We start from the raw sequence: 72,089 nt of genomic DNA, 5'->3' as shown, positions 1-72,089 counted from the left end.
CAGGAATATTTAGACTTATGGATGCCACAAATTAGATAAAATACGTAACGGTTCGGTATTTCACTGAAAGAATAAACGTTTTGTTTTCAAAATTATAGTTTCCGGATTTGACCATATTAATGACCAAAGACTCGTATTTCTGTGTGTTATTATGTTATAATTAAGTCTATGATTTGATATTTGATAGAGCAGTCTGACTGAGCAGTGGTAGGCAGCAGCAGGCTCGTAAGCATTAATTCAAACAGCACTTTCGTGCGTTTGCCAGCAGCTCTTCGCAATGCTTCAAGCATTGAGCTGTTTATGACTTCAAGCCTATCAACTCCTGAGATTAGGCTGGTGTAACCGATGTGAAATGGCTAGCTAGTTAGCGGGGTGTGCGCTAATGGCGTTTGACTCGGTGATGTCACTCACTCTGAGACTTGGAGTAGTTGTTCCCCTTGCTCTGCAAGGGCCGCGGCTTTTGTGAAGCGATGGGTAACGATGCTTCGAGGGTGGCTGTTGTCGATGTGTTCCTGGTTCGAGCCCAGGTAGGGGCGAGGAGAGGGACAGAAGCTATACTGTTACACTGGCAATACTAAAGTGCCAATAAGAACATCCAATAGTCAAAGGTATATGAAATACAAATGGTATAGAGAGAAATAATAACTACAACCTAAAACTCATGTTAAAAGGAACCACCAGCTTTCATATGGTGTCATTTTCTGAGCAAGGAACTTAAATGTTAGGTTCTTTACATGGCACATATTGCACTTTTACTTTCTTCTCCAACACTTGCATTATTTAAACCAAATTGAACATTATTCAACATTTCATTTTTTATTTGAGGCTAAATGTATTTTATTGATGTATTATATTAAGTTAAAATAAGTGTTCATTCAGTATTGTTGTAATTGTCATTATTACAAATAAATAAAACAAATCGGCCGATTAATCGCTATCGGCTTTTTTTGGTCCTCCAATAATCGGTATCGGCGTTGAAAAATCATAATTGGTCGACCTCTAGTATAGTGCTATGGCAAAAACAGCACTGGCCCCAGCACCGAGTTTGTGAAACCCTGTACCATACCCCATTCAAAGGCACTTAAATCTTTTGTCTTGCCCATTCACCCCCTGAATGGCACACATACACACTCCATGTCTCCGTGTCTCAAGGTTTAAAAATCCTTCCTTAACCTGTCTTCCTTATCCTTAACTCCTTCATCTACACTGATTGAAGTGGATGACATCACAGTGACATCACTAAGGGATCATAGCTTTCACCTGGTCAGTCTATGTCATGGAAAGAGCAGGTGCTCCTAATGTTTTGTACACTCAGAGTAGTTTGTTGCTGTTGTGTTCCTCACTAGGCTCCTCAAGCTCGGGAATCCTCCTCCTCATGTTGAAATACTTTGTACGACTTAAATTTAAAAACGAAACTTTGTGTGCAAAGACCTTTAAACAGCCTGTCAAAAGAGACTAGGACAAGAGGAAACAAAGGTGATTGAACTGGTTCTGTCCTAAAGCCATTCTTGAGGAAAATTGGATAGCTTGTATAATTGAGATGAAACAAACACACCCTAACCCAAATAAAGAGTTCAGCAGCACCGATATGGTGTGGTAATGTTTCGGGAAGGTGTCGTGATGTCAAGGAGATCTTGGATACACATAATTGTATATGTGTTACGATAACTAGGAGTGGTGGGTGGAATCAGGCGCAGAGAGCAGGGTTCAGTCATTGGTCAAATTTATTCACCAGCGCAACAAAACCGGTCACGCCAACACACAGGGCGTATATAAGTTGCCAGTCCAAACAACAGGACAGAAATAGTCCGGCGAATAACGACAAGAACAAAATAACACCATCCAACACAGAGTAACAAGAGACAAGCCCGCACAAATACCCAGCGGGCCTAGTGCCCTTAAATAACCTACAAACAAACCCTAATACAAAACAGGTGTACCCAATTAACCAATAACCAAAAACAAACGGAAAGGGTATCGATGGCAGCTAATAGGCCCGGCGACGACGACCTCCGAGCCCCGCCCAAACAGGAAGAGGCACCTTCCTCGGCGAGGTTCGTGACAATATGTCTCTAATTTGATACACATAATCAAATACACCACATGCATATGATATCTATAGAAGTATGGATCCATAGAGCTTTGTTGGAATTTGAACATGAGTTGGGAGAGATGGGCTGAACTGAATGTGGCATTTCACCCACAAAAACTTGGGGAAAATTTCCAGAATTTTGTTTACCAGTAACCCCATTTCATCCATCCCAGTCATCCCAGTCACCCCCTCCCCCAACATCCACACACACCCTCAGACTCTATTCACACACTAACGTTATTAACATGCCACATGAACAACACCTGTTGCCATGTTGAGTCCATTGCTGGCTGCATGCATAATGCCCAGGCCCGGCAAGTCATTGGCCAGACAGGGAGAGGAAGTCAGGGTACATCAATGGACAATAGAACAGAGCAGCAGCTGGTGCAGAGTAGAGACTGAATAAACAGCAATGGAATTCTTACAGAAGACAGCTTAAACAGCCTTCTTTTATCTAGGGTCTTCCTTGGGTTTTATGCAGGGTGGTTTGACTGGTTTCTAAACTTCCTGTCTCTCATAGGTGTCTTCTTCAACAAGATCCATGGACAACAAACAGTTGGGAGAAGTGACAGTCCACAGCTCCCTTCCTGCTTCCACTGAATATCACTTTCCCAAAGGAAATCTTCTTATCAAAAGATAGGGTTGTAAGACAACCCATTTAGACACAAGCTAACCACTTCTGACCAGATTGACTGTTATCCTTTTAGCTGTCAAAAGCAGAGCTCCATGAGTGGGAGTGTTTGTAACACATACTAATGGATTGTATGCCTCCTCCATGATTCTCCAACCAACTCCTGCCAAACATTTAGCATAGGGACTTGTTAGAGTATCTGACTGTCAGATTTAGCTCAGAGTAGAATGAATCATACACCATAACCCAGTTTGTTTTTCTCCTATTGTAAGCTCCATTGTAAGCTACAGTACACTGTACTGATTACTGAATATTGAGAATATACAGCATCGTAGACTGTTTGGTCAGCACAGTGAAACCTTCATGATGGGCTGCTTTCATATGCACTGTCGTGGTCTGTACTGTTCAGCCATGCTGGTTTACATTATTCATACAAGAGTCACATTGGCCTTCAGTTGCCCTCCCCTGCAGAAGCTGTTGCTGTGACCACTGTGTGTGATGGTAGTCACACTACTCAAGGATGCCGTTGGTGTTACTGTATCCTCGCCTCTCTATCTCTGCTGTGACCACTGACTGTACTGACTATACCTCAGTCCAAATACTGCAGGTAAGTCACCTCAGTAACAACAATGTAATTGTAATAGAAATATTCTGATGTAGGTGTATGGCTTAAGCTATGGTCCTGAAGTGTATCCGTTTTTATCTCCTGTCAAATCATTTATGGGAAACAATTTTTCTATTCAAATGATCAAAAAGAAACAAAAATATATTTTTAGCAAGTGGCAAATTTCTCAAGCAAGAATTTTGCTAAGACTGTCTGGGAGTCGTCTGAGTGGGGAGGGAAAACTGAAAATGTGCTGTATTGGCAGAGAGGTTTAAAACTCTCTTTCTTATTGGTCTATTAACCACTTTACCTCCTGCTGATGTCACCAGGCCGGTCAAAACTCCATTCCAAGAAAACAGGCTGAAATTTCAGGCAGTCTTTTCAAACAGCTGTAACACTAAAAGAGCATTATCATAATTTTCACAATTTCACAGTATTATTCCAACCTCATAGTATGGAAATATATATCAAACAGAAGGACATCATGTTGACTGTACTGGGCCTTTAATAATACACATAATAACCTGGGTGTCCTGTCATTGGCACATTGGACTAATCTTTTTATTGGCCAGTTTGGGACATTTGCGTGCACGTTCATTTGTTGATACTTCTCTATTGTTAAGTCTCGGCCAGCCTGGGTTGTTTCTCAGTATCAGAATACAGAATTGTTACCTATTACAATACAGAGGGTGGTTGGGATGTCTCTTTGACGCAGTCTTAAGAATGTCACTTTGTTATGAATGTGTGAATGCAAGTTATAGCACAGTTACAGCAAGTATAAGGGAATTGACACGATGCAAACAGAGCGATACCAAACAGCTCTATACCAAACATCCTCCTATGTACCTCACTATACCAACACACTACTCTCCTACAACTGTACTCCTTACCCATTCCCTAGGGCTTCCAGGAGTGGGAAGGCCTTAGCTGTGTATTGGCTGTGGCATGAGAGGAGAAGGAGGATGGGTTCCTATTCATAGGAGAAGCTTTATGGTTTAAGCTACAGGCCAGACATGCATAGACTATTAATGGAACTTGATTGTCAGACAAGGGGAAAAGAAACTAACAGTCTGACTGCTGGGACATCCGGCTAGAGAAGAGAAACACAGTACATCTTTCCAAAACGCAGATCAGAGGACCCTTCTCCCTTCTCCTTTCGCCTCTGTTGAGATGAGGCAGCGTGAAATTCATGCGGGAAGGGGCTATTGTACTCCAGGAAGCAGACCCTACACTAGGGCTGGATAGGGACTCCTGTTTCAACCTGGGGTGATGCAGGGGGTACCGACAGTATTGTAGTGCAGTGGAGTAGCTCTTGCCCAGTTCTGATTGGAATCAATGAACCATCCTCCCAAAGGGACAAAAGATGGTGTCTGTCTCTGGACCATTGTGTCTCATGGTCTTACCTCTGATAAGACGGGTAGTGAAACACCTGACACAGCCCTGAACACTAGCGCTGGTGTAATTCTTTGTGAAAGAGTGAATTTAAATAGAGGCACCCAGCTTTGGGCAGTGCTCTCCTTTCCTCCTCCCCAGCTCTACCCAAAGCTGAAATCTTTCGGGCACAGGGATTGAGAGTGCAAAACAACACACACTCACCCACCCACCCCCACTCCATCCATGGCCCCTCTGACAAAGCTCCTGTCTTTGTTGCTTGGAAATATATATAAAAAAAAAAGAAACAGAAAAGGAGTAATCAGATGGAGAGAGACTATAGTAGAAAAACTCTCACCTTCTGTCCTCAGTAGTTCCACTAACAAGCTTCATTTACTCCCTGTGGACTATTTATGTTACTTCCCATGAACGTCCTGCTTCTATACTGACAGGTTCCTCATACTTATCACTCTGTCTGCTTTTGAAGCTGCTAGGGCTCCAGCCTCAGGCGGAGTAGAATGGAAATATCCTGCACTATTTACTTTCCCACACCACGTAAGTTCTTCCCTGCTCTGCTCTGCACACTAGCTGTTCTGAATGAGGCTCCCCTTTCCCCCCTCTCTCTCACTTCTATGGTTCAGTCCCCCCCATCTGTTCCTCCCCTCTCTCTTTTTCAAAATGTTTTGCCCTGTCTTTCTCTCCATCTTCCCTCTCTTTCTCTCCCCTCTTGTTTAGTCCCTCCCTCAAAACATTTTGGTCACTATCTAGTCAGGGCAAGAGAATCTGTGATTGGCTAAATGTCTTGAGCTCTGACCTATTATGTCAATGGCTCTATTTCTGCTCCTAAGTACAATTACTGTACAGCCAGGCAGTCAGCGCTGGTAGACATCAGGATGAGATTTGATCAGAGGTCAAGCCCCCCATTAAAAAGCCTGCAGTTCAAAAGTCAAACTCTAAATAGTTCTAAAATCACTCCCATCTACAGAGACAAAATATATATACACTACCAGTCAAAAGTTTTAGAACGCCTACTCATTCAAGGGTTTTTCTTTATTTTTACTATTTTCTACATTGTAGAATAATAGTGAAGACATCAAAACTATGAAATAACACATGAAATAACACATAAATCATGTAATAAACAAAAAAGTGTTAAACAAATCAAAATATATTTTATATTTGATATTCTTCAAATAGCCACCCTTTGCCTTGACAACAGCTTTGCACACTCGTGGCATTCTCTCAACCAGCTACACTTTGAATGCTTTTCCAAAAATGTTGAAGGAGTTCCCACATATACTGTGCACTTGTTGGCTACTTTTCCTTCACTCTGCATTCCAACTCATCCCAAACCATCTCAATTTGGTTGAGATCGGGGGATTGTGGAGGCCAGGTCATCTAATGCAACACTTCATCACCCTCCTTCTTGGTAAAATATCCATTACACAGCCTGGAGGTGTGTTGGGTCATTGTCCTGTTGAAAAACAAATTATAGTCCCACTAAGCCCAAACCAGATGGGATGGAGTATCACTGCAGAATGCTGTGTTAGCCATGCTGGTTAATTGTGCCTTGAATTCTAAATAAATCACAGACAGTGTCACCAGAAAAGCACCCACACACAATAACACCTCCTCCTCCATACTTTACACTGAAAAATTTACATGCGAAGATCGTCCGTTCACTCACACCGTGTCTCACAAAGACACTACAGTTGGAACCCAAAATCACCAATTTGGACCAGACCAAAGGTCAAATTTCCACCGTTCTAATGTCCATTGCTCGTGTTTCTTGGACCAAGCAAGTCTCTTATTATTATTGGTGTCCTTTAGTAGTGGTTTCTTTGCAGCAATTCAACCATGAAGGCCTGATTCACACAGTCTCCTCTGAACAGTTAATGTTGAGTTGTGTCTGTTACTTGAACTCTGTGAAGCATTTATTTGGCCTGCAATTTCTGAAGCTGGTAACTCTCATTAAGTTATCCACTGCAGCAGAGGTAACTCTGGGTCTTCCATTCCTGTGGTGGTCCTCATTAGAGCCAGTCTCATCATAGTGCTTGATGGTTTTCGCAACCGCACACAAAGTACTTGAAATTTTCCGTATTGACTGACCTTCATGTCTTAAAGTAATGATGAACTGTAGTTTGCCTTTGCTTATTTGAGCTGTTCTTGCCATAATATAGACTTGGTATTTTACTAAATAGGGTCACAACACAACTCAAACACCTTAGGAAGGAAAGAAATTCCACAAAACTTTTAAGAAGGCACACCTGTTAATTGAAATGCATTCCAGGTGACTACCTCATGAAGCTGGTTGACAGAATGCCAAGAGTGTAAAAATGTCATGGGTGGCTATTTGAAGAATCTCAAATATAAAATATATTTTGATTTGTTTAACACTTTTTTTGGTTACTACATGATTCCATGTTATTTCATAGTTTTGATGCCTTCACTATTATTCTACAATGTAGAAAATAGTAGAAAGAAATAAAAACCCTTGAATGAGTAGGTGTTCTAAAACGTTTGACCATTAGTCTATATATATGGCAAGGTAAGCAAGCCCGGATAAGATTAACAAATTTGCAACGAGGGAAAGACAGGAGGACTATCTATACAAAACTTGAAATTGTATTTCCAGGCACTAGCATTTCATCCCATCCTAAATTGGTTTCACTTGATTATTCTGCCCCCTGGCCAAGTACAGAGAGAAATATGGTGTCTCCTATTTTCCTGGAAGAGATTGTCTTCAATGATATATTCCTTAAACAATATAAACTATGCTTTTGTCCTGTTATTGCTCACACAATTTCTATTTGGCACAGAATATAAGAACAATGTAACTGGGAATTAGAATGGCATGCCCATACTACAATATTTCACAATAATGCCTTTACCAGGTAACTCCTTTTTTCTATTAGGTCAGCTATGCTGGCCTATGGAGTCCCTTGGGAAACCCATCTACCGAACCATCCAATGATGGAATTTATAAATAAATTATTTTGGCTCTCAAAAGGACTGATCTCTATAATATAAAAACAACCTTTGGAAAGCTTCTATTCTAAACTAGCCATTGAAAATGTATGTTCCACAGATCTAAGTAAATCTGAACAACCCTTTTACTGGAACAGAATTAGGAAAAATGTGACCTTGGCATCCCGTAATCCGAACCATCAATTTATGCATTTTAAGTTTGTTCACAGACTGTATTTAACAAGGGAAAGTTTTAAAATGAAATTGTCCCCAACTCTCAACTGTTCACTGTGTCCCCTAAATCAGGTAGGCACATTCCTTCATATGATGTGGGAGTGCCCTGTAGCTGAATGCTTCTGGGACAAAGTTATAAAATTCATTTCGAAAGTGCTTGAAGGTACATATTCCATGCGTTTGCATCTACTATGTTACTGTCATGGAATTGATCGCTTCTCCCAGCTATAAGCACTGGACTCTTGGATGAAATCAGGTCTCTGCTCTGAAAAAGTGTTGGATTTTATTTAACATTTCAATCTGTTTTGGGAGTGACCACAGTTCCTAAAAAAGGGACAGCCTGCACCTGAACAGGAGAGGAGCTTGGATGCTGAGTGCTAACATTGAAAGACTACTACTAAAGTGATGAGGTATCAGTCCTTGCCCGGAGCAGGTAACCCTTGTGGAGTCTTCTATTAATCCACGTCCTCATTCGAGCCATAGACCAAATGGCACAGTTCTAAGAAATCTTCTATCTTATACCATTTCAGGCCAACCGCATGGCTATTTCATATAAGGGTTATCTACTGATCATTAGCATGTTTGTGTTAGATACTCTGTCTGATATGTCATCCCGCAGTTGTGGATTTGGGCTGATTCATGTAAATGTCAGAAGTTTGATTTAGAAAATGGTTCGTATAGTAATTCTGTCTTCTCAAACACGAACAATTAGATCATTACTGAGACTTGGTTTAAAAAAATGTCTGTGCCAGACTCTGATGTGTCTCTGAATGGATATAATATGGATATAATGTTTATAGATTTGACAGAGCTGGCAGGGGTGGGGGTGTTTCCATATTCATAAAGAACAACTTGAATGTTGCTGTGTGTATTACCATCTTTGTCCCAAAGCAATTTGAATGCCTGGTCTTAAATGTGGGCCTTTGTAATAATGCCAAACTAATGTTATTGGGAGATTATCACCTTTCCTCTGCCTCCTTATGTGCTCTCAGCAAATTGTCTGACCTGCTGTCTAACTCTGCTAAATCCAAATGATTCATAATGGGTGATCTTAATCTGCATTTGTTGATGCCAGTGTCTGATGGGCTAAAATATATTTAAATTGAACTCTGTTGCACATAAACATGCATTGTCAAAAGGCTAAGGATAATCAAATCCTTGATTGACGCATTAATTGACTGAGAAATTACAGGAAAGAAATGTAGCTTGTGCTAAGGCTAGACTGAATGGTTGTATGTCTGATTGTCCTTCAGACACTTGAGAAACAGATTAGTTAGAAAAGCAACATCAACATATTTCTTGAATTGTGTATCAGAGTGGTGGTATCCAGCTAACTTCTGGAAAGTGGTCAAATCTTTGAAACAAAACTCCACCCCCTCGTTGCCCCAACAGGCTTTGTTTGACAGCCTCTGGTCCCATTTTAGACAAAATGAAAATGTGTACTGCTTTTAATAACCATTTTGCTTCAGCTGGCCACCTGTTTGAAAGAATAGTCTGAAACAGGGAGTCTTTTAGTCACCTCAGAACAGATTGTGGAGAATGATGCTCTAACAGACTCACATACTTTATTTTAATTTCAACCATTTGATGTCTACGATGTATTAAAACAAATTAAATGTTATTGGCCACATACACATAGTTAGCAGATGCTATTGCGGGTGTAGTGAAATGTGTTATGTCCCTAGCTCCAACACTGTAGTAATATCTAACAATACAAAACAATACATGCAAATCTAAAAAGTTAAAGAATGGAATTAAGAAATATATAAATATTAGGATGTGCAATGTCAGAGTCTGGAATATTCTGTAAATATACAGTATGTACAGTATGTATATGATGGTATGTATAGACCTTATGGACAGTATATGGATAGAATATGTAGTATATTAAGTGCCTTGCTAAAGATCGATGTAAAAAAAATCCACAGGGGCTGAGTCACTTGACCCATTCTTACTACAGCTCTTTGCCCCAGTCATTGTTTAACCTTTAACCTGTATATTTTACTTGACAATTGCTATTGCTTTTATCCCTAAGATTTGGAAAGCAGCAAATGTACTCCCCTTACATAAAGGCGGAGATCCTTCTGACTTAGATAATTACCGCCCTATCTCCAAGTTATCTTGCCTAGCCAAGGTACAAGAATCCCTGACCAACTCCCAGCTCAGAACTTGTTTAACTTCTCACTCCATTCTCAGTCTGGTTTTAGATCTGGACATAGCACTGTTTCAGCCACTCTGCTTGTGTTTGATGATGTGTCAAATTACAAAAACAAAAAATAACATTGTGCTGCCCTATTTATAGACCTTTCCAAGTCATTCCACACCGTTGACCATTCTCTAACCATTAAAACCTTGAGTTACTACAGACCTGGGTTTGATCCCAGGCTGTGTTGTAGCGGGCTGCGACCCAGGAGACCCATGAGACAGTGCACAATTGGCCCAGCGTCGTCCGGGTTAGGGGAGAGTTTGGCCAGCTGGGATGTCCTTGTCCCATCGAGTTCTAGTGACTCCTTGAGACAGGCCGGGCGCATGGATGCTGACTTTGGTCGCCAGCTGTACTGTGTTTCCTCCAACACATTGGTGTGGCTGGCTTCCGGGTTAAGCGATCAAGAAGCAGTGCGGCTTGGCAGGGTTGTGTTTCGGAGGATGCATGGCTCTCGACCTTCGCCTCTCCCGAGTCCGTAAGGGAGTTGCAGCTATAAGACAAGACTGTAACTACCAATTGGATATCACAAAATTGGGGAGAAAAATGGGTAAAAAAAAGTACAAAAGAAAACTAACAACTAAAAAGTTCTAAAATGGGCCTGGACAATAAGTATTACAAATGGTTTAAGAGCTACAGTATCTGACAGACAGGACACAATGTGTGCTTTCTGATGGTGTCAAGTCTAGTTTTCTCAATATTATGAAAGTTGTACCGCAGAGGTCGGTATTGGGACCTGTTCTCTTTACTATTTACAGTATGTAAATAAGATTGGTTTATTTATTCAATCCTGTAATATTCATCTGTATGCAGATAATATGGTTATGTATGTCATTGCACAGACTGTTGACCAAGCTATGTTAGAGCTGCGATCTGATTTAGTTGCATTACAGAAAGCCCTTGTTGATTTAAAACTTGTTCTAAATATATGTTGTTCTCTAATTGTTAGAGGAATTAAATTCCTATATGTTTATTAACCAATTCAATTAATACACTCAGCCCATTTCTAAAGATTTGTAAGATACTTATTTGCATAAATTGGGCAGAGACCAGTCTCAAAATCAAGTAATAGCGTTTATACACACATTATATTCAGTACTAGGATTAAAATAAAATTCATACATCTATACAGTAACATAATAGTATTCTGATTAGTCAATCCTGATTGAAATGTATACATAATTTAGTCATTATTGATAAAAATCCCATAACACTAATTCACTGAAAAATGTCTCAGATGGGCTATATATTCACTCATTGGGTGGCTCTCTCAACGAGCGGGATCCCGCTTATAAATACCTGGGCGTTTGGATTGATAAAGATCTAACGTTTAAAAAACATACTGATGAGCTAGATAAAAAGCTACAATTCAATATGGACATCTTCATTAGAAATAGATCTTGCCTCTCCATGAACAGCAGGAAGCAGATTGTGCAGTCAACTTTCCTGCCGGGAAGTTGGACGGAGACATGTTTGGCTGGGGAGAATGTGGGCTCCCGAGTGACACAGCAGTCTAAGGAGAGTGCATCTCATTGCAAGAGGCATCACTACAGTACCTGGTTTGAATACAGGCTGCATCACCTCCAGCCATGATTGGGAGTCCCATAGGGTGGCGCACAATTGGCCTAGCATCGTCCTGGTTTGGCCAGGGTAGGCCATCATTGTAAATAAGAATTTGTATTCTTAACTGATTTGCCTAGTTAAATAAAATAAATAAATAGGGGAGATAGGCCCACCACTTTTCGTTTCTATTTTCTTTACATACCTATTGCATTATTATTATGATCATTTCTCTGTATGTAATTATTTTTTCTCCGTTTTTGTTTGTTTTGTTGTGGCAGCCTAGGGTATAAACTTTGTAAATGTACATGAATATTGTACCTGTAAGCAAAAAGATAATACAAGCAAAAAAACAACAGCTTTTCTCCAGTTCCTTCATTCTCTTTATTGATGTTTCAGAGAAACTTGACTTCCGTGACTTAGTCCTTTCAGCTACTCAGTGGTGCATCTCCAGCTAACTCTGTTCTGGAACGTTTTTATAATTCCAGGTGGTTCCTGCCTTCTTCATCTCCTTCTCATGTGTCCTGTTCCATGACTTTTTTTGGGCGGCCAACCTTCCACTCAGAGCAACATGAAGTCTACTTAACAATTAAGCTTCACAGTTCACACATACATACATACTCAAGCTGAGAATTAGCTTATTTTCTCAGATGTGCATTTATCAAAGCAACATTGGGGTGTGTCTATTGATGTTGAGAGGATTTATTAAAATACATTGAACAAATACACAAAGTACAAAGTAAAAGATTACAATTAACTTTTTTTCATTGATTTGCAATTTAGCACAAACATCTGTACCATTATAATAACACTGCTTGAATTCAATAGCTCTCTCAAAGCTAGCTACGCAGAGCAACCATCTCTTTCTTTACCAAAGTGAACCTTCATACAAAACATGTCATATGCTGTGCATTCTCTGCAACAAAGGTGCCTTTACCACGGTCTTTTGGTAGCTTTTTGAAGCCTTGTTTATAAGCATGTACATGTACCGTAAATATATTTATAATATTAGACTGAAGCCTTCTTACATACACATTACATTCATACTGACTTCAGTTTGATTGCATTTAATTTAAACAATTTAATTTCAGTCACTTCCGCACTCCGTAAGGAAACAGACGTGGATTTGATTGAACACATTCTGTGTGCACATTGCAGTTCTATGGCAACTACCCTGCAACATTCATTTTCTCTCACGCATACTATGAACACTGAACAAAAATATAAATGCAACATGTAAAATGTTGGTCCCATGTTTCATGAGCAGAAATAAAAGATCCCAGAAATGTTCCATACCATAAGCTTATTTCTCTCAAATTTTGTGCACAATTTTTTTTACATCCCTATTAGGAAGTATGTCTCCTTTGCCAATATAATCCATCCACCTGACAGGGGTGGCATATCAAGAAGCTGATTAAACAGCACGCCCATTACACAGGTGCACCTTGCCCTGGGGACAATAAAAGGCCACTTTAAAATGTGCAGTTTTGTCACACAACACAATGCCACAGATGTCTCAAGTTTTGAGGAAGCGTGCAATTGACATGCTGACTGCAGGAATGTCCACCAGAGCTGTTGCCAGAGAATTGAATGTTCATTTCTCTACCATTAGCTGCCTCCTACGTCGTTTTAGAGAATTTGGCAGTACGTCCAACCGGCCTCACAACCGTAAACCACGTCCAGCACAGAGGGGGGGGGGGGAGAGAGAGAGAAACACTTTTGTGGGGAAAAACTAATTCTGATTGGCTGGGCCTGGCTCTCCAATGGGTGGGCCTGGTCATGTGATTGGCTGAGCTTGGCTGCCACCCAGGCCCATCCATAGCTACAACCCTGCCCAGTCATGTGAAATCCATAGACTAGGGCCTAATTAATTCATTTCAATTGACTGATTTCCTTATATGAATTGTAACTCAGTAAAATCTTTTAAATTGTTGCATGTTGAGTTTATATTTTTTTCAGTATAGTTAGGTACATGATTGATAAGAGTATGAGAGAGACAAAACACTGGAAATCTTAGTATTTCCATAGCATTGCTATTTGCTTCTGTCCAGTGACACAATTCCAATTTATGACAAAGTGTGGGTCTTGTCCAAACCATCCAAAGCAACACTTTAGTTCACACAGGGACCCTCACATGACTTACAAATGGAGTAACAGGCTGAACAGAAACACTGGGACTGCACTCTCTATGGACAGAACATCACTGATAAACACGCACTCAATTGGGTGCAAAATAATAGCTTACGAACTGATATGTGCCCTATTTGTTGAAATTCCTATCTAAACTTCAGGTGAAGTGCTTTGTCTGAGAAGACAGTGGCCCAATCCCAAATGGAGCCTTAAGAACTACAGTACGCCCTATTCCATGGGAGATCTTAGAGGATTTGACGGGTGTAAGCAATATGGTTATAGCTCCACCTTGCCCTATGATACACTATGTGGAAGTCTTGCCATGTTGCTTATACCGTTAAAATCCTCTCAGGCCTCCACAGGTGCATAGGGGTCCATTTGGGATCAACGACTGAAACAATATGTAGTTACACATTCCAGCCAACAGAGGGCATGACAGAGCACCTCAGGAGATTCATATAAAAAGCCGACAGAGCAGAGCTACAATCAGATCCTGTATACAGGAATCTCTTCAGTTCAGGATGGTCCATTCACAACTTCTTTCTCAAAACCTCCACATACTATAAGTGCTATAGCCCTGTCATTAAAAACAATACAAATAGGTAATGCCTCTACTCTTTGAGAGAAAAATAAGAGCAAACATTGCAATGAGAAAATTGAATACACACATTCTTGAAAAATCTGAACAAATGAAGTCTCATTAAACATATAAAACAGTAGTTTCACTTTGGACAATCACATTAGCAGACAGATGGAATAAACAGTATTGTCAAGTGAATCCATGCTGTCGCTCTGATACAGTTTAGTCCTCACAACACACAATGCAATAAACAGTTCTCTTCCAAGGAACCCATATATAAAAAGAAACAGAAAAATATGTTTTGATACTTTTTCTGCAATGCTCTCCAACCATGTTCCTTGATGGCTAATATCTATGAAGATTCTAATCTATAGATGATGAATTAGCTGTCTAATTCCACCACTGCACCTCACTTCTTAATGAATACATTTTCCTCAAAGTCTACGATTATCAGCATACAATCTGGGACGTTAGCCATCCAGGACACGGAGTGAGCTGCCGTCTTTTAGTGGCACTAAAGCAGTAAATACTGAAATAACACTTTACCTTAACATGAAGAACACACAATAAAGCACTTTTCATGGAAAACATGAAACCCAGGCCAAAAGGTGACGGACGCAGTGTCATAAGCACTTTTTTGATTTATCATTTCTCAAAATGGAACAGGGAGGGAGGAGCTGTATGTGTAGCAGGCAACAGCCAATAATCACATTCAAATGTTAAAGAAATACATGTACTATACCATTGGCAGAAATAGGCTAGTCTTGAGTCTCTTCTGAAATGTACAAATGGTTACAAACTGTACCACAGTTAGATATGTTCTGTAACTTCTATGTGATCGTCACTTTTTGCACTAATCCAGCCTGTTACATTGTTATGCATATATGCATTAAATTCACAATGATTATGCAAGGCAAAATAAACAGCACTCTCTTGAACTATGTACATTACAAGGGGGAACCCTTAGTATATTAGTAGCTAGCTCTGTAACTAGGATCCCTTTCTCCAGAGGCGGGAGATGGCAGTCTTTATGGGTTGAGGCATAGTGCAGCTATCCTTCCTTAAAGTCACTCTTATTCTTACAAGTTCCAACTCAAGGCTCTGCCCCGCAACTATAAAAACAAACACATGTACTAAAATTGACCAGAGAATTGGCTGCTGTATGAGCACCCACTTATCATCTCTATAATTCTAGGAGGGGAGACTTATGCCTTTGTGGTTTTCCTTCTATTTGTATGTAGCTAAAGCACAAAGCTCCAGCAGAGGTCAGTCCCGATGCTCAATGAAGAGGCCAATGATGAATGCAGGAGGAAAAGACCCAGAACGAAGGAGCAGAGCCAGGCCTAAATGGAATAAATAGACACAGTCTCATTACAGCAGCCTTGGCAACTCCACCGGCTCATCTTCATGTGAACTTTGACCTTCCCAGCTCTCCCTGTAGCCAAGACAGGGCAGTTCCAGTCATCCTACAAGATCACCACGGTCGTGTTCCTCTGCCCAGCCGTTGCTGACACATGGCAGATCTTACAACCCCTGGATAGGTATTTTATGTATAGCCATGTGGTGCCCGATGGCACAGTCGATGGCGTAGCACCCAACCATTTGTTGATGCATGCAACATCTGAGCAGGGGAACATGCTTCCACATGTCAGGTAGCAGAGGTCGGTGCGTATGAGGTCGTTTGACTCTCACATCCTAATAGACAGTTCCTCTGCTTGACTCACCAACCTAAGTCATAAAAGCAAATAGCTACTGCAAAGTATGTTGAAGAATCCTTGAAAGATAGAAGTGCAATTGATACGATAGACAGATACATCAGTGTAATGTTTAGTGTTATCCTATCATCCATAGACATAGAGGTTAGTTAGGAGTTCTCTGGCGGGTTGATTCTGTAATCATTGATACAGTAGTTGACATCCCTTGGCTTGGCTGACTCCAGATCAGTTTTGGAGTAGATTACCTAATCTTCAATACAGATAACATCACTGGGCTTGCCTGACTTAAGGTCAGGGGTGGTGACATCCCTCAGGTGGTCGCAGGACTTCTTGTCCAAGTGGCTGGATGGAGGAGGGGGGCCGTTGGACACTAGAAAGGGGGGAATGATTGGGGAGGGGGGGATACCAAACAGGGATATCAAACAAAGAGTGCTCAGCAAAAGAGATGACCCAAATCAAATATTTGAAGCTATGTATTCCCTAACATATTATTAGAAAGAGAAGCAGAGCAGTAGTTAATCTTACAGTGAGTGCTCCCTCTTTTTCAGTTATCATACATTCTGTCCTCGACTGTTCAGCTGAAACATCTTGTATTACAGTTAAAGTCGTGCAGAGACAGGTCACTTACCACTGACATAGGGTCCCAGGGGCATCTGGCTATAGTTGACCATGGCCTCACCTGCAGGCCCCCGGAAACTGCCCCCAAAGCCAGTGCTGTACATCTGGGAACAGGCAAATGAGCCCTGGCCGAACGGCTGGAGGTAGAGTAAACATTTTACACATCCTGTCAATGATGGAATCAACCAAAACTACCTATCACCACAACATAGCCAATGACAGTACAGTACCTGTTGGGGCGGAGGTTCGTTGCCGCGGCTGGTGAGGCGGCTGAGGATGCTCCTCTCAGACATCTGCAGACGCGAAGACACTGGGGGGATCCGGGACAACATGTTGGGAAGCCGCGTCACATCCGCCTTCATGTCACTTAACAGCTCCTCCAGCTGGTTCAGTACTGGAACGCACACACACATACACACAGAACAAACACATACACATACACACACACACACACACAGAACAAACACATACACACACACCGTCAATAACGAGAATGCACTAACGTATTCAATCTTATCTACAGTTCATGCAATGCTTAATTATTATTCACCCAGATCTTGAGTTTGTAGACAGTGTTTTAGTCCTGCTGCTGTGTACACACTGGGAGATGACAGACCTTTGTGCAGCACAGCGTTGGCTGGCTTGTTCCCGGCTAGAGACTCCTTGGACAGGTGCTGGTGAGACTCAGCCAGACACTCCACCTCAGCAAAGCGAGTGTTTAGGGCCATGGCCGGGTGGCTGGGGTCCTGGGTCATGTTCAGGTACGCTGCCCTCCTCAACTGCTCCTCTATCACCAGAGCCTGCTCCAACAGCTAAAAGAGGGGCAGAGAGGGGGGGGGGTGGTGAGAGAGATGTGGAGATTGAATGTTGCCTTCAGTTGTCTTGTCCACTTTTCAGATTCAAGGTGTTCACACGTGTTCGTATGACAGCAATAAGCATTTCACCTTAAAGCGACGAGCCAGGAACTTGTTCTTCATCTCCAGGTAATTTCCTTTGTGCATCTCAGTCTTGAAGGGCTCATTGTGGATGGCATAGCGTGGGTCGTTCTGAATGTCCTGCCAGCGGGCATAGCCATGTCTGAGGTTCCCCCGTAAAGGAAAACAAACATGATAAAAGGGCTTCACATCACAAACAGAGAGACCTGCACACTGTGAATTCCGAACAGCTGTGTTAGATGCAGAGGAAGGATACGTTACGATGCCAGCCAGTAGCCAGTAGTCGTGGCGACGGTGCCAGATGTCATACATCTTCCCAGATGACACGGCAGCCCGCTCCTCGTTCTGCCACAGGGTGTGCAGCTCTGAGATATAGTAACACATCAGATCATACATCTACACTATATATACAGAAGTATGTGGACACCCCTTCAAATTTGTGGATTCGGCTATTTCAGCCACACCCATTGCTGACAGGTGTATTAAATCGAGCACACTGCCATGCAATCTCCATAGACAAACATTGGCAGTAGAATGGCCTTACTGAAGAGCTCAGTCACTTTCAACGTGGCACCATCATAGGACGCCACCTTTCCAACAAGTCAGTTCGTAAAACTTCTACCCTGCTAGAGCTGAATGAATGATGAATCATGCTTTACCATCTGGCAGTCCGAATGATGAATCTGGGTTTGGCGAATTCCTACCTGCTCTAACGCATAGTGCCAACTGCAAAGTTTGGTGGAGGTGGAATAATGGTATGGGGCTGTTTTTCATGGTTTGGACTAGGCCCCTTAGTTCCAGTGAAGGGAAATCTTAATGCTACAGCATACAATGACATTTTAGATGATTCTGTGCATGTAACTTGTGGTAACAGTTTGGGGAAGGACATTTCCTGTTTCAGCATAACAATGCCCCCATGCACAAAGCGATGCCATACAGAAATAGTTTGTCGAGATCGGTGTGGAAGATCTTGACTGGCCTGCAGAGAGCCCTGAACTCAACCTCATCGAACATCTTTGGGATGAATTTCAAAGCCTACTGCGAGCCAGGCCTAATCGCCCAACATCAGTGCCCGACTTCACTAATGCTCTTGTGGCTGAATTGAAGCAAGTCTGGAGTGCTGTATTTCCCATTGACATGCTCAAACTCCTGGACCTGGATACAGACACAACAGTGAGTTAAAACCAGATGCATCTAAAACCAGATGCAAGAGGCAGGGAACCAGCTTTACTCAATCTAAACATAGGCTACAAGACATTTCTCAACCCTGTTAGGATTTAATGTTCCATTATCTAGTGGAAAGCCTTCCGAGAAGAGTGGAGGCTGTTATAGCAGCAAAGGGTGGACCAACTCCATTTTAATGGCCACAATTTTGGAATGAGATGTTTGACAAGTAGGTGTCCAAATACTTTTGGTCATGTAGTGTGTGTAATGTTCCTACACCTTAGCTGTTTCTCCCGCCCATCCCTCACCTGTGAAGCCTCCGTCGGCAATGTTGAACATGAACCTCATCTTGAAACCATTCTTCTCCAGTAATTCCCTCCTGATCTCCTCCATCTCCTCCTGTGCCTCTTTTTCTCCATTCAGCCGTCCCTCGGGCACGAGCAAGTCCTCGCTCTTGGCCTCGTCTGAAACAACTAAGGAAATGGAACAACTAGCTTACATTTTTGAGATCCTCTTTCTGCAAAAAGTGTCACTCAATGAGTGACAAGGTTTTAATGTTTTTCGCTGTTCCGCAAATACCTGGATTCAGTTCCTTCTCCTCAGGTTTGGCTGGAGCAGGATCACTCTCTCCTTTTTCTAAGGACTTCTCTGTCTCTCGACAGGGCTCCGCTAGAGGGTCATTGACAAACAGATGACCACATCAGAACAGAGACATGTTACAACTGATTTTTATGAAGTGGGACAAACCAAAGCCATTACACCAACCATTTACACTTCATTTGATTATAACCATGTAATGCACCACTCACCTTTTGGTGAGCTTTGATTGGACAACAGCTCTGTCTGTATGGATGGAGGCTCTTTAGGATTGATGGATGGCTCTATCAGTGCGGAGGGTATGTCTGTCATTTCACTACTCTCCTCTGAGGAGACTGGTTTGTCCTCTGTGCTGCCTTTCTCTGTCTCATCACTGTCAGGAGCGATGTCCGTCTTCTCTACCTGGGATGATGACTCTGTACTAACATGAGTCTGGAGAGACAACCATCACAAATGGAGAGGGAGACAGAGTAAAACAAAAAGGAGACAGTTTACTTTAAAAGGTGACAGTTAGAAAGTGGCATGTGTTTTGTATTATAATAATAATCAAATGAGATTTATGGGGAGATGTATGAAGACAGTAAAGGATAGAGGGATGAGAAGGATAAGAGCGGGGAATAAAGGGACATTTCTGAAGAAGCGTGAACTCTGACCTCCAGTTCTGGTAGCTTCTTGCATTCCTGTTCTGTGGGCTCCTTGTCTTCAGCAGGCCCTGAGATCGAGTCCATCTTCTCTGTAGAAACAGCAAAACAATCACCAAACAGTGTCTCACATTTCCTGTCTATTGAATCTAATGAACTAAGCTGAGTTCTGAAACACACACACATACCACACACACTGGACAGGGTGAGGATGTGACCTGGTGGGACAGGACTTCCAGGAGGCTGGGGTGTGGCAGCAGGGCTAGCAGGGACGGGGGTGTTGGGGTCAGAGGACAGACTCTCAGTCAGTTTCTTCAGCTCCAGTCCAATAGGGATCAGGTCTGGTGTGCTGTATTTCCCATTGACATGCTCAAACTCCTGGACCTGGATACAAACACAACAGTGAGTTAACAATCTAACAACAGAAGAAACTGGATTTCTCCACCATTCTAGACTTGTTGCATTTTATTGCAATCTAAAACCAGATGCTAGAGGCAGCGAACCAGCCTTACTCAATCTAAACATAGGCTACAAAACATTTCTCAACCCTGTTAGGAGGCTAACTTACTGCTTTCTGCTGGGTTTTATTCATGTAACTATGGAGTCAATGGATGACTGGTTGATGTGTACCTTTTTCCTGACCAGAGACATAACCCCAATCCTGGTGAGGACATGCTGACGGGACAGCCCTTCTCGTGGAACCCCATCTGCAAAGGTCTCCGCCCCATCTGCCCCGGGCTCACAAAGATGTCTCATGAACAGGGACACGTAGGCCCTAAGAGAGACAGGGTCACATTCATACGGCTAATCAATTTCCGATCATAGTAACAAAGATACTTGAATTGGGGCCCCCCGAGTGGCGCAGTGGTCTAAGACACTGCATCGCAGTGCTAGCTGTGTCACTAGAGATTCTGGGTTTGAGTCCAGGCTCTGTCGCAGCTGGCCGTGCCCGGGAGACCAATGGGCTGGCGCACAATTGGGACAGCGTCGTCCGGGCTAGGGGAGGGTTTGGCCAGCAGGGATGTCCTTGTCCCATTGCAGACTAGCGACTCATGTGGTGGGCATAGTGCACGCTGACACGGTCCCAAGATGTACGGTGTTTCCTCAAACACATTGGTGCGGCTGGCTTCCAGGTTAAGTGGGCATTGTGTCTAGAAGCAGTGCGGCTTGGCTGGGTTGTGTTTCAGAGGAGCGTGGCTCTCGGCCTTCGCCTCTCCCGAGCCCGTATGGGAGTTGCAGCAATGAGACAAGACTGTAACTACCAATTGGATACCACGAAATTGGGGTGAAAAAAGGAAGAAAAAAAGTAACTAACTAGAAAAAGATTCAACAATAAATATAATTTTTTTTAATACTTGAACTAACATTGTCTTGCATTTCGTATGGGAGTGAACAGTAGACTGCAAGCTGAACCCCAGTTAAAATACAGTACAGGAGGAGCTTTAAATACCTGAACTCTTTCTCACTCTTCCCTCTCAGGTCTCTGACCAGCCAGTGAGAGTTGAAGGCGTCCTGAGGAGGCATGCCCCAGCGCATGATAGCGTTGAGGAAGGCCTTCCGCTGACGGGCGTTGAACCCCAGCACCTGGCACAGGGCATTATACCCATTGGTCAAATCAATGTGCATACACATGTTGTCTACTACATTAAAACCAGAGTGCTTTCTTCCTTACCTCGATGTTGCCCCCTACGCGTGCCAGCAGGGGTGGCAGAGGTTTGTCCCTGTCACTCTTCAGCTGCCTGCGAGAATGCCTGCGCCCACCTACAGAGAAACACCCCCCCCCACCACCATCAGCCAGGTGCCTCAGCAACATCTTATCAATGATAGGTTCCAGGCCCATCTACACAGGACAGAGCAGGCACTGAGAGAGTTAGTTATCTATAACGTAGTGATTACGCAGGTCTCATTGACACCCACCTTCCGGCCTCTCTTCGAAATCTTCGTCCTCGTCCTCGGACCCCACGGAGTACTCGGAATGATTGTCTGAAAGATCATCCTGCCACTCTGAGCCACAGATCAGATCAGAGAGAAACAGCACAGTGCATTCACTTGTGTAGGGGCCTACTGGGGGAGGAGGGGAGGGGAGGGGGGCTAGCACCGCAGACCGCTACAGTGGGCATGCACACTGACACTACTCCACTACACGACTGGGGGGCAGGCATTCTTTCAAAAACTACTACTGACTAGCAGCAGAGCTTCTGTCTGTTCTGTCCTCCCAGCCACTACACTGGTGGACTGTGCACTTCATCAACACTTCATGTCTCTGAGTGTGCATTTGCTTTAGATGGGTTTAAATGTTTCCCTTTCAGTCTCAAATGCCTGTTGTTGAACTATGGGGGGGGTAGTGTTATAAAAGGAACTCTACACAACTTGCATACTGTAACGCTATAAGCAATATAAAGCAATCAAGCTTCAAATGTGCTACTATTTTCAAGCAAGCTGCTTTAGTTATGGACACACAGCCAAAGAAAGGTATAGTGTGCCACTCGTGTTACCAGAGGTATAACTAGAGCAGTGGGATTCAAAGTTGGGGTCGCGGGGAAACTGCAGTGGGGTCGACAAATTAATACATGAAAAAGTACATATTACATATTATTGTACGGGGCCCTTATGCAAAACTTTTTGAGAAAGATCATTTGAAAAATACAATTTTATTGAGTAAATGTATTTATTGGTTTCTTTTCAAGATGAAAATGTGATGAATTGAAGGTTATTTGTTGATGTAAGAATATAAATTTACCGATTGTAAGGTTGTGTCATTAGATTTGGGGTGGGGTCACGCAAAATTCTTGGGAAAAAAAATGGGGTCCCCAGAAATTCTGGCCAAAACAAATGGGGTCCCCACTGAAAAAGTTTGAATACCACTGATGCTAAGAGTGATGCTAAGTTCACTCAAATGTTTTCTAAAAGGAGGGGGACCAATAAGCATAGCATTACTGTTACAGTAAAGGGATACTTCAGGATTTTGGCAATGCAGCCGTATATCTACTTCCCCAGAGTCAGATGAACTCATGGATCCATTTTTTATACTCTGCATCCAGTATGAAGTAAGTTAGAGGTAGTTTCATGAGCTAATGCTAACTAGCATTAACACAATAACTAAAAGTCTATGGTATCTACTAACATGATAGCAGTTAATATGTCCAGTCATTGAGTTAGCAATTGCACTAACGCTAGAAACATGACAATGGTATCCACGAGTTCATCTGACTCTGGGGAAGTAGATAAAGGACTTCATTGCCAAAATCCTGAAGTATCCCTTTAAAGAAGAAGAGAATAGCAGGCCAGAGTGTACAGTACAGTATGAGGCAAACCTTGGTCCTCCTGAGACGTGTCGTTGTAGTTGACCTGCTTGCGGATGCGTTTGCCTTTGCCCAGGTTACGGGCCAGGTCCTCCTGCTGCTGCTCATAGTGGTGCCTCAGCAGCTTCTCCCAGTAGTCTGGATCCACATTCTCCTCCTGCTTAATGATCTCCCGCTGGGGCTCCTCCTGAACACACATGCATGCACACAACGTCAGAATACTGAACAAGGATACTCCAGGGTAAACAAAATGGTTAGCTACTACTGAATAAACACTGGTAATCAATGAGAATACAATGAAGAGACTGCTAAAATACTCACACATAAACACTTGAGAATACATAACAGAGCCACTCCTAGACATAGCAACGCCCATGCTGACTGAGTGTGTTAGTGTGTGTCCTCACCTCTACATCCTCATCTTTGACAACATACTGGGCCACCTTGAAGGAGCTGAGGTATTCGTTCATGTTCTGGATCTCAGTGTCCTCCGTGGCATTCTGGCTACGGTCCAGCAGCTTGGAGATGGCATTGTCATCATAGTGAATGACACTGCCCTCATCTCCATCCTTTATGTCCCCTGGAGTAAACACAAGTATCACAATATATCAGAGGGATACAGGCTGGTTTACTTTACATCCATGTCAAATCTAGAGACAATATTAGAAGAATGCAAATTGGTTTAATGTTCAGTTCAAAACAACTATATGTTCCTAGCAAAACAGGTCTGACTTTTCAAACAGAAATGCTAAACCCATGGGGTGAATTGTATATTGATCCCATACAGTAATCCCTACTCAGTTATTTATTTGTCCACCCCATTGCAGTTCCTCCGCGACCCCAACTTTGAAGCCCACTGCTCTAGTTATACCTCTGGTAACACGAGTGGCACACTATACCTTTCTTTGGCTGTGTGTCCATAACTATAGCAGCTTGCTTGAAAATAGAGGCACGTTTAGAAGCTTGATTGCTTTATATTGTGACACAGTGTAGTCAGTGTGCGTACCATTATTCTTACAGAGTTTTTGATGCGAACCCATGGCCCGTGCAGCTGCCTCCATCTCATCCTTGAAGAGCTCCTCGGTGCCGAACTTGAGGATGTCATCCAGCTCCTGTTTGGACATGGAGCCGGTCTTGGAGCCCAGGCCGGGCCTCACCACCAGGTGGGTCAGCATCATCTTCCTCTTGGCCACCTGGGTGATGCGCTCCTCCACGCTGGCCCGTGTCACAAAGCGATAGATCATCACCTTCTTGTTCTGACCTATACGGTGGGCCCTGCTGAATGCCTGCAGCAGAGAGATGGAGGGAGGGAAAGCGAGAGCGGCAGAGTTCCAAATAAAGAAACATAACAGGGAGTCAAGGAGGAAGACAAATAGAACGAGATAACACTGTGAGGGTTATAATGCATTCAGAAGACAGTATACTGTATGTACAGTATGCCTGTGTTAGTCGCTACCATGTCCCACAGTACCTGGATATCATTGTGAGGGTTCCAGTCTGAGTCGTAGATGATGACGGTGTCTGCCGTGGCCAGGTTGATGCCCAAGCCTCCAGCTCGGGTGGAGAGCAGGAAGCAGAACTGCTGAGCACCCGGTGCTGCAGTAAGAATCAAGGCACACAGTCAATGAGTGAGTGAGTACGCGAGTGTGAGTGCTGTTTGTGCTGCTCCCTGCTGGAGAAAGACAGAACAGCAGCGTAACTCACCGTTGAACCGGTCGATAGCCTCCTGTCGTAGTCCCCCTGTGATGCCTCCATCAATGCGTTCATATTTGTAGCCCTCGTATTCCAGAAAGTCTTCAAGCAGATCCAGCATCTTAGTCATCTGGGAGAAGATGAGAACTCTGTGTCCTTCATCTTTGAGTTTCTTCAGCATCTTCTGGAGCAGGGTGAGTTTGCCTGAGGACTTGACCAGCTGGTTCCCATCATAAGAGCCATTGGGTAACACTGGTGCCTCCTGCGTATACACAATGAGCAAATAACCCGACAAGAGGCCACAGCCACTCATACACAGACAGTCAACTCTCACTGATAAACAAACATACCTGCATGTTGGCAACCTATCAACTTCTACAATACACACCAGTGGAGGCTGCTGAGGGGAGGACGGTTCATAATAATGGATGGAATGGAGTCAATAGAATGGTATCAACCACATGGAAACCAATGTGTTTGATACCATTCCATTCACTCCATTCCAGACATTATTATGAACCGTCCTCCCCTCAGCAGCCTCCAATGATACACACATTTAGAAACACAATTCCTCCTAAACATCAGTCCCTCCCTGCAGGCCTTAGCATGGTCTACCCCCTCTGCCCTGTCTCCTCCCCTCCCTCCTCCCTCCCTCCCTCTACCCGGAGGGATCCCATCTCTCCTCCCTCCCTCACCACAGCTGCCACGGGGAACAGATAGGGGTGGTTGCAGCACTTCTTCAGGTCCATCATGATGTTGAGCAGGGACACCTGATTGCCCCCACCCTTGGAGTTGAGCGCCTCAAAGTTCCGCGTCAGGATAAACTTGTAGTACTTCCTGTGGGTCAGAGGTCAAACATGAAAGGCGGGATTAGGCCTGGGGGAACCACTCTGAAGGGGTTTTACACAACAATGGGAGGTTCAACAGAAAAGTACTAGAAGAGGACTAACTAACTTCTGCATGGGGCTGAGCTCCACTCGTACAATGAGCTCTGTCTTGGAAGGCATGTTCTTGAAGACGTCAGCCTTCAGTCTCCTGAGCATGTGTGGGCCCAGCAGATCATGCAGCTTCTTGATCTGGTCCTCCTTGGAGATGTCTGCAAACTCCTCCAGGAACCCCTCCAGGTTACTGCACACAGAGCGAGCACAGACACAGCAAAACCGTTTATAGACACCATTTAAAGACGGCACAATCCCCATTTGTTCCAGTCGATGTTAAGAGGAGCAACTGACGCTTAAGTGTCCGCCATGGCTTTAGGCTGTACTGTAAGCCTTAGTATGCAGGGATTTGAAAGGAGAACACTGTGGTAACAATTGAATCTCCCTCAGCATTAGGTCTTTACTCTCTGCTACTGCAGCAGGTAAGAGGCCCAAGAGGCAGGCTGACAGGCTAATGGATGGCCACAGGAGGAAGTACAGCACAGCTCTTACTTGAATCTCTCTGGGGTGAGGAAGTTGAGCAGGTGAAACAGCTCCTCCAGGTTGTTCTGCAGAGGAGTGCCAGTCAGTAGCAGCTTATAGTAGATCTTATACCCATTGAGAATTCTGAAAAACTGTGGAACAGTGACAGCGACATTAGACACTCAACCAAGCCACAAATAAGAGTTGAGTCATAATGCTATACAAGGTTGATGATGTTGGAAGAGAAGAGATAGATAAGATACTGATCATAGATCGTAAAGAAATCAGAATTTGGACCTTAAGAAACACTATGAGCCAATTGACCGTTCACCAGTGACAAAAAAACAAACAATTACATCCATTTGTAGAACGCATTGGTTTAATTTGAGGTGGGTTACCTTTGACTGGTTGTTCTTCAGTCTGTGGGCCTCGTCCACCACTAGACAGGCCCAGTTAATGGAGCCCAGAATGGTCTGATCGATGGTGATTAGCTCATATGACGTCAGCAACACATGGAACTTGATGGCCGTGTCTTTCTGTCAAGACCAAAACAGAGAGTCTGTATATGACCACCACTCTCCTTTGGCCTGTAAATGACACATGCTTGTCGATGTTTACTGAGATTCAATACATTTTTATTTTATGGGGATACCTTCATACGGAAGACCTTGCGGCCTGTCTTGACCGCACTGTCCTCGAAGGTGAATTCGTTCTCCCGGATGACCGCCCGGCTTTCTTTGTCCCCAGTGTAGGTCACCACGTAGAAGTCTGGGGCCCACATCTCAAACTCCCTCTCCCAGTTGATGATGGTGGACAGGGGGGCACTGACCAGGTAAGGCCCTTTGGAGTGACCCTGAGAGGGGAGGACATGTTTCAGCCGTGTTTCAGTCATGACTAAGGACACTGTTTGATGATATACACAACAGATATTGCATTACTTTCATCACTACTGATTCTATTGTGTATTGTATTTACTTAATAATGTCATGGAACATTAATAAACAAATAGACCCCTTTCCTGTATGAGCCTGTCCTCCTCACCCACCTCCTTGTAGAGTGAGTAGAGGAAGACGATGGTCTGGACAGTCTTGCCCAGGCCCATCTCGTCTGCCAGGATAGTGTCTGTGCCCTGTGCCCAGGAGAACCGTAACCAGTTTAGACCCTCCAGCTGGTACGGGTGTAGGGTTCCCCCAGTGGCATTGATGTACCACGGTTGATGTTCAAACTTGATGGTAGGCTAGTGACGGAGAAAGAACAGCCAGAGGTGTATCAGCTTATTGTTAAGCCAATAGTACAGTATGTTTTAGTCCCTCGTAATGATTCCCACTCACATCTATGATTGGAGCATTAGGAGGGATTTCTCTCTCCCTCCTCTTCTCCTCCTCTTTGCCCTTCTTTCCCTTTCTCACCACTAAAGGGCGCTGGTCGTCACCAATCATCTGCTCCCTGTCAAATCACAGGAGACGTCAACAAACAGTCTACTCAGGTTGTGAAATCATGTGAAATATGTTTGTATGCGCATGCGTAAGAGAGAGGGACAGAGAGATACAGTGAAAGAGAGAGAGCCAGAGAGAGAGAGAGAGACTTCTGTGAGTGTAATGTTTACTGTTCATTTTTGTTGTTTATTTCACTTTTGTATATTATCTACTTCACTTGCTTTGGAAATGTAAACATATGTTTCCCATGCCAATAAAGCCCCTTGAATTGAATTGAGAGAGAGAGAGGGAAAAGTGTGAGTTCTGAGCTGACCTGTGGTCCCAGTAGGAGTGTTTGGTGTTGTGATACTCAGGGACATCAAAGTCATCCACCTCCCAGGTGCACTGGTCATAGGGCAAGTCTCTCCACTTGATCAGGTAGTGCACATCCCCATCCTTATCATAACTGTAGAGAATGCAAGGAACAATGACAATCACAACTCTGGGAGCTTCAGAATACAAAGGAAAGGTTGCAATTACATATTTCAAACCTGGGACAAAAATCTATGGTTGAGATTCCTAGTTTATTCCACTGTATATCAAGTGCTGAGCGTGAGTCTGGGGGAGAGAATGTCCCGACAGGGAGAGGAAGGTGTGTGTGTCTGGGGTGGGCACCTGTGGTTGAGGATCCTGTGGATGACCATCCACTCTGGCTTGATGCCGTAGCGGTAGAATCTCTCCTCCATGGCAGCGTACTCTGGGTCTTTACTCTTCCTCTTCTCATTGTTCAGCTCCTCCTCCCCAGAGCCGTAGTCGTACGGAGGGGGCTCGTCCATGTCGTTCTTCCTCTGGTAGTTACGGTACATCACCGCGTGGTACAGCTCCAACTGCACACACCACAGACAAGACCATGGGTTAACCAACGATGCTGCAGAAAATTCTTGTCGTATTTGTGACAATGTGCTGTAGCAAATGTAGAGTCTTGTAACTTCTGCAAGCTAGATTTTTAAAGTGAGAGTAAGCCAGTATATTTGACCATGGCTGACTTTCAAACACTGGAAAACCCCTCAGCAGCAGTCAAACAGACAAATGTGTGTCTCACCTGCAGTTCGCTGACCCAGGAGCAGTGCCAGTAGGAGAGACCAGCCCACTTGACAAACAGCTCCCTCTCCGGGTGGCCCTTCAGGGGGGGCTTTACCAGCGGGTCCACAGTCTCTCCATCGGGGCCAGGGGGCACTTCAGTTGGTAAGGGGGGGTCCCCCCAAATCCAGTGGAGAATTCTCTGTACCTTCCCCTTCGGAGGTGGGCACTAGAGGGGAAACGAGAGTTGTGTGAGACAGCTTGGTATTATCTCTCTGTTCTCTCTTGGGAGCCTGCACAGAGAAAGACACTTTCATTTTGTTTCCAGCAGTCTATTTTAATAATGGAGAGCCAAGTGCATTCTCACAAATAACATGGTTCATCAATTGGATCATCACACTGACTGGTGGGAGAACTTGTCACTCACCATGCAGCGTGGGCACAGCCACTCCCCATTGGGTATCTCAGGCAGTGGCGGGTTGAGGCAGTGGATATGGTAGGAAGAGGGGCAGGTGTCACAGCACAGGAGCTCCCCTCCGTCTTTACACACTCTGCAGAACTCCAGGTGGTCGTCCTCTTCCTCAACTGCAACCTCCTCTTCCTCATCGTCATCATCTTTGGCCTCCCACTGGATGCCCTCCTTCTCCTGAATGCACAGATGAGGGATAGTGATCATGTATATTTTTCTACAATGTGATAGGGATGATGTACTTCTGTTGTGTTTAGTGATAGTCCAGGTTAAGGTGTACTACTCACACAGTGGGGGCAGCTCCACTTGCCCTCGGGAGCCTTCTCCAGCTCGGGGTCCAGACACACCAGGTGATAGGCTTTGGGACAGGTGTCACACAGGATGATCTCCCCTCCCTGCTGGCACACTTCACAGTAGTCCTGGTGGTCTGTCTCATAGCCGTCCCCATCCTCTCCTGAACACAAGACAGGAAACACAGATAAAAGTTACTGTAGTCTGTGTCTTCCCACACACAGCAGTAACAGTCATTAGGTTATGAGGGTTATGAAAAGGTAGGAAGATATACAGTATAAACTAGTGGAACTGCCATGGAGTGTAGATAACGGACATAGCATACTTTTCCTTTTTTTCCGACCCTTCCGGGCTTTCTTCTTGGCATTCCCCGAGGTATCAGAGCGCACCGAGGCACTGTGGATGCTGACATCATCAAAGTCCGACTCCTCTAGCCCAAAGTCCTCCTCACTCTGCCAACAGACACGAGTCATTCACAACCACACAGTCAATCAGCAATGAGAGCCAATAACACTCACACACAAGTTTGGACATAAAACCCCAAAATTAGTATCTTGGGTGCTGTTTAACTAAGACAATAAGCACACACACTGTACCTCATCCACACCTCTTCAAGGAATACCTAGGATAGGATAAAGTAATCCTTCTCACCCCCCCTTAAATGATTTAGATGCACTATTGTAAAGTGGCTGTTCCACTGGATGTCAGAAGGTGAATTCACCAATTTGTAAGTCGCTCTGGATAAGAGCGTCTGCTAAATGACTTAAATGTAATGTAAATGTATACCTGAGTGTGGGAAGAACAATCTACTGTATCTTCTCAAGTCATAGTTATGTGACTGAAGGTAAGAAAGAAGACGTGCCGCACCAAACCTTACCGAGGATGCTTTCTTCTTTGATTTGGTCTTCCTCCCTTTACTTTTCTTCTTTACCTCCTTTACAGTCTTTGTTTTCCGTCGAACCCCAGGCCCTATAGGACAACAACATCCAGCACAGGCCAGAGAGGTATAGAGGGTACTTTATTAGCACATTTCAATACACACTGATATACAGAATTATTTAATGACAGCCCTTACCCTTTCCCTCTTTGGTTTTGGCTTTTCTGATTTGCCCAGGCTGAGAGCTTGACAGTGTAGTGATCTCTTTGACAGAGGGGGGCGAGGCAACAGTGACCGTTTCCACGGCAGCAGCCACCGCAGCAGCCACAGCAGTTGCAGACGTGCCTTTGAAGGGGTTGTTAGCGCTGAACTCTCGCCACTTGGCCCCTAACACTGTCATCATCTTTGACATGGGGATCTTAGGGTTCTTCTTGGCAATAAGTGGCCTGAGGAAAGTCAGGGAAAGAGAAAGAACACTGTAATCTTACTATCTTGTTATTTTCTTAGTTAATTATATACTGTAACAATCTGCACTAGAGTGACTTTTATTCACCAGAACTAGTGGTGACCCATCTGTGTGAAGTCCCCTCTGTGTTGTGTGAGTACTTTGATTGTGATTTGTCAACCAATGTCTTGTGGTTCGGCACATTGGTCTCTCTGAGATACTCGGTCAATACATTCAGTCTCTGAGCTTCCAGGCTGTCACACACAGCATCTCTCTCTCTCTCTCTCTCTCTCTCTCTAACAAACAGTCCAGTATTCACCATACTGCTCCAGTATTGCTATACAGTTTTATTTGGATATACTCAAACTACAACTAAGCTACACAGCCATGACAGCCATCCATAGACAAGAAAGGCAGTAAATGATGATCCTACATGTATAGTACCTGAGGAACTGGCTGAAGGCCTTGTAGTTGGTGAGGGTTGTATAGTCCTCCTCTGTAAAGCCATACTGCACATCCTCCAGACCCCACTCCTGCATCAGCTGACTGGACGACTTGGGCTCCTGGGGCACAACAACACTGAAGTAAGAGTTCAGTCTATAAATCCACAAAGGCCCCAAATAATATCAAATACATATCAAACTAGACAGAGATGTTGTAACAGAGGCACTCTTACTGTACCTTATTATTTTCATCATCTTCGTCATCATCATCATCGTCATCCTCCTCCTCCTCTTCTCTCTTCTTCCGTTTGGGTTTCTTCTCTTTCTTATCCTTGGGTTTCTTCTTCTTCTTTGTGGTAGGGGCGTAGGTGCTGCTCTCGCTCTCTGAGCCAATCTCTGGACCCTGCAGTGGACGGTCATCCTCCCGCTCAGGGGCCTGCTCCTTCAAGTCACTGCCACCACCTCCTACTCCTCCACCTCCTCCTCCCTGTCACACACACAGATACAACAGTGTTTATCGTCTCAACACTATCATTACTTTCACTTATAATCTCACCCCCTCTGCCTGTCAATCATTCAGGAGACATTTGATGCACAGACAATGAGTCAGCAAATAACACTAACATACAGAGTCTGTACTTCAAGAGGAAAGACAGTCCCCCATACCATCTGGATAATGATGACCATTTCAGGAAGCTAGGCATATGTCGCACATCACTACTTCACAGGAGAGGCATTTGAACGTAAACATTGATTTTTTATCAAAATGCTTTTTTTGGCAGGAATGCCTTCTGGAACATGTGAACTTTCATGTGCCTTTATAACAAAAGTGTATGCCATCTGTAAATATTAATGAAACGGTTCAATTACAAGCCTAGTTGGTTTAGCCACGGAAAAAGCCAGGAACCTTCCCACTAGCCACCATTGGCTGAGATAATGGATAGGCTGGACATGCCGGGAGATGAGTTCGAATTGGTCTGCCACGTAGCCCACGTCTGCCTATAACATGAGCTTCTCAGTGTGGGGCGGCAGGTAGCCTAGTGGTTAGAGCATTGGACTAGTAACCGAAAGGTTGCAAGATATATTAAGATTAAAAATCTGTCGTTCTGAACACGGTAGTTAACCCACTGTTCCTGGGCCATCATTGAAATTAAGAATTTGTTCTTAACTGACTTGCCTAGTTAAATAAAGGTTAACATGTATGGATAATCCTTGCTACTGTGGATGTTTTGAAAAATATAATGTTAGCCATGGAGAAATGCAAAAGTGTTGCTACTGCTCTCAACAACAATGATCCCCTGAATTTAGCAGGCGCTATTGACAAAGGTCAGTGGGGAAAAGTTGTGATGGACTGCTTTATGCACAGGGTCGGTGAGAACCAGAGTGACTTGACACAATGGGCCAAACAAGCTGTAGCTCCAAAACAAAACGGAAACGACACGGCTAGACGTCTTACTTAGTTAACGTGGTTCCAGTCTTCCGTGAAGCAGAGTCTAGCAGAATTTTCAGATATTATAAGTTATATATTATAAGTTATAAGTCGTTTTCATTGCAAGTTAAAGCGTACTGTTCATTAGCTAGCGAACGTTAGCTTGCTGGCTCACTAGCTAACTTTAAGTGTATCTGTGTAGTAATATTATTTGTATCTCAGAAAGCTATTTGCATTGCTATATATAGCCTAATGTTAGCTAGCTACAGTAGCTAACATTGAAGTTAGTTGGTTAGCTTTAGCTACCTGCATATTCACACAACAGCATTTCATGCATGGTGGCTAGCTGATAATCCATTTGTATGGTAAGGGTTGGGATTATAGTTCATTGTTTAGCTAGCTAACTAGCTACATGCCAAAACAGAAGACTTCACTTCGCCAGATGATTACATGGTCCATCAAGTTAGCCAGGTGTGTCTGGGGGTGATTATGGCCATCTATTGTATTTCATGAACATGCATACATGTCTCGACAATAATGACCCATCCACTTAGTTAGATGTGGCTGGGGGGTAGGTATAGCATTTTGTTCGCATGACCCACTATTTACACATGTTTACCAGAGACAGGAAAGTGAAGAAAAACATGACCTGCACCAAAGTTAGATTGGGATATAGGCCTAGAACTAGATAAATTGTATTTTTACTAGAGGTCGACCGATTAATCGGCAAGGCAAATAAATTAAGGCTGATTTCAAGTTTTCATAACAATCGGTAATCTGCCTTTTTGGACGGCGATTATGGCCAATTATATTGCAATCCACGAGGACACTGCATGGCAGCCTGACCACCTGTTACACGAGTGTAGAATCAAAAGAACCTGGTGGATGCAAGGAGCCAAGGTAAGTTGTTAGCAAGCATTAAATTTATCTTAGAAAAAACAATCAATCTTAACATAATCACTAGTTAACTACACATGGTTGATGATATTACTAGGTTAACTAGCTTGTCCTGCGTTGCATATAATCAATGCGGTGCCTGTTAATTTATCAGCGAATCACAGCCTACTTCAACTTCGCCAAATGGGTGATGACGTAACAAAAGCGCTTTCGCGCTAGCCATAAATACCTAGCCATAAATATCAATGCCTTTCTTAAAATCAATACACAGAAGTATATATTTTAAACCTGCATATTTAATTTAAATAAATTAATATTAGCAGGCAATATTAACTAGGGAAATTGTGTCAATTCTCTTGCGTTCAGTGCAAGCAGAGTCAGGGTATATGCAACAGTTTGGGCCGCCTGGCTCGTTGTGAACTGTGTGACCGTAATTAATTTGCCATAATTTTACATAATTATGACATAACATTGAAGGCTTTGCAATGTAACAGCAATATTTAGACTTAGGGTTGCCACCCGTTCGATAAATTACAGAACAGTTCTGTATTTCACTGAAGGAATAAATGTTTTGTTTTCGAAATTATAGTTTCCGGATTTGACAATATTAACGACCAAAGGATTGTATTTCTGTGTTTATTATATTATAATTAAGTCTATGATTTGATATTTGATAGAGCAGTCTGACTGAGCGGTGGTAGGCAGCAGCAGGCTCGTAAGCATTCATTCAAACAGCACTGCGTTTGCCAGCAGCTCTTAGCAATGCTTGAAGCACAGCGCTGTTTATGACTTCAAGCCTATCAACTCCCGAGATTAGGCTGGCAATACTAAAGTACCTATAAGAACATCCAATAGTCAAAGGTATATGAAATACAAATGGTATAGAGAGAAATAGTCGATGCGTCATAATTCCTATAATAACTACAACCTAAAACTTCTTAACTGGGAATATTGAAGAACTGGGAATATTGAACCACCAGCTTTCATATGTTCTGAGGAACTTAAACGTTAGCTTTCTTACATATTGCACTTTTACTTTCTTCTCCAACGCTGAGTTTTTGCATTATTTAAACCAAATTGAACATGTTTCATTATTTATTGGAGACTAAATAGATGTTATTTATGTATTATATTTAGTGAAAATAAAAGTGTTCATTGTTCATTCAGTATTGTTGTAATTGTCATTATTTATATATATATATATATAAATCAGCCGATTGATCGGTATCTGCTTTTTTTGGTCTTCCAATAATCTGTATCGGTATCGGCGTTGAAAAATCATAATCGGTCAACCTCAAATTTTTACCTGGAGTTTTGCCTTATTTTAGGCTACTACTTTCCACTGTAGTCTTGAAATCTTTGGTTGTTTACTACAATGACTTACTCAGTATGTTTATCACATTGCCCCATATGTAAATCCTTAAAGAGATGGGTGGGGCTAATGCTTAAGAGAGTGTGAATGATGCTGAATTGGTGTAGACAAAGAAGAGCTCTCCAGTGGGGCCATTTTCTAAAAAGTGTGGTTACAAATGTATCAACTTTCAAAACAGAATTACTTTCCCATTGTTCCTCAACTGCAGTGTATTATACACCATTTTGTAGCTGAGTCTCTACTTTTATCCAATGTAAGAAACACCATTCCAAATTTTGCTACATAAGACGGAATCGAGGTGGTCAGTCACATTTCATTAATTGAATATCTAGCACCCAGCTTGTTGAAAGCTCCATAGAAGTCATGATCAGAGGCTTGTTCACCTCTAAACTGGCTGCTGCTTACACAGAGAACTGCAACAACACAGCATCATACACCTTGAGCGCCTGCTCAATCACATCTCCCCCTCCCAGCCACAGTCAATAAGACTAGGGCAGGTATTGTCTCCTTCTATTGTCTCCATGGCCTCGCTATGGCAAAATCTGGAAGGCTACACAGATGAACGTTTATAGATAAAGTATATGAGTGAGCACTGGCATTGGCTTGTGTGTGTGTGCGTGTGTGTGTGTGTGTGTGTGTGTGTGTGTGTGTGTGTGTGTGTGTGTGTGTGTGTGTGTGTGTGTGTGTGTGTATGTGCGTGCGTGTGCATGAAAGAGCTGTGTGCAGCTTGTTGCCTGTTGCACAGTAGGCCTGTGTGGATCCATGGAGAGACTCGCAGGCGTCTCGCTCTGTGGCGCAGGGGAAAGGCTCACGTTGCCGCAGCGCCCGCCAACCCCACCGCCAGCCCGTCTGTGTTGCCATGGCGACCAACCCGTGCAGAGTCTGGAGCTCTCTCTCTCGCTCCCTCTCTCTCTCTTACCCTCACTCTATAGCAGCAGCAGCCAATGAAACGGTGCCATCCAATCAGACACGTTTGCATAACGAGCTTGTTATGCAGAGGCCTGTGGTTGCAGAGCCTGTGTTCCAGCGCCCGTCTAGACAAATCTCATTTATGCATACAGAGAAGGAGAGAGAATGAGTTTGGAGGGAGGTCCAAATGAAAAAGGGTGGAGGGGTGGTGGAAGTAGTAGAAGCAGAGAAGCAGAACCTCCGTTAATCTAGAGAGAGAAACTGCAGAGAAGTGACTTAACCCAACCATTGACGGGACACACAGGGTTCAATGGTACACAAACACATCACAGGAAACATAAGACCAGCGTGGAAAGAAAGAGGAGGACTCTCCTGGGAGATCCTGAAAAATAAAGTCCTAAAGAATAACCAAATGGTTTATTCCTATATATAACGACTTCCCTTTGGTATCAACTTCCTTTCTATTCAGCATCTAGTTTCAGTACTAAATTAAATGAGTACATACTAATTGTATAATGTGCAACCATTATTTAAGAAATGAATGTCAGATTGAATACACAAACTTCACATCCTAACGATACCATAAACACTAAACTGCGTACAATTGTACAGTGCAACGGGGGAGGGGGGGGGGGGAGAAACACTGCTGTCTATCAACTCGCAGTCCCCCTAAAGGGATTTCTCTCCTTAAAACTGATCTAGCCAGTCATCAGTGCTAACAGCTCTCCTGTGGTGTGTGCTTGGGCCCTGCTAGAGGGAGTCTGAGCACTGCTTGCTTTCCCAGCTCTGAGACTGACCTAGGGGAGAGAGGCCCACTGACAGGGCTGTAACCTCCATTGATCCGTGGCCTATGTCTGACAGTAGACTTTGGGGAGAGATTGTAAGTGAATAACAGCTAGTTGTGGTTTCCCTTAACAGAGAGTGCTGCCTGATAAACACGTAGCGTGTACTGTCTAGCAGAGCTTGTGAACTGAGCATGGAAAGAGAGCGGTATGGAGAGAAAGAGAGTGTGTGAGAGAGAGGAAAGAGACAGGGAGACCCCTCATTAGCACAGCGGGGTCCAATGCTCAGTGTTTATCGTGGCCAGCCAAAGGGCCGGTGACAGACTGGCCACCAGAGCTCCTCACAGTGCAGCTGGCAGCCCTGGACAGGGACATCCCTGCTCTGTCACCGCCACAGTTCAGAACACTGATCAACCGAACACAAGCAGGGGACACACAAATGAGAAACAGGCACCGCAAAGCCAACACAAACTGTATAAAGAGCAAGGCCCTCAAATGGCAGAGGGATGTTTTACACCAAACACTTTCCTCCGGCTCACAGTCACTGTGTTGCACCAAACATTTTCCCCTGACTTCACTATGATGTCTTTCAAGGCACACTTGTGGTTAACCTCAAATAGCCAAGAATCTAAAGAGCAGTCGTGGAAACAAATAAAATGCAGGAGTAGTTTGTTGTCTGTTTTGATATATGGTGGTGGTGTGGTATGTGGAGAGCCTCAGCTCAGTGCTGCTGTTTAAAACTTGTTTTCTGAATGCCAGGAACTAATGCCTGGTAGAGTTCTGCTGTCAGAATAGCTCTGTCACAATGTTGTTGTTGGAACCTACTGGCACACGCTCTAGCACTCCTGACCGACCGCCCATTTTGACTGCCACAGGGACAGGCGCTTCTCCTGATCCACAATCTACACTAGCACTCAAAGCCCACAGCTTACACTGGCACTCACGCTGGCACTGGTGCCAAGTGCCCCTAAGCCAAAGACACTACTGTTTCTCCTTGAAATTAGAGAATAGTCCAAGAAACCAAATATTGTACCCCAGTAAAGAAATCGGAGTTCAATCCCAGCCAATATAAATGGCTGCTCAAGGACTACAGTATACGGCACAACATCTACTGTAGCTTTTTAGAGGTTCTGTGATATTCTGCATGACATGATTGTAATCAGATAAGAGTTTTACCTCCTTTTTCCTCTTCTTGACTTTGGGCATCTTGCCCTCCTTCATCTTTTTGGGTTTCTTCTTCTTCTGTTGTTTGAGGGAGTCGTTGTCAGTGAAAAAGCTGTCCAGAGGTGTGAACGGGACAGTGTTACGTTGACCATCCTCATCCTCATCTAGACACACACAAACACAAACATGGCCTTCAGAACCACATGATACATGTATTCACAACTTTGACTCTTATTGTAACACATACAGATTTCATGGGGCTTCTGTTAGTCATCACTTTACCATCCTCCCCTTTTAACCTTATATCCTGTTGGCCAGGCACGGCTGCTAGTTCTCTGTCAAATGTATTGTCTCAATATTGTTGTATACATATAAGCATGATGACAACAGTGTATAACGGTGCTCCAGACTTCAATGCTGCCATAATGGGTCACAGAGGAGTAAGAGAGACAGCAGGGCCAGGGAGACTGCCTTAGACAGTAGACGGTACATCACTATAAAGAGACACTCCCACGGTGCCTCCTCACACACAAACACAGACTGGAGGGCATGAAATATGCAGCACATGTATCAGAGTCAATCAGCCAGCCAACACTAGACTAGCCCTGCAGCCTACCACTCCCAGAGGGACACTGAGTAGGGAGGAGGGGTTCCCCGTCTCCATAGCACAAACATTGGCTTGCAATCCACTCACTTATCCTCCATTTAGCCAGGCTATTCAAGAGGGGCCACACAGACACTAGGTGCTTCCAAGGTTCATTATCAATGAGAGACCCATAGAAATGTCAATCTATACATTCCCATTCACCACTGGATAAGCTGGATGCATCTTCCACGTGTGTCCGGCAAACGGTACCGAAGCATTTGCTCTCAGACCAACAGGCTCCAAGACAGCTTCTACCCCCAAATAGTCAAACTGCTCAATAGTCAATAATAGTACCCAAACTATCTGCGCTGACTCTATCTTGCTCTGACCCTACGCAAAGCAAAATATACACACACCATATACAGTGCATTCAGGCCCCTTGACTTATTCCACATGTTGTCTTATTCTAAAATTGATTAAATAAATGTTTTCCTCATCAATCTACACACAATACCCCATAATGACAAAGTGAAAACAGGTTTTTAGAATTTTTGGCAAATGTATTAAAAATGAAAAACAGACATACTTTATTAATGTTACTATTCAGACCCTTTGCTATGAGACTCGAAATTTGAGCTCAGTTGCATCCTGTTTCCATTGATCATCCTTAAGATATTTCTACAACTTAATCGGAGTCCACCTGTGGTAAATGATTGGACATGATTTGGAAAGGAACACATCTGTATATATAAGGTCCCAAAGTTGGCAGTACATGTCAGAGCAAAAACCAAGCCACGATGTCAAAGGAATGGTCCATAGAGCTCCGAGACAGGATTGTGTCATGGCACAGATCAGTGGAAGGGTACAAAAACATTTCTGCGAAATTGAAGGTCCCAAGAACACAGTGGCTCCATCATTCTTAAATGGAAGAAGTTTGGAACCACCAAGACTCTTCCTAGAGCTGGCCACCTGGCAAACTGAGCAATCGGGGGAGAAGGGCCTTGGTCAGGGACGTGATCAAGTACCATATGGTCACTCTGACAGAGCTCCTCTGTAGAGATAGAGGAATCTTCCAGAAGGACAACCATCTCCAATCAGGCCTTTATGGTAGAGTGTCAAAGCCACTCCTCAGTAGAAGGCACATGACAGCCCACTTGGACTTTGCCAAAAGGCACCGAAAGGACATTCAAACCATGAGAAACAAGATTCTCTGGTTTGATGAAACCATGTTTGAACTCTTTGGCCTGAATGCCAAGTGTCATGTCTGGATGAAACCTGGCACCATCCCTAGGTTGAAGACTGGTGGTGGCAGCATCTTGCTGTGGGGATGTATTTCAGCGGCGGGGACTGGGACACTAGTCAGGATCGAAGGAAAGGTGAACAGAGCAAAGTACACAGAGATCCTTGATGAAAACCTGCACCAGAGCGCTCACGACCTCAGACTAGGGCGAAGGTTCACCTTCCAACAGCACAATGACCCAAAGTACACAGCCAAGTCAATGCAGGAGTGGATTCAGGACAAGTCTCTGAATGTCCTTGAGTGGCCCAGTCAGAGGCCAGACCTGAACCCAATCGAACATCTCTGGAGAGACCTGAAAAGACCTCCCAACCTGGGAGAAACTCCCCAAAAACAGGTGTGCCAAGCTTGTAGTGTCATACCCAAGAAGACTCAAGGCTGCAATCGCTGCCAAAGGTGCTTCAACGAAGTACTGAGTAAATGGTCTGAATACTTATGTAAAAGTGATATTTCAGTTTATATATACAGTGGGGCTAAAAAGTATTTAGTCAGCCACCAATTGTGCAAGTTCTCCCACTTAAAAAGATGAGAGAGGCCTGTAATTTTCATCCTAGTTATACTTCAACTATGACAGACAAAATGAGAAGAAAAAAACCCAGAAAAATCACATTGTAGGATTTTTAATGAATTTATTTGCAAATTATGGTGGAAAATAAGTATTTGGTCAATAACAAAAGTTGATCTCAATACTTTGTTATATACCCTTTGTTGACAATGACAGAGGTCAAACGTTTTCTGTAAGTCTTCACAAGGTTTTCCCACACTGTTGCTGGTATTTTGGCCCATTCCTCCATGCAGATCTCCTCTAGAGCAGTGATGTTTTGGGGCTGTTCCTGGGTAAACAGACTTTCAACTCCCTCCAAAGATTTAGGAATTGTTAGTTAGATTACTTGTTGGTTATTACTGCATTGTCGGAACTAGAAGCACAAGCATTTCGCTACACTCGCATTAACATCTGCTAACCATGTGTATGGGACAAATAAAATTTGATTTGATTTGATTATCTATGGGGTTGAGATCTGGAGACTGGCTAGGCCACTCCAGGACCTTGAAATGCTTCTTACGAAGGCACTCCTTCGTTGCCCTGGCGGTGTGTTTGGGATCATTGTCATGCTGAAAGACCCAGCCACGTTTTATCTTCAATGCCCTTGCTGATGGAAGGAGGTTTTCAAATTCTCACGATACATGGCCCCATTCATTCTTTCCTTTACACGGATCAGTCGTCCTGGTCCCTTTGCAGAAAAACAGCCCCAAAGCATGATGTTTCCACCCACATGCTTCACAGTAAGTATGGTGTGCTTTGGATGCAACTCATCATTCTTTGTCCTCCAAACACGACGAGTTGAGTTTTTATCAAAAAGTTATATTTTTATTTCATCTGACCATATCTTCTTCTGGATCATCCAAATGCTCTCTAGCAAACTTCAGATGGGCCTGGACATGTACTGGCTTAAGCAGGGGGACACGTCTGGCACTGCAGGATTTGAGTCCCTAGCGGCATAGTGTGTTACTGATGGAAGGCTTTGTTACTTTGGTTTCAGCTCTCTGCGGGTCATTCACTAGGTCCCCCCGTGTGTTTCTGGGATTTTTGCTCACCGTTCTTGTGATCATTTTGACCCCACGGGGTGAGATCTTGCGTGGAGCCCCAGATCGAGGGAGATTATCAATGGTCTTGTATGTCTTCCATTTCCTAATAATTGCTCCCACAGTTGATTTCTTCAAACCAAGCTGCTTACCTATTGCAGATTCAGTCTTCCCAGCCTGGAGCAGGTCTACAATTTTGTTTCTGGTGTCCTTTGACAGCTCTTTGGTCTTGGCCATAGTGGAGTTTGGAGTGTGACTGTTTGAGGTTGTGGACAGGTGTCTTTTATACTGATAACAAGTTCAAACAGGTGCCATTAATACAGGTAACGAGTGTAGGACAGAGGGGCCTCTTCAAGAGGAAGTTACAGGTCTGTGAGAACCAGAAATCTTGCTTGTTTGTAGGTGACCAAATACTTATTTTCCACCATAATTTGCAAATAAATTCATTAAAAATCCTACAATGTGATTTTCTGGATTTTTCTTTCTCATTTTGTCTGTCATAGTTGAAGTATTTCACTCTATATTTCATTATCTATCCTGATGGCTAGTCACTTTACTGTACAATATTTGGTTTCTTGGACTATTCTCTAATTTCAAGGAGAAACAGTAGTGGCTTAGGGGCATTGGCACCAGTGCCAGCGTGAGTGCCTTTATGTACATATCTACCTCAAATACCTCATACCTCTGCACAATGATCTGGTACTTGTACTCCCTGTACATAGTTCCATTCTCATGTATTTATTGGCATTATTCATGTGTTACTATTTTATTTTGATTATTATTTTTAAACTCTGCATCATTGGGAAGGGCTCGTAAGCAAGCGTTTCATGGTAAAACACCAGTTATATTTGGTGCATGTGACAACACCAGTCAAAAGTTTGGACAAACCTACTCATTCCAGGGTTTTTCTTTATTTTTACTATTTTCTACGTTATAGAATAATAGTGAAGACATCAAAACTATGAAATAATATAATATGGAATCATGTAGTAACCAAAAAAAGTGTTAAACAAATCAAAATATATTTCATATTTGAGATTCTTCAAATTAGCGACCCTTTGCCTTGATGACAGCTTTGCACACTCTTGGCATTCTCTCAACCAGCTTGAGAAGTCACCTGGAATGCATTTAAATTAACAGGTATGCCTTGTTATAAGTTAATTTGTGGAATTTCTTTCCTTCTTGATGCGTTTGAGCCAGTTGTATTTAAGTATTTACACGATGGGGGAGGTATAGAGAAAAGAAGAAGACAGCCCTATTTGGTAAAAGACCAAGTCCATATTATGGCAAGAACAGCTCAAATAAGCAAAGAGAAATGACAGTCCGTCATTACTTTAAGACATGAAGATCAAATAACTTTGAAAGTGTCTTCAAGTGGAGTCGCAAAAACCATCAAGCGCTATGATGAAACTGGCTCTCATGAGGACCATCACAGGAAAGAAATAGGATTTATTTAGAATTCAAGGTACACTTAACCAGCATGGCTACCACAGCATTCTGCAGCGATACGCCATCCCATCTGGTTTGCGCTTAGTGGGTCTATCATTTGTTTTTCAACATGACAATGACCCAACACACCTCCAGGCTGTGATGCAGGAGAGGCAAGGAGAGTGATGCAGTGCTGCATCAGATGACCTGGCCTCCGCAATCACCCAACCTCAACCCAATTGAGATGGTGTGGGATGAGTTGGACCGCAGAGTGAAAGAAAATCAGCCAACAAGTGCTCAGCATATGTGGGAACTCCTTCAAGACTGTTGGAAAGCATTCCTCATGAAGCTGGTTGAGAGAATGCCAAGAGTGTGCAAAGTCATCAAGGCAAAGGGTGGCTACTAAAACCCTGGAATGAGTTGGTGTGTCCACACTTTTGACTGTTACTGTATGTGTCAATTCAAAGTATATTCCATGTTGGTTCAACGTAATTGTATTTAAATGAAGTGTGGATAGTGCCAGCTCTATAGTTATTAAGTCAACATGTCTGCAGTACCTCACACTGGGAGCTCTTTCATGTCTGAGCCACAGTCAGGTTCAAAATTATTGGCAGCCTTGATAAAGATGAGCAAAAAAGACTGTATAAACTTTATGAAATTAGAGTTCTTTGGCCATGCACACCAGTGTTGAGTGGCCTCAAATAAGGATGCATAAGTAGAAAATTACCCCATACCTATTGTAAAATATGGTGGTGGATCTTTGATGTTATGGGGCTAGTTTGCATCACTGGTCCTCGAGTCCTTGTTAAAGTCAATGGCATCATGAACTTTACCCAGTACCAGGACAATTTATCCAAAAACCCGGATGCCTCTGCCAGTAGGCTGAAACTTGGCCGCAAATGGATCTTCCAGCAAGACAATAACCCCAAGCATACGTCAAAATCCACAAGGAAATTGTTAATTGACCAGAAAATCAACATGTAATGTCCATCTCAGTCTCTGGACTTGAACCCCATTGAAAACCTGTGGTTTGAATTAAAGATGACAGTCCATAATCACAAACAAAGGATATCAAGGATCTGGAATGTTTCTGTATGGAGGACTGGTCTAAGATCCCTACCCAATGTGTTCTTCAACTCATAAAACATTTTAGAAAAAGGCTCAGTGCTGTTATCCTCGCAAAGTGAGGTATTGAAATGTATTGAAAACAGGGGTGTCAATAATTTTAACTATCTTTTGAGAGAGAAAAATTATTAAGTGTTAAATCAAATCTATGTTTGCAGCCTGCCAGGCATGTCATCATTACGACAACTCAGCTAATGCTACAGCTCTTTCAAATGCACTCATGATAAAATTGGCTGAGATGACAAGAAATGCAGTTGTTTATTTAAGAACTACAGGAAGGTTGAGAGCAAAAATCTGCTGTTTCCATCTCAAGACATCTCATTCTCCTCCTTGCTGATATGTGAAACCCGCCATTATTTACCACCAAGTTTACCAGAAATGGCCACTACCATCAATGCAATTGAGACAAACACATTATGTCTGCACATGTAAAAATGTATTTAAGGCACCACATCTAAGTGTGTGATCCCAGAGAGAAGCCTCTGGCGTTCTGGAAGCTATTGTTCTAATGCTCTGTGATGTCTTCCAGAGGTAGCTGCTTCATACCGGGTGATGAGGGGGATCACTGTGGCATGTGGCAAAGGACAGCTGGCACCAGGACCAGTTTGAACTAGACTGCAGCCTCACTTGGCACACTGTGCCCACATTGAAGCGTGGACAGCGGGCAGGCAGCACCGCTCTGACCTTCTTGCAAGGTCTTGGCCACCGGACCGCTCCATTAGAAGGGAGATTCATGACCCTCTCATTCCTGAGAAGTCCAGCATTTACAGGAACACACATTAGGCCACTCACTCTGACAGACTCCTTATGGAAATACCCAGTTAATGGTGCCCTGACCGCAAATGTGAAGAGAGTGACTTCAGGCTTCTCCCATCATTGAGAGGGTGTTTATAGCTCACTCTACTTATGTCTTAGGACACACAAAGGCACCCTCACATGCATTTACTCCAATGCTTGGAGTAAAAAAACAGCTTTGATCTCAAGGCCATCAGATTGTAAAACAGCCACCACTAGCACAGAGAGGCGGCTGCCTACCTACAGACTTGATATCATTGGCCACTTTAATAAATGGAACACTAGTCACCTTAATAATGCCACTTAAAGAATGTTTACATACAGTGCCTTGCGAAAGTATTCGGCCCCCTTGAACTTTGCGACCTTTTGCCACATTTCAGGCTTCAAACATAAAGATATAAAACTGTATTTTTTTGTGAAGAATCAACAACAAGTGGGACACAATCATGAAGTGGAACGACATTTATTGGATATTTCAAACTTTTTTAACAAATAAAAAACTGAAAAATTGGGCGTACAAAATTATTCAGCCCCCTTAAGTTAATACTTTGTAGTGCCACCTTTTGCTGCGATTACAGCTGTAAGTTGCTTGGGGTATGTCTCTATCAGTTTTGCACATCGAGAGACTGAAATTTTTTCCCATTCCTCCTTGCAAAACAGTTCGAGCTCAGTGAGGTTGGATGGAGAGCATTTGTGAACAGCAGTTTTCAGTTCTTTCCACAGATTCTCGATTGGATTCAGGTCTGGACTTTGACTTGGCCATTCTAACACCTGGATATGTTTATTTTTGAACCATTCCATTGTAGATTTTGCTTTATGTTTTGGATCATTGTCTTGTTGGAAGACAAATCTCCGTCCCAGTCTCAGGTCTTTTGCAGACTCCATCAGGTCTTCTTCCAGAATGGTCCTGTATTTGGCTCCATCCATCTTCCCATCAATTTTAACCATCTTCCCTGTCCCAGCTGAAGAAAAGCAGGCCCAAACCATGATGCTGCCACCACCATGTATGACAGTGGGTATGGTGTGGTCAGGGTGATGAGCTGTGTTGCTTTTACGCCAAACGTAACGTTTTGCATTGTTGCCAAAAAGTTCAATTTTGGTTTCATCTGACCAGAGCACCTTCTTCCACATGTTTGGTGTGTCTCCCAGGTGGCTTGTGGCAAACTTTAAACGACACTTTTTATGGATATCTTTAAGAAATGGCTTTCTTCTTGCCACTCTTCCATAAAGGCCAGATTTGTGCAATATACGACTGATTGTTGTCCTATGGACAGAGTCTCCCACCTCAGCTGTAGATCTCTGCAGTTCATCCAGAGTGATCATGGGCCTCTTGGCTGCATTTCTGATCAGTCTTCTCCTTGTATGAGCTGAAAGTTTAGAGGGACGGCCAGGTCTTGGTAGATTTGCAGTGGTCTGATACTCCTTCCATTTCAATATTATCGCTTGCACAGTGCTCCTTGGGATGTTTAAAGCTTGGGAAATCTTTTTGGATCCAAATCCGGCTTTAAACTTCTTCACAACAGTATCTCGGACCTGCCTGGTGTGTTCCTTGTTCTTCATGATGCTCTCTGCGCTTTTAACGGACCTCTGAGACTATCACAGTGCAGGTGCATTGATACGGAGACTTGATTACACACAGGTGGATTGTATTTATCATCATTAGTCATTTAGGTCAACATTGGATCATTCAGAGATCCTCACTGAACTTCTGGAAAGAGTTTGCTGCACTGAAAGTAAAGGGGCTGAATAATTTTGCACGCCCAATTTTTCAGTTTTTGATTTGTTAAAAAAGTTTGAAATATCCAATAAATGTTGTTCCACTTCATGATTGTGTCCCACTTGTTGTTGATTCTTCACAAAAAAATACAGTTTTATATCTTTATGTTTGAAGCCTGAAATGTGGCAAAAGGTCGCAAAGCTCAAGGGGGCCGAATACTTTCGCAAGGCACTGTATCTTACATTACTCATCTCATATGTACAGTGAGAGAAAAAAAATATTTAATCCCCTACTGATTTTGTACGTTTGCCCACTGACAAATTATCAGTCTATACTTTTAATGGTAGGTTCATTTGAACAGTGAGAGACACAATAACAACAACAAAAATCCAGAAAAACGCATGTCAAAAATGTTATAAATTGATTTTCATTTTAATGAGGGAAATAAGTATTTGACCCCCTCTCAATCAGAAAGATTTCTGGCTCCCATATGTCTTTTCTACAGGTAACGAGCTGAGATTAGGAGCACACTCTTAAAGGGAGTACTCCTAATCTCAGTTTGTTTCCTGTATAAAAGACACCTGTCCACAGAAGCAATCAATCAATCCAAACCTCAAACAGATTCCAAACTCTCCACCATGGCCAAGACCAAAGAGCTCTCCAAGGATGTCAGGGACTAGATTGTAGACCTACACAAGGCTGGAAGGGGCTACAAGACCATCACCAAGCAGCTTGATGAGAAGGTGACAACAGTTGGTGCGATTATTCGCAAATGGAAGAAACACAAAAGAACTGTCAATCTCCCTCGGCCTGGGGATCCATGCAAGATCTGACCTCGTGGAGTTGCAATGATCATGAGAACGGTGAGGAATCAGCCCAGAACTACACGGGGGGATCTTGTCAATGTTCTCAAGGCAGCTGGGACCATAGTCACCAAGAAAACAATTGGTAACACACTACGTGGTGAAGGACTGAAATCCTGCAGCGCCCGCAAGGTCCCCCTGCTCAAGAAAGCACCTATACATGCCCGTCTGAAGTTTGCCAATGAACATCTGAATGATTCAGAGGACAACTGGGTGAAAGTGTTGTGGTCAGATGAGACCAAAATGGAGCTCTTTGGCATCAACTCAACTCACCGTGTTTGGAGGAGGAGGAATGCTGCCTATGACCCAAAGAACACCCCCCCCCCCGTCAAACATGGAGGTGGAAACATGCTTTGGGGGAGGTTTTCTGCTAAGGGGACAGGACAACTTCACTGCATCAAAGGGACGATGGACGGGGCCATGTCCCGTCAAATCTTGGGTTAGAACCTCCTTCCCTCAGCCAGGGCATTAAAAATGGGTCATGGATGGGTACTCCAGCATGACAATGACCCAAAACACACGGCCAAGTCAACAAAGGAGTGACTCAATAAGAAGCAAATTAAGGTCCTGGAGTGGCCTAGCCAGTCTCCAGACCTTAATCCCATAGAAAATCTGTGGAGGGAGCTGAAGGTTCGAGTTGTCAAACGTCAGCCTCGAAACCTTAACGACTTGGAGAAGATCTGCAAAGAGTGGGACAAAATCCCTCCTGAGATGTGTGTAAACCTGGTGGTCAACTACAAGAAACGTCTGACCTCTGTGATTGCCAACAAGGATTTTACTACCAAGTACTAAGTCATGTTTTGCAGAGGGGTCAAATACTTATTTCCCTCATTAAAATGCAAATCAATTTATAACATTTCTGACATGCGGTTTTCTGGTTTTTGTTTTTGTTATTCTGTCTCTCACTGTTCAAATAAACCTACCATTAAAATTATAGACTGATCATTTCTTTGTCAGTGGGCAAACGTACAAAATCAGCAGGGGATCAAATACTTTTTTCCCTCACTGTATATAAGGTATACTGTATCCCTTTCTATCTATTCTTTACTATCTATTGCATCTTAGCTGCTCTGTCACTGCTCATCCGTATATTTTATGCTTATATATTCTCATCCCATTCCTTTACTAGATTTTGTGTATTAAGTTTTGTTGTGGAATTGTTAGATATTACCCGTTAGATACTGCTGCACTGTCGAATGTAGAAGCATAAGCATTTCGCTACACTAGCAATAACATCTGCTAACCATGTGTATGTGAGCAATAACATTTGATTTGATTTGATGTTGGTCTTTCTAGTAGCGGAAATGCTGTTATAGTGTAGCATTCTGAATTGTGGACTGTATGACTTCATGATAGAATCAGAGTAGTAGTCATTGACTGTGAGCTCACTTTCCTGCTCCTGGGTCTTGGGAGTTAGTGGTAATAAATGGTGGCAGTGCAGTCTCAATCTAAGGGTACAGAGTGATGGTGTGTGAGTGAGTTAGATGTACTGTGGGTCAGTTTAGGGAAAGTCAGCAGAAGCCTGGTGGTGGCAGGGTATAATCTGGCAGCTGATGTAACATTACAGCTCCTTTGTGATTTGCTATTCTTTTTCATGCACCATAAATATTATGAGATCACAGTATATTATTATGACAGTGTAATTAGAACATACATGTGCAGTTGAACAAAAATGCAGTGGTAACAAGTGTGACAGAGTAAACACATAAAACACACATTTACTTGGGTAAGCATTACACACACGCACACACACACACACACACACACACAGATGGTCAAAAATGGTGTCAGCTTTCACAGTGGAGTCTCCAGAAATAGCCCCCACCAATCAGGGATGACTTTAGTAGGCACACAAAAGCCCATGCTAATCTTTCAATTTCATTGAAGGACGAAACAATTTCAAAAGGAAACAAGACAAAGAAAAATGTCAGAGGCAGTAGCAAAAGGTAAAACTGAGACACGGGGACAGCGCTAGTGACATGACCAAGAACAGGACAATGGGAAGGACAACAATGAGTTTGAAGCAGTGAGTGGTGGAGTGTATGGCTGTGACAGCAAACAGAAGCTACTGTACTGTGGGTCCTCAGCTCTCCCTCCATGGCTTGTGGAGGGCCCTTGCCAATCCTAAAGTTCATTAGACTGCTGTCAAGCTTGGCTGGGTCTATATGAAGAACATTCTCATCAAAGCATCAGGCACATGCATGGTTAGGAAGATGATATATGCACAATTATAGAACAGAACTGATTGATACACTCAGAGAAAATACATCTAAAACATATGAAGAACCAACTGGAACATAATAGGAGCAAGATTTACTTATTAACACATTCCATAGCTATTTGTATGCAATGTACCTCCCTTTTTAACCACTAGTTGTTGCTTATTGGGGATATGCATTGCTTTATCCCTCAGGTTGCAGCTGTCAGACTGCATGTACTGAAATCACAGAGCTTTCCGCCCTTCTAAAGATTCAGTTCTTTACTAAATTGTACCAATACAAAAAAAAGTTATTTTGTGAGTTGGTTTGCTCCATAACACCCATGACTACATTCATTAACCTTTTCTGTATGTTCCAAAGTCAGAAATTTTGTTGGAAACTTTTTTAAATAAATGCAACATAATAATGTACATGTATTGATTCCATAGACTACTATCAGAAAGAAGCTCAGAGACAGGCATTTTGGTATTAATGACAGGCTAAATGCAACCCCCCAACTATCCACAGTGCATAAAACTCTTACACGCCAACAGCATGAAATTCAAGTAAAATACTTAACATACAAACAAAATACATTACAAAGGTGGGCCTAACGCAATGTCATTATTGCACCATGATAAACTGGTGCCATAACCAGCCAACCATTTCACACTAATAGGCTAATGCAAATGCTATGAGGGCAGGAGGGCATATTGGTCTGCCCTGGCTGCTAATCCAGGAGGAAATCATCTGGGGCCTGGCACTAGCTGGACGAGAAAACTATGAATGTTTGATTCTATTTACTGAACTGACATGGTAGTATAAAAAGGCAGGCTCCTGACTTAGGCACTTGCTGTAGGGCACTTCATCAACTCACCCCTGGCTCAGCAACTGGCTCCTCAGAGATGTATGACCTGGTTGACAGTCATGGATGGAGAGATTTATGAACCAGGCTCAGGGGCCACATAGACACCCTCTTTAACTAGCAGTGTAAATAAAAGGCATGTCCTGTTGCAGATGACCACATGAGTTGATGGGTTTACATATTTCATCCACCATGCTCTCACCATTCTAACTTTGGAGGATTCACATGGTCTTGAGTGCATTAACATGTGCAGGCCTGTTAGTTTTGTTTCACAGTCATATTCTGTGAAAGACTGACACAGCAGTAGTCCTGCATGGCTCAGTTGGCAGAGCATGGTGCTTGCAAAACCAGGGTTGTGGGTTTGAGTCCCACAGTGAACCAGTATGAAAAGGTATAAAACTGGATACATTCACTACTGATACACTCACTCTGGATGAGGGTATCTGCTAAATAACTCAAATATGCAGTAATAAAGACACCATTGTGGAAAATGGCATGTGCAATTAACTAGTATGATGGATGTGTGGAGAGTATCAACCCATTGTGCTGGTTGACAGCCACAATCAGTTTGATTACACTTGACTTATCAACAGGACAGTTACCCTAACCAGTGTTTTCCTGGTACACGTGGGTTCAGTCACAGCCTAGCACATTTGTGGCCACTACCGAATCAATTGGACAAGAGCTTCAAAACAATTGGGACACAGCTGTTCAAATTTGATGATGGTGCATCACCGGGGAGAGTTGGACAGTCTATGGACATTCATTTAGTAATAACGTATACCTGTTATTCAGTTGTCACAACATGTGAGGTGAAACTTCTGACCTCAAATAAAAACACACAAATATATTTTATTGTTGCCTAACAGCAAAATAAAAGGGCGCACCCTCAAAACAGCACAAATAAAATGGTGTGCATGTGCCTAATTCTAATAAGAAAAATGTAGGATATATGCTGATCGCAATCAAAGTCAAATGGAGATCGGTGGCCTAACATCTGAGCTTTTAATAAAAATAAATCTCGAGAATGCACGGATTGTAGGCTGTCCCCCTTTTCTCGGACCGGCTCATTTCAGTACCACACATGGTGGCTTTTCATTCGTCTATCTATATCATATTTGAAGATGACACAGTGGCGACAAGTGCGGACATGTGCCCCTGAGGAAAACAACGGGTTGTGCAAAAATTGAAACGCTTACTGCACCCCACCCCTCTTGTCTCCTATAACGTATAGTACGACAAGCCCTTTTCCCGCATTCAGCTAGGCGTAGCAGCGCAAAATATCTGACGGGCAGAAACTCCCCCCACCTTACTTCACTCGCTCACCTGGTATTTCGTCTTCAAAATCCATGTCCTCTTGTCCCTCGTCTTCATTGCTTAACGACCCAGGCATCTTTATCGCATACCAAAAAACCTCTTGCCTGAGAATTAACTGAAAGTTAACCCTCAAAACGCCACTGTTCACCTCGTATTGCCTCCCCGAAAATAATTATTTGGGTCTTGTGTAAATAAAAATGTATATCTGTATATTTTCAAGAATGATGACTTCCCTCTTTTTGTAGGAAAACATATATTTCCTTTTACACTCTTCTCTATCCAAGTCCTCCAGTCTGAAAATAAGAAAGAGACCAAACTGGAACACACATGCCCAGATTGTGACGTCTGGTCTGTTGCCATGACAATCCATCCCATAATTTTCACCACAACTAGTTAAGTCATGCTCCCCTAGTTACCACTTTTACTAGTCGTATGCAGTGCTGCAAGTAGCAATGTCAATGTGTGCATCTCTCCCCGTCTGTCTCTTTGCGCGTTTTCCCAAGCAAGTCTGTAGAAATTGAGGTTACACCAGGATATGGGGAAAAACTTCACTCAATCCCCTCCTGAGCCCCCACTTCGCATTTCGTCTGAAATGGATTTGATGCAGTGTAATGTATCCAGTTGTAAGACCATCTAAGTCCAACTTGTTTTGAATAATCGACAAATTTGCGTATTTTAATGAAACGTGGGCTATTATGACAATGGCAAGAATCATAAAGCCAAGTTAATATATCTATTGGCATTATTAAACTTGAGGCAATGTGGGTAATTCGTCTTTAAACTTTAAAATATAGGATGCAAATAGCTCGCTGACACAAGGGCAACGATAATATTTGTTCGTGTGTATTGCATCTTGATTTGAAGGCGGCGCATGTTGAACAGTCAATGTTACAAAGTAATATTCTACAGAGAATGTATTCGTTCCTGAAATTATTGCAACCTATACTAAACTTGTTTGAATTGGCAATTTCAAATATATTATACATTTTGTTTGAGCAATTATTTAGTCAAGGTATACATGCATTCAACAAACTTACTTGCTTTTTCCTACACAAAAGTGCAAGTACGCAGCCAGTGCTGTGTTGATTGCTTAGAACAGTTGTCAAGGTTACGCTGCAACCTGAACTCAGGGGTAGACATAACATAGTCAATTTAAATCCGGAAACCACAATTATTATAAAATATTACGATTTGTATTGGTATTTATTAACTTGTGGATGTCCATCATCCACCTTCGTATGATATGTTAATTTATTTTATTTTTGAGGGGGTGGATCAGCTTTAATATTGAGGATAGATTGTGGCTTCCATCAATGTAATTGTCTGCATAATTTCCAATCCCTCATATATGCTTTTGGTAAATACATCTATATATAGATATGATATGTATGTATGTGAGTATATATATAGATATGTATATATATATGTAGATATCGATATGTGTATGTATGTGTATATATATATATATATATATATATATATATATATATATATATATATACACACATACATTCACATACCCACATTTATATATATATATATAGCAGACAGGTACAAAAGTATCTATATCCACAGTAACACGAAATCTATATTGACATAAGCTGAAAGGCCGCTCAGTAAGGAAGAAGCCACTGCTCCACAACCGCCATAAAAAAGACAGACTACGGTTTGCAACTGCACATGGGAACAAAGATTGTTCTTTTTGGAGAAATGTCCTATGAAACAAAAATAGAACTGTTTGGCCATAATGACCATCGCTATGTTTGGAGGAAAAAGGGGGATGCTTGCAAGCTGAAGAACACCATTCCAACCGTGAAGCACGGGGGTGGCAGCATCATGTTGTGGGGGTGCTTTGCTGCAGGAGGGACTGGTGCACTTCACAAAATAGATGGCTATAAAAATGATGTGGATATATTGAAGCAACATCTCAAGACATCAGTCAGGAAGTTAAAGCTTGGTCGCAAATGGGTCTTCCAAATGGACAATGACCCCAAGCATACTTCCAAAGTTGTGGCAAAATGGCTTAAGGACAACAAAGTCAAGGTATCGGAGTGGACATCACAAAGCCCTGACCTCAAACCTAAAGGACATTTGTGGGCAGAACTGAAAAAGTGTGTGAGAGCAAGGAGGCCTACAAACCTGAATCATTTACACCAGCTCTGTCAAGGAGGTGTGGGCCAAAATTCACCCAACTTATTGTGGGAAGCTTGTGGAAGGCTACCTAAAATGTTTGACCCAAGTTAAACAATTTAAAGGCAATGCTACCAAATACTAATTGAGTGTATGTAAACTTCTGACCCCCTGGGAATGTGATGAAAGAAATAAAAGCTGAAAGAAATCATTCTCTCTACTATTATTCTGACATTTCAGATTCTTAAAATAATGTGGTGATCCTAACTGACCTAAGACAGGGAATTTTTAAAAGGATTAAAAGTCAGGAATTGTGAAAAACTGAGTTTAAATGTATTTGGCTAAGGTGTATGTAAACCTTCGACTTCAACTGTATATAAACATATATATATATATACATACAGTGGGGCAAAAAAGTATTTAGTCAGCCACCAATTGTGCAAGTTCTCCCACTTAAAAAAGATGAGAGAGGCCTGTAATTTTCATCATAGGTACACTTCAACTATGACAGACAAAATGAGAGAGAAAAAAATCCAGAAAATCACATTGTAGGATTTTTATGAATTTATTTGAAAATTATGGTGGAAAATAAGTATTTGGTCACCTACAAACAAGCAAGATTTCTGGCTCTCACAGACCTGTAACTTCTTCTTTAAGAGGCTCCTCTGTCCTCCACTCGTTACCTGTATTAATGGCACCCGTTTGAACTTGTTATCAGTATAAAAGACACCTGTCCACAACCTCAAACAGTCACACTCCAAACTCCACTATGGCCAAGACCAAAGAGCTGTCAAAGGACACCAGAAACAAAATTGTAGACCTGCTCCAGGCTGGGAAGACTGAATCTGGAATAGGTAAGCAGCTTGGTTTGAAGAAATCAACGGTGGGAGCAATTATTAGGAAATGGAAGACATACAAGACCACTGATAATCTCCCTCAATCTGGGGCTCCACGCAAGATCTCACCCCGTGGGATCAAAATGATCACAAGAACGGTGAGCAAAAATCCCAGAACCACACGGGGGGACCTAGTGAATGGCCTGCAGAGAGCTGGGACCAAAGTAACAAAGACTACCATCAGTAACACACTACGTGTCCCCCTGCTTAAGCCAGTACATGTTCAGGCCCGTCAGAAGTTTGCTTGAGAGCATTTGGATGATCCAGAAGAAGATTGGGAGAATGTAATATGGTCAGATGAAACCAAAATATAACTTTTTAGTAAAAACCCAACTCGTCGTGTTTGGAGGACAAAGAATGCTGAGTTGCATCCAAAGAACACCATACATACTGTGAAGCATGGGGGTGGAAACATCATGCTTTGGGGCTGTTTTTCTGCAAAGGGATCAGGACGACTGATCCCTGTAAAGGAAAGAATGAATGGGGCCATGTATCGTGAGATTTTGAGTGAAAACCTCCTTACATCAGCAAGGGAATTGAAGATGAAACGTGGCTGGGTCTTTCAGCATGACAATGACCCCAAACACACCGCCACACAACCCCATAGAAAATCTGTGGAGGCAGTTGAAAGTCCGTGTTGCCCAGCAACAGCCCTAAAACATCACTGCTCTAGAGGAGATCTGCATGGAGGAATGGGCCAAAATACCAGCAACAGTGTGTGAAAACCTTGTGAAGACTTACAGAAAACGTTTGACCTCTGTCATTGCCAACAAAGGGTATTGAGATCAACTTTTGTTATTGACCAAAAATGTATTTTCCACCATAATTTGCAAATAAATTCATTAAAAATCCTACGTGATTTTCTCGATTTTTTTTTCTCATTTTGTCTGTCATAGTTAAAGTGTACCTATGATGAAAATTACAGGCCTCTCTCATCTTTTTAAGTGGGAGAACTTGTACAATTGGTGGCTATTCATATACACTGCTCAAAAAAATAAGGGGAACACTAAAATAACACATCCTAGATCTGAATGAATTAAATATTCTTATTAAATACTTTTTTCTTTACATAGTTGAATGTGCTGACAACAAAATCACACAAAAATTATCAATGGAAATCAAATTTATCAACCCATGGAGGTCTGGATGTGCAGTCACACTCAAAAATTAAAGTGGAAAACCACACTACAGGCTGATCCAACTTTTATGTAATGTCCTTAAAACAAGTCAAAAATGAGGCTCAGTAGTGTGTGTGGCCTCCACGTGCCTGTATGACCTCCCTACAACTCCTGGGCATGCTCCTGATGAGGTGGCGGATGGTCTCCTGAGGGATCTACATTTACATTTACATTTAAGTCATTTAGCAGACGCTCTTATCCAGAGCGACTTACAAATTGGTGAATTCACCTTCTGACATCCAGTGGAACAGCCACTTTACAATAGTGCATCTAAATCATTAAGGGGGGGGGTGAGAAGGATTACTTATCCTATCCTAGGTATTCCTTGAAGAGGTGGGGTTTCAGGTGTCTCCGGAAGGTGGTGATTGACTCCGCTGTCCTGGCGTCGTGAGGGAGTTTGTTCCACCATTGGGGGGCCAGATCAGCGAACAGATCTCCTCCCAGACCTGGACTAAAGCATCCACCAACTCCTGGACAGTCTGTGGTGCAACGTGGCGTTGGTGGATGGAGCGAGACATGAATGTCCCAGACTTGCTCAATTGGATTCAGGTCTGGCGAACGGGCGGGCCAGTCCATATCATCAATGCCTTCCTCTTGGAGGAACTGCTGACACACTCCAGCCACATGAGGTCTAGCATTGTCTTGCATTAGGAGGAAGTGCCAACCGCACCAGCATATGGTCTCACAAGGGGTCTGAGGATCTCATCTCGGTACCTAATGGCAGTCAGGCTACCTATGGCGAGCACATGGAGGGCTGTGCGGCCCCCCAAAGAAATGCCACCCCACACCATGACTGACCCACCGCCAAACCGGTCATGCTAGAAGATGTTACAGGCAGCAGAATATTCTCCACGGCGTCTCCGGACTCTGTCACGTCTGTCATGTGCTCAGTGTGAACCTGCTTTCATCTGTGAAGAGCACAGGGCGCCAGTGGCAAATTTGCCAATCTTGGTGTTCTCTGGCAAATTCCAAAAATCCTGCACGGTGTTGGGATGTAAGCACAACCCCCACTTGTGGACATCGGGCCCTCATACCACCCTCATGGAGTCTGTTTCTGACCGTTTGAGCAGACACATGCATATTTGTGGCCTGCTGGAGGTCATTTTGTAGGGCTCTGGCAGTGGTCCTCCTTGTACAAAGGCGGAGGTAGCGGTCCTGCTGCTGGGTTGTTGCCCTCCTACGGCCTCCTCCACGTCTCCTGATGTACTGGCCTGTCTCCTGGTAGCGCCTCCATGCTCTGGACACTACGCTGACGGACACAGCAAACCTTCTTGCCACAGCTCGCATTGATGTGCCATCCTGGATGAGCTGCACTACCTGAGCCACTTGTGTGGGTTGTAGACTCCGTCTCATGCTACCACTAGAGTGAAAGCACCGACAGCATTCAAAAGTGACCAAAACATCAGTCAGGAAGCATAGGAACTGAGAAGTGGTCTGTGGTCCACACCTGCATAACCACTCCTTTATTGGGGGTGTCTTTCTAATTGCCTATAATTTCCACCTGTTGTCTATTCCATTTGCACAACAGCATGTGAAATTTATTGTCAATCAGTGTTGCTTCCTAAGTGGACAGTTTGATTTCACAGAAGTGTGATTGACTTGGAGTTACATTGTGTTGTTTAAGTTTTCCCTTTATTTTTTGAGCAGTGTATATACACACACACATATACATATACATATATATATATATATATATATATATATATATATATATACATACATACACTTTTAAAAAATATATACCTTCCTTTTTTATTCCCGCAAACTCTACCCCCTCCCATACATACACTTTTAAAAAATATATACCTTCCTTTTTTATTCCCGCAAACTCTACCCCCCTCCCATACATACACTTTTAAAAAATATATACCTTCCTTTTTTATTCCCGCAAACTCTACCCCCCTCCCCCAATTGGATTCAACTAATAAACAATAACACTTTGGCTTCTACTTCCAGTTTACACATACTACACACAACTTACAGACACAATCCATTTTACAATAGTTATATTTTGTTTGTTTTTAGTACTGGCCTTCCTCTATTTCTGATGTCCATCCAGTTTGATTTCTCCTTCGTATGATATGTTACCAATTACAATTCGTCTCTTACTGAGTAAACACTTTCATAATATTGAGTTCACTCCAACGCTTCCCACAGTTGTGTCAAGTTGGCTGGATGTCCTTTGGACCATTCTACACACAGAAAACTGCTAAGCATGAAAAACCCAGTAGTGTTGCAGTTCTTGACACAAACCGGTGCACCTGACACCTACTACCATACCATTTCATATTATTCTGTATGTAAATCTGAGACACTCCGTATAGTATGTATTAATTTGTGGATGTCCATCAACCATTTTGTGTGAAATGTTACAAATTACAACTCATATGTTACGAATTGCAATTCTAACAATATGTTAAAAATTTGCATACATGTACAATATGAAACGAATTACCAAAACGTGTGATTTGTTCGGAATTCCAATTTGTTGTGGATAATGCTATCATTAGCTAGCTGGCTAATGTTAGCTAGACTAGGCGTTAGGGTTAAGGTTAGGAGTTAGGTTAAAGGGTTTAAGGTTAGATTTAGCTAAAATGCCAAGTAGTTGCAAAGTAGCTAACAAGTAGTACGTCGTTGAAAAGTTGCTAAAATGCTAGTTGTCTTGATGAGATTTGAACATGCAACCAAGGTTGCTAGGCATTTGTGTTATATGCCCGCTCACCTATCCACCCCAGACTAACCACCCACCTTTAGTTTTTGTCTTAAGTAACCTTCTGTTTTATTTAACCACACCAAATGTAACATATTATACTAATTCCAGTGTCTTGGATTTACTTTTACTATGTTATGTCTCGTCTATGAGACCAGGCTGGAATGGCACACACAATCCATGTCTCAATTGTCTCAAGGATTTAAAAAACAAATATCCTTCTTTAAGCTGTCTTCTCCCCTTCATCTCGATTGAAGAGGATTTAAAAGGTTACATCAATAGGGGATCAAAACTCTTACCGGGATTCACCTGGTCAGTCTGTCATGGAAAGAGCAGGTGTCCTTAATGTTTTGTACAGTTAGTGTGTTACGAATTGCAATTCCTACTGAAAGAGAGCTACTGACACCGCCCCCAGATAGAGGAGAATAAAGCAGCCAAAGAGTGAACACACACAGGGAACTTTATTCACATACAGGAGACGATGAATATGGGGATGCATATGAGAATGTACATGGGGATGGTTCTGTAGGAAAGGTAATGGTTCTGTAATGGACCGAAACCGAGGTAATGAATACACACATACTGAATGAATATACCAGGGCACAAATCAAGATACAGAATAGAGCAGTAATAAATGTCAAAGGACTGTATAGATTGTATATGCTATCTGCAGAGTATTATACAACACAGTAAACACAGAGGGGAAACATAAAATACACAATAGTAGTAACCAACTATGAAGAACAATATACAAATATCACACAACTCACTTTGGGCACCCATCCCATCTCACAAGTACAGAGATATGAATATGTCCAGTTGTTGATGGGCAGAGACAGAGATGTTGCTCTCTGCCACTGCTTTGGGGGAGACTGGAGGTATTGTGTAACCTGTATAGCAAACCTAGTAACCTACCTAGCAACCTATCAGGACACAGGCCACAAAGGTCAGAAAGAGTTTGAGAGGCAGGCAAAGGACAAAGGAATATTGCAATATTTATTGTTTAGAGGCGCTGCATTTGAAAGCAGATTCGAAAAGTCATTGCAACCATAGAGATCCTATTAAATTACTGGAGGGGCTGTCATAAAACTCCAAAGTTCCAGAATTGGGTGAAAATGGCAGCCAGGGAGAAATCCAAAACAGTCTAATTGGAATGAAGGGCAGAGGCATTATCCTGATTATGTAAAAGGAATGTGTATCAGAAATTGTGTAACACAACCTCAAATATTTTCATATAATTATAAATACAGTTTATACCGGTTTTATACACATGTTCTGTATAAATAGCCACTAAAAATTATGTAAAACAGACCATACATGTCTAAATTGTTTTCTTGGAAAGCTGTGTGGTATTATTTTATTATTTTTTATTTAACCTTTATTTAACCAGGTAAGCCAGTTGACAAGAAGTTCTCATTTAGAACTGCAACCTGGCCAATATAAAGCAAAGCAGTGCGACAAAAACAACACAGACTTACACATGGGATAAAGAAACATACAATAAATAACACAATAGAAAAATCTATATACGATGTGTGCAAATGTAGTAAGATTAGGGAGGTAAGGCAATAAATAGGCCATAGTGGCAAAATAATTACAATTCAGCATTAAAACTGGAGTGAATGATGTGCAAGTAGAGATACTAGGGTGCAAAAGAGCAAAAAAAAATAACAATATGGGGATGAGGTAGTTGGGTGGGTGGGCTATTTACAGATGGGCTGTGTACAGGTGCAATGATCGGTAAGCAGCTCTGACAGCTGATGCTTAACTTTAGTGAGGGAGATATAAGTCTCCAGCTTCAGTGATTTTTGCAATTCGTTCCAGTCATTGGCAGCAGAGAACTGAAAGGAAAGGAGGCCAGAGGAGTTGGCTTTGGTGATGAGCAGTGAAATATACCTGCTGGAGCGCGTGATACAGGTGGGTGTTGCAGTGGTGACCAGTGAGCTGAGATAAGGCTGGGCTTTACATAGCAAAGACTTATAGATGACCTGGAGCCAGTGGGTTTGGCAACGAATATGAAGCGAGTTCCAGCCAACGAGAGCATACAGGTCGCAGAGTGTTGGAGGCTATTTTGTAAATGACATCGCCAAGGTCAAGGATCGGTAGGAGAGTCAGTTTTACGAGGGTATGTTTAGCAGTATGTGAAGGAGGCTTTTTTTGCGAAATCAGAAGCCAATTCTAGATTTAATTTTGGATTGGAGATGTTTAATGTGAGTCTGGAATGAGAGTTTACGGTCTAACCAGACACCTAGGTATTTGTAGTCCACATATTCTAAGTCAGAACCGCCCAGAGTAGTGATGCTAGTCGGGTGGGCAGGTGCAGGCAGCGATCGGTTAAAGAGCATGCATTTAGTTTTACAAGAATTTAAGAGCAGTTGGAGGCCACGGAAGGAGTGTTGCATGGCATTGAAGCTCGTCTGGAGTTTAGTTAACACAGTGTCCAAAGAGGGGCCAGAAGTATACAGAATGGTGTCATCTGCGTAGAGGTGGATCAGAGAATCACCAGCAGCAAGAGCGACATCATTGATATATGCAGAGAAAAGAGTCGGCCTGAGAATTGAATCCTGTGGCACCCCAATAGACTCTGCCAGAGGTCCGGACAACAGGCCCTCCGATTTGACACACTAAACTCTGAGAAGTAGTTGGAGAACCAGACGAGGCAGTCATTTGATAAACCAAGGCTATTGAGTCTACCGATAAGAAGCCTTGGCCAAATCGATGTAGACGGCTACACAGTACTCTTTTATCGATGCCGGTTATATTGTTTAGGACCTTGATCGTTTAGGACCTTATAAGACACAATATCACTTGTTGCATTTACAGAGCCTTCAGAAAGTATTCATGCCCCTTGACTTTTTCCACATTGTTGTCTTACAGCCGAATTTAAAATTGTATGAAATTGATTTTTTCACACAATACCCCATAATGTCAGTGGAATTGTTTTTCAAAATGTTAACAAATTAATAAAAAATAAAACGCTGAAATCTCACGAGTGAATAAGTATTACTGAGGAGTAAAAATGGGCTTAAGTCTCATACGTTGCATGAATTCACTTTGTGTAACAATGATTTTTTTAATGACTACCTCATCACTGTGCCCCACACATACAATTATCTTTAAGGTCCCTCAGATGAGAACTTAATTTCAAACACAGATTTATCCACAAGGGAGGTTTTCCAATGCCTTGCAAAGGGCACAAAAAAGCAAACATTTGAATATCCCTTTTAACAGAATGAAGTTATAACACTTTGGATGGTATATCAATACACCTAGCCACTACAAAGACACAGGTGTCCTTCACCATGAGTCCAATTGTGACTAAAATAGTTTAATGGCTGTGACAGAAAACTTAGGATGGATCAATCACATTGTAGTTACCCCACAATTACGAACCTATATATAATTGACAGAGTGAAAAAGAAGCCTGTATAAAAGGAGAGCTTCAAGTTCCTCATCCACACACACGCACATTAGTGAAGAAGCCATGACATGACTCTTCCCCCTCAGGTTGTAAAGATTTAACATGGGCCTAGAGTGGTGAGGACGTCCCAGTACATCTCTGGGGCCCGAGTTCCCTGCCATCCAAGACCTCTATATCAGGCAGCGTGAAATGAAGGGCTGAGAAATCCTTAGACTCCAGCCACAGACTGTGCTCTCCACTTCATCACAGCAAGCGGTACCAAGTTGTAAGTCTGACACCAACAGACTACTGAACAGCTTCTATCCACAAGCCATGACTGCTCAAAATGGCTACAGACCATTTTATTTTTGCACCGTTTCTACAAACACTCAAAAGGGCCCTACACACTCCATTTGCTCACACATAATATGCACGTATTTATACTGACTAAAACGCACACCCAATCACATAAGCTGATGGTACTGTTTAGCATATCCTGTTGCCTCATCACCTTACCCATATCTACCTCTATCACTCCAGTATCCCTACACATTGTAAATATGGTACCAGAAGTGTATATAGTATGATTGCTTACTTTATGGGTGTTCTTCTACATCTTGTTTATTTTAGTACTACATTGTTATTGATTACTGCATTGTTGGGTATAGATTTAGCAAGAAAGGCATTTCACTGTACTTGTGCACATGACATTAACTTGTAAGCACAGAACTCATCCTCACATTATAAAGAATACAGGTTTTCAAGTCTAACCAGCTCATTGCAAAAGTAGTTACAATGACTTCCAAACATTATGCAGATTTAGTCCAAAATCAGCAAATAAAATCCATGGGAGAAGCTTTTGTTCTTTAGACATTTTATTGACAAAAGCAAGCATGGATTTAGTCTTCGTCCTCCTCCTCTTCCTCATCCTGGTTGATCTGGAAGTATCGCAGTTCATAACTCTCCTTGGTGTTGGCCACCACACGCAGCCAGTCCCTCAGATTGTTCTTCTTCAGGTACTTCTTGGTCAGGTATTTCAAGTACCTGGCACATAGAAGGGCAGTGTCAGCAAATTAAAACACCATTGAAAATGACATTACATTTTGAGTACATCTCAGGCTAGGCCTGGGGTTTATTCTGGATGGTGCAACATAACAGAACGTTCAGATAGAACAGACAATATAACTTGCAGAACCTCAAATCATCAGCTCCATATTTAACCATTCGATCTGCAATGTGCCCCCCCACCCCCCCAAATGCACTCTCCGGGTTCAATTTAGAGCAGGTCTTGGCACCCCCATAACAAATCAGGGATCCCACCTAAGAATTTAACATTTCTATGCGAGACTCCCCCAACAACTGTTAGAGATAAACGTTAGGCACCCCAAGACACTTCAGTCATCTACAAGAGTCAATGTATAACTTACACCTTGACCCCCCCCCTATTACATAAAGCCTAGATGTACTAAATCACCACGCATTAATGCTAGTCAAATGGCATTCACATCTTAAGTCAACTGTGTAAACCTGACCAACAAACTGAATCTGTTCAAAATACTGAACCGATCCATATCAGAAGAAAGGGATCAGGGATACATCCAGGGATCTATGTGGAGGGTACGGATGTTAAAAGGCTTGTTTTAAAAAGAGCCCCGTTTGCTTCCCTGCCTGTACTGCAACATCTATATTAGAATACCGTAAAGCCAAAATCACACGGGGAGACGTCCATCAACGGCGTGAAATGTGTGTGCGAGAGTTGCGAGTGTTAATTCACAGACTGTGTAGCATAACCAGCATAATTGTCATGAAAAGCCACAATAAACAGTTGTATTATCTTCAAATCGTAGTAGCCTAAAAAGGCACTAAGTAGACCAACGATACATTTATTTTCTGTAAATGTATCCTGTTATTTTAACACCATTGTGCCACGTAAACTCAAGAACAATAGACTGGCGTCATTGTTTGACAAGCTATACGCGCGGGATGCCGTTGATGCTCGCAGCCCGTCTGTTTTATCTCATTTAGTCCTGTGCATTCCATTTCAAACACGCTCGTTCTCGCGCATAAAAAAAATGTAATAAACACATTCATTTTTTTTTTTAAGTTGGGGCTTAAGCCACAAAATTACGACGGGATTTTCTCCTACAATTGTGCCAATTTTCTTCATTTTAGGCTCACAAGAAGTGCCGTCCAGAGACATACCAATGGCCACTTCATATTCAGCTGTGTTTTGTATTTTTGTTTATTTTCCTCTTTTAAATTTTTTTCTCCCTGACCCATTCTTCCCAACATGCCCTCCACTCTAACCCTCAAACCCTTACAAAATAAAGGTTCATAATGAATCAATTAAGCACTAGGCCCACACTGGAGGGGGTAATTTCATTAAAAACAGTGGATTTCAGAGAAAGCAAGCGCCACGATCCCACGGGAAATACACATTTTATATATATATAGAGTACTAACTCTGGTGGCCCTATTTTTTTTATTTTTTTTATTTCACCTTTATTTAACCAGGTAGGCTAGTTGAGAACAAGTTCTCATTTGCAACTGCGACCTGGCCAAGATAAAGCATAGCAGTGTGAACAGACAACACAGAGTTACACATGGAGTAAACAATTAACAAGTCAATAACACAGTAGAAAAAAGGGGAGTCTATATACATTGTGTGCAAAAGGCATGAGGAGGTAGGCGAATAATTACAATTTTGCAGATTAGCACTGGAGTGATAAATGATCAGATGGTCATGTACAGGTAGAGATACTGGTGTGCAAAAGAGCAGAAAAGTAAATAAATAAAAACAGTGTGGGGATGAGGTAGGTGAAAATGGGTGGACTATTTACCAATAGACTATGTACAGCTGCAGCGATCGGTTAGCTGCTCAGATAGCACATGTTTGAAGTTGGTGAGGGAGATAAAAGTCTCCAACTTCAGGGATTTTTGCAATTCGTTCCAGTCACAGGCAGCAGAGTACTGGAACAAAAGGCGGCCAAATGAGATGTTGGCTTTAGGGATGATCAGTGAGATACACCTGCTGGAGCGCGTGCTACGGATGGGTGTTGCCATCGTGACCGGTGAACTGAGATAAGGCGGAGCTTTACCTAGCATGGACTTGTAGATGACCTGGAGCCAGTGGGTCTGGCGACGAATATGTAGCGAGGGCCAGCCGACTAGAGCATACAAGTCGCAGTGGTGGGTGGTATAAGGTGCTTTAGTGACAAAACGGATGGCACTGTGATAAACTGCATCCAGTTTGCTGAGTGTTGTAGGCAATTTTGTAGATGACATCGCCGAAGTCGAGGATCGGTAGGATAGGTGACTGGGGAGCTGGCTCTGGTGACCCAGGTGAGTGGGGAGCTAGCTGAACAGTGCCTGTCTACTCCTGCGGCGCATTCTGGGGGTTATTTATTTATTTATTTATATATATATATATATATATATATATATTATTAACTAAGAAGTTAAAATATAAAATGGCATGTCCAGAGACTGAAAAGCTAAAAGAAAAAAAACATTGTGTGGGGGGGGGAGATTGCACTGAATCAAATTATTAATTGGTAATTATTTACTGCCCGTAAGGGCGGGGTGTCGCTAGTGTTCCATAATTTCCTGCCACGTAGGCCCAAATATAGCTTCAGAAGGTGCTTAAGAATCCATGAATGTCTAAGAGGGTACATGGTGATAATAATCACCATTATTATGACACTAATAATCACTTTAAAGCACTCCTTCAAACAATGAATTAGACTTGGGATAATCTCCAGACTGTCCATCAGGTGAGACAACAGAAAGCCAATCAAAGCCCAACATCGATGGCAAAACCGCAATGAGCAGATAACTATTTGTGCCATGTTGCTTGCTGCCTTCGTAAATGCAATACCACAACACAACTGAAAGCAAAGGACAGTTCCACCTTCCTAATAAAAACAGGTGAAAATGCAATACATGCATAACTGTGGACACAAACCAAGTACCACCCTCAGACAACACAACATAAAATAGAAGATGATGTTGCTCGCCACATCACAAGGACAATTCATAAGCTAAATTAAGATTTCATTCACATACCTTTTGGAGAATGGCACCTCAGAATTCACAGAGATTTTGCTCTTGCTCCTTTCAATGGACACCACGCCACCACCCAGGTTCCCAGCTTTACCGTTGACCTTGATGCGCTCCTGCAGGAACTGTTCCTGTAGAAGACGAGGCCAAAGGTGGATTTTAGGACAAATATGGAACCATCCCAACTGAATACTACCTGTAATGAACGCTACATACTGCTGCAAATATTCTGTCAATATGAGAACCATAAGTTGAATATCATTTACATTTTAAACATTTTCATTTTGCCTACTCTCGTAGCAATTTACAGTTTGTGAATTTTAATTAAGGTAGTTTTGTACGATAACCACATAGTTATAGTAGCCTAGTCTAGAACCAGGCTTCCCTAATCGGAAAGCCTCCTGAATTCAATGGCAGAAAGTAGCTACAATGGGGTGGAAACCCCATGTAAATCATTAACACCTCAAATGTTAAACCAATCAAATCCCTTGCTTGTGCAGATCTCTAAAAAGGTGCCCATTAGATTAGTGCCATAGGTGCGTGAGGATGGCCAGGAGTACAAAAGTATTGAGTACAAAACAGAATTACGTTTTTCTCCAGGTTTTCTTCCATTTTCTGCAACATTGCAAACTAGCATGCGCAACAACTCTGCAAAATGTGTCCTACCCGGTCGGAAAACAGTGACAAACATTACAAGCAGCACCCCTTCTACAGGCATGTGGGTGTATGGGTCTTTAAATGTAACATCCGCTGAAAGCTGGCAGACCATTCGAGTAGTTGACTTACACAATTTTACAGACCTCCAAAGGAGGCATGACAAGGTCACTTGGAGATAAGGCTACACGAGACTAAGGTCACAGTCACTGGCCAATCATCATTTTTGCAAAGAAGACCTTGCTTTTTTATTGTGAGCTCATTTACTTGTGGTTGCCAGTTATTTCATTTTCATCTGATGAAAATGAAACTATTTTATGCCAAATGTTTTTTCCGTGAAGGAAAACTATACTTGCATGTCCCTGATTACTCAATCGAAGCAAAAAAAACCCACTTGACTTTCAATATAAAAACGCGACCCCTGGACTCTGATGATCCTGCTCCCGCTTTCTCCTGATGTGCTACTTACAAACACGTGACTGGCTTAACTTTGCTGGGAAACTAAGCTTCACAATGTAAAATAATATAACAGGTGAAATAACGCAATCTGCTTTATCTCCTAACGCATTGCACAAGTTGACGGCAGGTATTTAGTTAAATAGCTGAAAATATTAAAACATATAGAAAAGCTCAAGTTTCAATGGTATTGAAAAACTATCCCGTATATACAGTATACTGCCCAAGCCTAGAAAATATAGCTTAGCCATTTCCGAGAAACTTTCCTCCCCACTGAAGGCAAATCTATAATACCTTATCAGTCGGTAAGGGTTATAAAATGTTTAAACTATGGTAAAACAAACATTTAAATTAAAATGTTACGAAGTTCACTCGCTCCATACTAGGTCCCAGATGGAAGCTCACCTTTATGGAGATAAGAGTGTATTAAGGAAGTGGGATATAAACGTTTCTTTTCACACATCTTATAACCCGTACTGACTGGTAAGGCATCCCGGATTATAATTTTGTCTTCGGTGGTTGGAAAAGTTGATCAGAAATAGGTCAACGAGAGGGCTGATAAATATGCTTTCGGGGATATGGGACGTAGCCTTCAGCGACAGTTGCCCATGTGTATAGGTCTCCTGGAACTAAGAGGCTAATTTGTGACAGGCATTGGGTACATTGCAGCTCATGACTGGAACGAGCTGCAAAAAACCTCACTGGACCGTTTTATCTCCATCTCTTCATTCAAAGACTCAATCATGGACACTCTTACTGACAGTTGTGACTGCTTCACGTGATGTATTGATGTCTCTACCTTCGTGCCCTTTGTGCTGTTGTCTGTGCCTAATAATGTTTGTACCATGTTTTGTGCTTCTACCATGTTGTGGTGTCATGTGTTGCTGTCTTATGTCTCTCTTTATGTAGCGTTGTCTCTTGTCGTGATGTGTGTTTTGTCCAATATTATTACTTTTAATCCCAGCACCCGTCCCCGCAGGAGGCCCTTTGCCTTCTGGTAGGCCATCATTTTAAATAAGAATGTTCTTATCTGACTTGCCTAATTAAATAAAGGTTAAATAAAAAAATATGTAAAATGTCTAGTAATAAAGCATGACATTTAATAGGATATTGTATTTTTTTCTCTAACGCTACTTACAAAGTTGGCAGCATCCATGATGCCATCCTCCACTGGGTGAGTGCAGTCCAGGGTGAACTTCAGGGCCTGCTTCTTCTTCTTGCCACCCGTCTTGGTCTTTTTGACGACCTGCTTCTTCTGTCAGGACATTGCGGAGGGTCTAACGTTATTAACTTCAACATGAAAAATACTGAATGGGACACCATACTGTGTCATTTTAGTATCTAACGTGCTAGATTGTTTTGAAATTAGCTAACTTGATTGATTTGTGTTATCAAACTGGTCCGGAAATGTTTGGTCATGACGTGTGTAAACTAACGATGGGACTAGACTTTAGCATATCAATTTGGTAACACATTTGATTAAACATATTATAAAACGGTCACGAATGTGACTATAATTAGCACGCTAACTTCTCGCTAGTGTATTTCCCGCTGGCTAGCCACCCATCGTTCACGGTTACTACTAGCATTTGCCAACTCGCTAGCTGTGTTAGCTACTATAGCTAAATTGCTACAACGTGGTTCAATGGATGCAGGCCCAACTGGTAAACAAAGCAATCGATTGGTGCTACAATTCTTCTTTGGAAACACAGTTCAATGTGGATTTATTACGTGAACATTAACTACAATAAATGACATACAAAAAGTGATATACTTAGCTATACAACCTATTTCAACGTGAGTACTCACAATCGGAGCCATGTTGGCCGGCGATTCTTGTCCAGAAAGGAAGAGGCAGGGTTTGCTAAATCCTATATCCGGTCTACATAAATACATGAAATACATGAATCTGTGATAGATTAATCCAGGAGATATTCTATGCCCAGTTTGAGGTATAAGTATTTTGGCAAAAACAGTTTAATAATTGTTCTACACTTCGGCTACAGACCATTTTGAGGGTAGTCCAATTCAACAATTATTATTGACAATTAGTATAACTTCAACAGGCATATGTAGGCTACATGTATACTCTAAATCCTGTTGTTGCCCAAAAGAAAATAGCTTCTCTCTACAATTGAGTCAAAAAGCCTGCCCTCATTTCAATATTTCTGAGACTGCAGCATAGGTGTTGGTGGTTATACCCATTCAATCCCTTATTCCTGGTTAACTAAGGGGAGAATATTCTATATTGGGGGGATTTTTCCCCTGCTGACATGGCAACAATATCTGATTTCCCTTTTGTCATCTGTGACAGTATGGTTGCACCGTTGGCCCATCCCCAGTCCCCCACTCTGTGAGCAGAATGGCTGCTGGCTAGGGGAGCAGTCAGCTGCCTGGCGTCAGGGCTCAACCAGGCCACTCCAGAAGAGTTTCTGCATTGCTGTCATTCCTGCTGGGGGTAGTTGATAGTACCGCTGAAAGGTAAGACAGTAGCGCTCCGTGCTGTCCATATGTAGGAACAGACTCCATCCACTACACTTTTACAGTGAGCTCTTGTGTTGGGGATGCCTTGTGTTTGGTTAGACATATAGAGCAGTAGGCTACAATAGAAGTACTAATATGACAAAACAATAGAACTTTCATGTCACATCATGTGTGTTTTTTCAGCACAGCACTGAGGACTTCTACCATGGCTGGCAAGGTAAGTGAAAGAGGGAAGTTATCTCTAACCTAACTGTTCCAACTAAATTAGACTAAAGGTATGGGAGTATTATGTACTGCATTAGCCTGGGTACCAGTGGGGTAATGCTAATGTTCAAGTTCCACTTCTTGTACTCCGAGTCATTGGCATTGACACGGGGTACAAGGAGTGGAATGTTAGCAGAAAGTGACTGGTACCCAGGCTAGTCCTGCATCACATTATTCCATTTGAAAAATTATTTATATGATCTCAAACTCTATATGTGAAGTCAAACATGTTGTCCTACTTACATCGTGGCTGATTTTAAATGTCAGTTTAGTTTTAAAAAAAAGAAAGAAAAAGAGGCTAATCCTAAGGGATTCACTGTCACTACACTCTCTCTGTAGATGGCAGGGGGTGTCCTCTCTCCTTTGGATAATCTGTGTGGAGTGGACTGTTCCAATGTCCATCCCCTGCTTTGTCACCTGTGCCATGAGCAGTACCAGCACCCATGCCTCTTAGACTGTTACCACATCTTCTGTGCGCGCTGCCTACAAGGCAGAGCCAATGAAAGTCGTCTCAACTGCCCCCTCTGCGGGTAAGGGACTGAACTTAACTTACTGAAAGAAGCTTTCTGAACACACAAGCTGTGCATTTGATTTGACACTATTGTTAGTCCAAGACTAACTAAATGCCCCCAACCACATCTGTATCTTTGTGGTGACCTATAGTTACTTGTTACTTGTTTAAACATTGGGTTTGAGCATGAGGCATTGCATCTCTGTCTTGGCTATGAAATAGGAGGAATCCCCTTAAGAATCTGTGTAACTCTCCAGTTCTACAGGGCGCTTAGAGCATACATACTGCACAGCCAACTCTGATCTACACATGAATGGAGAACATGACAGCCTATCCTTACAATCAATACCAGCCTTAGTGGATGACAGTCAAGCAGTCTGCTAAGGACTATGGCTCAGAGTGACCTGGTCTAGCCCGACCAGGGCAGGATGGTTTGAGCGGCTGGGACAGCTGCAGGGTCAGCCCTGGCTCTGAGTTAGCCCCATGTTAAGGCCACCATGCAGTCACACTACAACAAAACCTACACAGGCATCTTGGCAATGGATCCGGGAGCTCAGGGCAATTAAATGTGACCTCACAGTGCCCAATCCATGTTATCCCCTACTGGAGAATGAGTCATGGCCAACAGTATTACCTAAAGGCTCTCTTGATTAGATTAGCTCTCACTGATCAAAGAGCACATGGCTATGTGGAACAAAACTTCTCCAGGAAAAAGATTATACTGGAAATAAAACTGATCTTAGATTGGGCCTTTTCTATCACTAAAGAGAGTTTTCAGCATATGAACTTATCACTTATCTTTGATTATCTTCAAACCCAAAAACACAAGCAGATACAAAGAAAAGTGGTGGCAACCCCATTTAGATCACTGGATCAAGTAGTGATGAGTAATACATTGGGGATGATGTTACAGCAAAACTGATACACTGCTTTGTACAGATACCCCAATGTGCACACACTGGTTGAATCAATGTTGTTTCCAAGTAATTTCAATGAAATTACATTGAAACAATGTGGAGTAGATGTTGAATTGTCATCCGTGCACAGTGGGACAGTATGCAGCTGACATGATCAGTCATTTCAGTCCATTTCCTGAATACATCCTGAGGTCCCCTGATCAACTCCCCAACTCCCAAACAAACAGTGAAAATCATTTCTGTCCAAATCGTTCCTCTGACATTGGGTAATTTTGAAACATGTTGGATTTTATTTGTAGGGGAGAAAGGGGATGACCGCAGGTCATCAGACTGTAAAATAATCTTACAACTAGCTGTAAGATTATCACTTCTGCGGGTTCTGATAGTATCAAAGCCTACAGCTAAATCTGTCCCTGTAGATCTCTAGTGGTCCAGAGGGGCTTTGTTGCCCTGCCTGCCCAAGCCCACAACTGCTATGGTTGCTGCTTTGTTCTGTAGTTGCATTGTCCCCCCAGAACCCAAGGTCTCCTTGTGTGTTCTGTGATTACATATCTGGGATGAAACCAAACACTGGATCCCATCCGATCATGCAAGATGATAAGTTAAATAAAACATAGTTGGTATGAGTACGACTGCTATGGGATGG

The 72,089-nt window shown here is 42.6% G+C and overlaps 2 protein-coding genes across 3 annotated transcripts; both read right to left on the bottom strand.

Annotated features, from left to right (window-relative positions):
* Positions 1–12,348: 12,348 nt before the first annotated feature.
* LOC135542035 (chromodomain-helicase-DNA-binding protein 5-like) lies at positions 12,349–52,140 on the bottom strand. Of its 2 annotated transcripts, none has more exons than XM_064968617.1 (39): positions 51,794–52,140; positions 38,022–38,173; positions 31,695–31,943; positions 31,458–31,576; positions 30,767–31,014; positions 30,569–30,660; positions 30,017–30,143; positions 29,688–29,854; positions 29,359–29,577; positions 28,954–29,160; positions 28,527–28,738; positions 28,186–28,317; positions 27,768–27,882; positions 27,482–27,673; positions 27,089–27,289; positions 26,835–26,972; positions 26,467–26,588; positions 25,991–26,164; positions 25,732–25,873; positions 25,049–25,298; positions 24,816–24,940; positions 24,363–24,630; positions 23,752–23,924; positions 23,357–23,531; positions 21,960–22,046; positions 21,715–21,803; positions 21,493–21,626; positions 20,673–20,817; positions 20,231–20,426; positions 20,055–20,134; positions 19,614–19,833; positions 19,384–19,473; positions 19,113–19,277; positions 17,897–18,005; positions 17,650–17,782; positions 17,322–17,517; positions 16,936–17,099; positions 16,716–16,842; positions 12,349–16,457 (listed from the first exon to the last, which is right to left on the bottom strand). In XM_064968617.1, the coding sequence occupies exons 1-39, from the start codon at positions 51,858–51,860 to the stop codon at positions 16,333–16,335; spliced, it is 6,126 nt and encodes a 2,041-aa protein (XP_064824689.1). In that variant the 5' UTR covers positions 51,861–52,140; the 3' UTR covers positions 12,349–16,332. The 2 variants fall into 2 exon arrangements, with proteins under 2 accessions (XP_064824689.1, XP_064824690.1); XM_064968618.1 differs by having other exon boundaries at positions 21,960–22,025.
* A 10,815-nt stretch (positions 52,141–62,955) lies between these two features.
* Positions 62,956–69,131, bottom strand: LOC135542034 (large ribosomal subunit protein eL22-like). The gene is made up of 4 exons (XM_064968616.1): positions 69,077–69,131; positions 68,406–68,522; positions 66,164–66,288; positions 62,956–63,142 (listed from the first exon to the last, which is right to left on the bottom strand). Exons 1-4 carry the CDS (start codon positions 69,086–69,088, stop codon positions 62,998–63,000), a joined length of 399 nt encoding a protein of 132 aa, XP_064824688.1. The 5' UTR covers positions 69,089–69,131; the 3' UTR covers positions 62,956–62,997.
* Between the last annotated feature and the right edge of the window lie 2,958 nt (positions 69,132–72,089).

This window comes from Oncorhynchus masou, chromosome 6 (assembly GCF_036934945.1).
Source record: "Oncorhynchus masou masou isolate Uvic2021 chromosome 6, UVic_Omas_1.1, whole genome shotgun sequence".
In the NCBI taxonomy this organism is placed as follows: domain Eukaryota; kingdom Metazoa; phylum Chordata; class Actinopteri; order Salmoniformes; family Salmonidae; genus Oncorhynchus; species Oncorhynchus masou.
The sequence above is the reverse complement of the archived record's forward strand: the minus strand, read 5'-3'. Positions and strand labels throughout refer to the sequence as shown.

What these genes read in the sequence shown, in the direction of transcription:
- LOC135542035 (XM_064968617.1), bottom strand. Translation starts at nt 51,860, where the DNA reads ATGCCTGGGTCGTTAAGCAATGAAGACGAGGGACAAGAGGACATGGAT. An exon ending in GGCTATCGACCGGTTCAACG is followed by an intron (nt 24,941 to 25,048) that starts GTGAGTTACGCT and finishes TTCTTACTGCAG; the next exon opens with CACCGGGTGCTCAGCAGTTC. An exon ending in CACCCTGTCCAGTGTGTGTG is followed by an intron (nt 20,135 to 20,230) that starts GTATGTGTGTGT and finishes CTGTTTCTACAG; the next exon opens with AGAAGATGGACTCGATCTCA.
- LOC135542034 (XM_064968616.1), bottom strand. An exon ending in TCATGGATGCTGCCAACTTT is followed by an intron (nt 66,289 to 68,405) that starts GTAAGTAGCGTT and finishes CGTCTTCTACAG; the next exon opens with GAACAGTTCCTGCAGGAGCG. An exon ending in GAGGTGCCATTCTCCAAAAG is followed by an intron (nt 63,143 to 66,163) that starts GTATGTGAATGA and finishes TCTATGTGCCAG; the next exon opens with GTACTTGAAATACCTGACCA.